Genomic DNA, 72,089 nt, shown 5'->3' with positions numbered 1-72,089 from the left:
TTTACCACATGCCACTTTGAACACCAGACACTTTACTGACTTATTGGATCAGAATGTTTATAGGAGAACCCAGAAGGACTCATGCATGGTCCTCTCTCTTGCCCCTCCCCTGCTGTGCTCATGGGGTATGTGCCAAGGTGTCTTATCTTTCCCTCACATATTCACCAATTCCAAAACACTCAGGTCAGCTGAATAACCATTAGAAACCCTTCAATGTCTTTATAAATACAGCTTCTGGTTTCTTTGGAAAAAAAAAAAACCTTGTATAGTTTTCCCAAGTTCTAAAAATTTTATAGCTGAGCTTGCAGCTGATCTGATCTGTTTCAGATATTCCCAAGGTGGGGCTGGACAGCAGTAACTCTAGAGTCAATGATTAGCTTATTTGATAAATTATTGATGAGTGTTTAAATACTTCTTCAGGAATGCCCACTTCTGATCTTGTCTTGGGTAGTACAGATATCACCTTGTTCATTAAAGTGTTTGTTGGTGGAAAACACTCTCAGTGTCTGATTCTATGTGAACAAAGCTAGGGCTCCTGTAAAATTGGGCAAGGATACTCTAAATTCAGGTGAAATGTTTGGGCAACTTCATCAGTTGGTTGAGGGCATAATTTTCAGTAGGGTAGTTTCCATAGCACCAGAAAATGACAGCTACAGTTTCCCTGTAGCACTGGTGTGGGTGTGAACAGGGAGGGAGCACCTCAGCAGACTTATCACTCATCCTTCCTTGAAGAGCTTGCTATCTCCACGGAGCCTGTACAGGAGTAATTTCATTCCTTAGGTCATGTCTGAACTTCAAGTGGAAGTTTTCCTCTGCACTCCCTGACTGATTTCTTAGGACCACTGATAACAGCTTCCATGTAGAAACTGGGATCAATAGCTGAAAAGTCACAAATTTTGTCTTAACTAACCTTGGGAAATAGATTTAGTTGATATTCTGGGAAGTAAGGGCCTCCTAACATTAGCCCAGTTCTGAGGAGCAGAATACCAGAAAGCTTTCCCTCCACTCATAAACCCAATAAACTGAAAATGAAGTCTGTTCAAATACTCTATTAAGATTCCTCTGAGTCCCTTTCACTGGGTTTTTATGGAGACAGGCCCTTCTTTGTTTCCCATGTCATCAATGTTGATAATGAAAAATGGTGAAAATGTCAAATTCAGGCAAGCCCACCCGCATACAGGGCTATCCTCTCTTTATCCCTCATGGTCAAGAAACCTTGTGGAAATGGACTGCCCAGCTGTGGCAGAGACCTCAGGACACAGAGTGTCTGCTCCCCATGGCTGGAATATTGCCTGCGTCACTGAGGAAAGGAGATCTTTCCTACCTTTGGCTAGAGCATTGCTTTCCTCACTATCAGGGTCTTTGTACACACTGATCCCTCTCCCTGGAACAAGTCGCCCCTTTGCCATTCCTTCTTCTGGTATTTCCTCACCTTTAAGAACCTACCTAACAGGTCACCTAACTTCATCTGGGGGCTCTGGAAGAGGATTTCTGTTTCATACTCACACAGGACCCCACAGCTCCCTTTGATAAAACTCGCTTCAGTTTTATAATTGTCAGTTCAAGACCTACCTTCACCCCTACATCATGAGCTCTAGAGACACAGCCTTGTAAGGTGCAGTGTTACTTGTGTTCCCCTCATCTAGCATGGAAGGCCCTTGGGGAGGAATGGATTGCTTGGGGGAACCTGTATGTCCACGGGCTGTGGCAGTTGAGCCTTGCAGGAACCCCTGGAATGCCTGCCAGGGTCTAGAGATGGCTTGCTTTCTCTCTTTCAAGGAATGCTGAATTGTTAACTCTTCCTCCTAAACTCCAGGAGAGTTAGAGTGAGCCTCAGGCAAAATTATGCCAGTTGTTTATATTAAATGATCTTACAATTTATGGATATTTCATCTAGGTTATATCAAGGCAAGGAAGGTATTATCATTTCCATTTTACTGGCAAGGAAATTGACAGCTCAGAGTGATACAGTCACTTGTGCCAAGTCGCACAGTATGGGCAGGGCCATAGAGTGAATTACTCCCCAAGAATACAACTATATTAACAAGACAATACCATATAACTATAACAATACTGATCAAGTCTTATTTCCAAGCTCCAAATGATCATGATCCAAAGATCATTCTGAGCTTTTCTCAAACTGTTCCTATATTAAATATTTGCCCATTGCCTCTCTGCAAGTTCATCCTGCTTTGTAAATTTTGATTACTTTATTAGAATTCTCATGTCTGGCAATAATCTCTATCATACCCATTTTCTTGGGAGACATTGTTATATGTTTGCATTTCTGCTTGCTTCTCTTTATTCTGGCTGGGTCACCAACCTTCCTGGCCTGGCCTGTGTTTGCTTATCTAGGCCTTCAACTGTGTCTCTTGTCAATATTTATCTTTTGATGCTTCCTCTATTCACCCTATCCAACTCTTGTGTCCCTCCCCAGGTGAGGTCTAGAGCACCTTCAGACATCAGTGATGGTGCTATTATTGTCATAGGGTCTGTTCTCAGGGCCATGTGACTGAGAGTAACTAGTACATCTGATATTACATGGCTGAACCTGACATGATGAATCTCCTGTGCAACTTAACTGCTCATTTCAATTATATTACCAGAGATCACCCTTTGGATTTGCTGTCCAAAGTCAATGGCACCATGTTTTTAATATCCTCAGTGAACTTCTAATTCAAGATGGTGGACTAAGCACAAGCCCCAGCCTCTTCCTCACCCTGAATCTCTGGAATTGATAGCTAGACAATATACTTTTTAATCCACAACAGAACAAAACAAGATGGGAGAAACCTCCTTGGTGTAGAAATTCTGGAAGCATAAAATCTGATGGGATAAATCTGGTAACAGAAAGAGATAATAGTATACACAAGAGAAAAGAATTCCTACAAAAGGGGGGCAATATCCTAGAGGGTTCCATATATGTAAATAGTGGATTACATGGATTATGAGAGCAGGAGGAAAAGAGACAACAGCTTGAGGAACTGACTCCAGGAGATCTTATCCATCGTCCTTCCCCTTACCAAGCAGTGACTGAAATGGTGGTTCTGCCCGAAGAAGCTGTGGGTGTAGAAGGTTGGAGCTAGAAACACAGGATACATCCGAACCTAGAATTCGAACTGCTAAACTACTTTGGCCAGTGGTGTGTCCCACTTCTCTTTAGTCTTCTGGAAAACAGATTGGACTACAACCCATATAACATTCATCCTGTCTTCCTCCTACCCCCAGAAAGTGAACAGACAGAGGCAGCCAACTGACTAACATGGAATCTCAGCTACAAAAAGGAGCTCATAATTAAGAATCACCAAACATTTTGTGAATGCCAATACTACAAAAGAGTCCAAACCTGAGGAAGCAGACTTGCAAATCAATCAAGACAGGACTCCATTGGCTTAGCACTGGAGATGCCAGAAGATATGCTATCTGTAAAAATGATCAGATAACACACATTAATATTTTGATTTTTTTGAAGTAAAAGTCTGAGGAATGGGTTGAAAGCACAAATAGCAGTGGACAAGCTAGGAGATTCAATTAAGGAATTGTCCCAGAATGCAGTATAAAGAGAAAAGAGATGGGAAATATGAAGAAAGCAAGTAAAAAAATATGAAGGATGGGTCCATAAGACCAATTTTTTGTTTCAAGTCAATACTTGAGGATGGAGGAGAGGCTACTTCCAAAGAAATAATAACCAAGAATTTCCCAGAACTATAGAGGACTACTGAATTCTCAGTAGTCACACAAACAAACAAAAACATAAAAAACACCACATACAGATATCTCAGTGGGACCAATTCTTCACCCCACTGAAGAAAAGACTTGATTTGGAAAGGAGTAGAAGGTCATTTGAAACCAAGTATGTGGGAGAAAAAAAATGGATGATCAAGCTCAGTCCTTGTTGACAATGAGTTAAACTAGATAGGAATTTAAAATCTTTTCAAGGCTCATAAATTTGTTCTGAAGATGCCTGCTTCTGCTATTAGCACCTGTTGGCAGTTTAGCTAGTATAGTTTGCTATGTTTTCTCAAAACTTCCTTTAGGTTTCTTGTAGCACAGCATGGAAGTGCATGAACAAATCAGATGCCAGAGGTGGAGTGAGAAGGCAGCACCTCCACAGCATCTCCCACATCATCTGCACCGTCTGTGCTGCCTCCACAGTTCTACCATAGACACGGATGCTTCCCAAAATGCACCCAGCTTCTTCAGTCTCATTATCCCCAATGGCTTTACTGTTTCCTTCCGCCTGGTGTTTGTTAAGTCCACTCCTCTACTCACAGGAAAATCCAAACCACCGTTTCAAGGCCAGAACGAATTGCACCTTTCACACGAAACCTGCTTTGACTGCATCTCTATGATACTATCTCCTTGGACTTGTCAGTGGCATCATGTATGTTAGTTTTTGTCTCCGACCAGCCTGCAGGCTGCCCTAGAGTGGAGAAAGTGCCACACATTTCTTTCATGCCCTCCAAGGACCTGCTCTGGACACCTGTTATGAAAACATTCCCAGGAGAGAGAACAAGTTGAAGGGTTATCCCCTGGACACTATTTGGTGAGACAGTTTCCTCTGACTGGGCAGAGGAAAGTGGGTGGACAGAAAATGGGAGGAAATGATTCAGAGAAAACATTGTGGGTGAGGATGGACACTGGAGGCAAATGTCAACTATTCCACAATTCTTTTCTGGTCACCTCAGAATCGCTCGATATATAGGTGACAAGAGGGCCATAGAATCACAGAACTATAGGGACCTTGGAGACTATCTGGCTCCTTTGGCCCCATAGCACACAGCTCTGTAGTGACCTTGGGGACACAACTCCACTCCAGAGACGGTGCCTTTAGCTATTGCCAAGACTGTCCTTTAATAACTTTTTCCTCCTTATAGACTGAAGACTAATAATAACTTTTATTGAACTCTTCCTGTGTGCCATGCATTCTGGTAAGACCCTAACATGCTCTTAATCTTGTTTTCTCTTCATAGTAACTGTATCAAGAAATACTACATGTCTTCCCTTTTGCTGATGAAGAAACTGAGGCAGAGCTATAGCAGTGAATGCAGTGATAGAGGGCCCACCTGGATCCAGGAAAGCAAATGGCATGAGAAGGGACACAGGAGCAGTTAGCTTTGAGATTCTCCTGTCAACCTTTTCACATTTCTGTCTAGCCGCAGTGCATTTCTCTCAATATGAAATCTTGCAATATAAGATCTGCTCACAAAGCCGTGCCTGACCTTCCCAGAAAGCCACTCTCTCCTCCCTTCCCATGGTGGCTTTTACTTCTGATTGAATATTTTTGCCATCTGACTTTTACTATTGAAGTATGGGTGGTGCTGTCTTGCCCCAATTAACTCCTGAAGGGCAATGACTTCATTTTTCTATCTTCCTAGAGCCTAGAAGAGCAGCTAGGATGTTGTAGATTAATTTAGTTTGGGGAATGAAGACAGTACCCTGAATGTGCTTGGGCATGCATGAGATGAGACCTGCTGTAGCAGAAGCCCAGACATCTTGTGTGTCTTGATATCTACTGCAGAGCTAAAGTACAGCCCTGGATGGTGTCAGGCTGAGATAGCCATGGTCCTCTTCTTTGGTTCCATGGGCCAAAGAATCCATCACTTAATTATCAAGCCTTCAGTGTAAATTTGGGGTCCAATTAAAATGAAAATCCTCTAGAGAAATTTAATTCACTTACAACCTGGAAACAATACTAATTAGTAAAGATGCTTTTGATCTGAAAAGAGCCTCTGGGATCTTGGGCACCTGAGGCAGAAAGTGGAGAAAGGAACCGGACTGAGGAATTCTTCACGGAAGCCCTGTCAATAGATCTCGAGGGTTCCAGGAACCCAGTTTTGTGTTCAATGCATTGCATGTCAGTTCCTGAATTTTCCTCAGAGACAGTTTACACAGATTTATAAGATTCTTAGAATGGGTCTGGGCCTACAAAGAGAACGAGAAGACTTAAAGATGGAGGCCAAAGTCAGTCATTTGGACCCCAGTTTCCCTGACCCCTGGGCTTAACTCTGGGCCTACAGGCACCACCGGCTGGCATAAGGCAGGAGTAAAGAATAAAAGAACTCAGGATGGTTGGGGGCAAAGGACTGGGGGCAGGGGGTGGGGAGTTGATGAAGGTTAAGTATGTTGGGCATCAGAGTTAGAGCTACAAGGAGTCATGTGGCCCTATCCACTTATTTCATAGATAAGGAAATCGAGGTCCAAGGGGGCTAAGTAACCCCAACACTTTGGGGTCAGCCAGTGGCTTCCTTGCCAGAGAGTGGCCCTGCTCTAGGACATCCCTATGGCCTCACAGTTTGTTCATTAAACAATAGATAAGCTCACAAGAAAACTATCTGACTGTTTGGGTGGTAGCTACGGGCCTCTGCATTGCTGGAGCTTGACATTTGGAATCACAGATAGGATACTGAAAACATCGCTCTGGGGATATGTTCATGTATCATATTTTGATGAACATAGGCCTAGAAAGCTTAAGATGCTAACCACTCATTCATCCTCTCACATTTCCTGGGCACTCGTGGTCACCTCTGTGGGGGCAACAGACAAAAGATGTGCATTGTGGTCCCAGAGGAACATATGCTGTGGCAGTGGAGAAATACACCCCACTGCAGAGGCCGCTGGCTGTCCTCAGTGGCGAGGTGTGTCCACCCATAAAAGAGCATATCCAGGTAAATGAGAACTGAGGACCTTAGGGTGATAAATTTTGGACTCCAAGGCTTAGACGTGGCTCTGGATTTTGGCCAGAGATTCCATAACCTCTATGGCGTCTGGGTTGCCCTAAAGATTGTCTATCCACACGGGGACCTTCCATTGTTGCTCCCAAAGTCACAAAATCACACAATTCCTTGTGCCATGGAGATTTTAAAGTGTGAGGAATGATGACTCCCACTGCTGGTGCGAGGTTCAGGGGGCTTCACTTACCTGGCCTCAGCATCCTGAGACAGGGAGGGTTCACTTACCCAGCCTGGGTCCAGGCAGCTTGGAAAGTGAACGAAGTTACAGGACCAGTTAGCTGCAGAACTGAGGCTTGAACTCGGGTCTTCTGACCCCAAATCCTGTTCTTGTGATGTTGTTACTTCTGCCTTTTCCCTCTTCAAGTTAAAAGCCAAAATTTTGGAAACAACAAAAAATTCTACTGGGCCAGGCAACATGGTAAATCTAATGAAACTGAATTAAAAAGTGAATTGGTGAAAAACATAAATGACTTTTTTCCCCCTGGCCTTTTCTGCCTCCTCCCTAAGACAGGACTCCTAGTGAGAAAAACTATGGTTTGGGTGTTGGGAAGCCCCAATACAACCTGACCTGAGGGCCTATGAAGGGCCTCTGGTCCCCAAATACTACCAAACCTTGTCTTGTGGTCTGAAAAGCATTGAACAATCAAGCTCTAGAAGGCCTGTAAGGCAGTCACAGCCAACAGGGCTTTGGAGCAAGCTCCTCTGGGAGACTGCATCTCCTACAGCTCACTGAGAAAACCATGGATCATTCTGCTGAAGGGCAAGAGGCATCATTGAGTGGCAAAGATCAAAACTGAGGTAAAAAGACACCACAGAAACTTATCCAAGTCCCAGGCCTGCTGCTGGTTGGCCAGCAAGCTCTTGTGAAGATGGGAGTGAGCATTTCCACAAATATGTGACCTATTCTTCTATGCCAGGTATTGTGCTAGAAGTTTGGGGACCTCAAAGATGAGTAAGAAAGCCCCAGTCCTGCCTGACAGCTGCCTGAGAGCATTGGATTTGCACGTTCACATGAAATGTGGGTTTAAGCAGCAGGTGTCTTTCATGTACCTCTAGTGGTCTTCCCTGTGCAGCTGGAAGCCTAGGGTTGAAGTCTCCCAGCGGCACCTCCTAGATTTTTCATTCCACACACTGGATTACTGAAGGATGGCATCAGGGGCTGGAAGTACAGGGTGGAAGACACTTGCCCTGAAGGTGGTTCAAGCAAACTGCCCATCTATTGACTGGGGCTTTCCTCGTTGGTTCCCGTCATTTCTCCCCTGCCCTAGCTCAAGAAATTCCCAGGAATTAGAAGTTTTCTGGAAAGAATGACCAGAGGCTCTAGTGTCATGACCTCAATGCCAGGGCATGGAAAGCAGATCCCAAGAGGTGATCACTGATAAACCTTCCCTGCTTCAAAGTGACCATGGACAATGAGCCTTTCTTCCCTGAGTCTCATGTAGTCGGTTCATTTTTAAAGGGAGATAACTGTATTATTAGAAGATCTGATATCTCTTAATTCTATGATGCAGAAGTTTGTGGGCAGCTCTGCCTGTTGTTCTAGAGAACCATGGTTCTCCTAAGATGTCCTGGCTTAGAGCACTTTTAGTTTGCTCATCTTCCTACCTTCAATGTCTAGAAATAGAAATGAATGTAGTACCACCCTTAGACAAGGTCTTTAATAAATATTTGTTTAATGAAGCCCTCAATGACTCCTGCTTTCAACTGCCAAGACACTAGATAAATCAGAGTACCCCAGGACCCATGTCAAAGAGAAAAGGAGGAAGGATTTGTATAGCAGGTAAGAGATGGCTTAGAGAAGGACAGGGGGAAGCAGACCTCTCCTGGGAGGTCAGGGAGTAGGGAAGACCAGGAAGAGCAGGAGCCAGTGGGAGGAGGAACCCAGCAGGTAGGTTATTTGTGGGTCCATGAGGAGTCAGATGTTGGAGAGAGCCAAGAAATGAGGATGAGGAGGATGAGTTTGGAAGCCTTACAGTCAATTAGAAGCAAAGAAGAGTTTGCAGCAGGGGACTGATTGGATAAAACTGAGTTTAACAACCTTGCAGTTGCAGCAGTGTGAGGGACAGTGAAAGGGAAGGTCCAAGGGGAAGAATCTCAGGTTACTGCAGGGAACAGAAGAGGACAAGGTTGCAAAGAGTGCAAACTTAGGCAATAGGTTTGTAGTGAGCATGCATGAGGGCCTGGACCCTATTCTAGAAATGGGATACAGCCACAAAGGAGAGACACAGATACATTCTTTGGGCAACTTACCTTCTAGAAGGAGAGGGAACAAAAGGAGAGATGTATACTTTAATGTATTGATGACCCATTTTTTTTTTTCCTAAAAGGATTTGAGGAAATTAACAAAAATACATCCAGTTCTGATAAGTAAAAATGATTTTATCTACTTTGCTTGACAACTTCTTTGTTAGATAAAAGTGAGTTTTATATGGTTGACCTTGTAATGCCATTAAACTTATGGCCCAGCAGTAAAGCCTTACTAAACAAAGGAAGTTGCAGAAAGGGCACAAATGTGTGGTCCTAATGTGTGGCTCCTTGATGGTGATGGCAGTTGATTCAGACACTGAGGTAAGGCTGCAAACAGCTGGAGGCCGACTGGACTCATGGGGAAATGTTTTGCAGGCCTGGTGGTTTAAGAGGAGGGCTGTGCTGTCTATGTAACATGGCTGTCTGTCCACTACCTCCACATTCACATCACCTGTGCAGCCCCTGAAGGCAATAGTTTGGGGTGTTGAGAGGGGGCTGAGGGTCCAACAGTAGATTTTTCACAAGAGGATTTTGAAAACAATTGGATGTCAGAGAATTCAAGGTAAGGTAATTATGGGGAAGAGTCTAGTAGGAAGATATGAGTTTGCCTTCACCTGGCTACTGAGAATATACTTTGATCATGACTGAGTAGAAGATAAGGTTTGGGTTCATTATAAAATTTTAAGATACGGGGGCAGAAGGTAAAGGAAATTCAGGGAAGCACCATGAGAACATTTTTAAGGAATATACCTAGAACTTTGTGACTGGACAAAGAGAGGCTGAGATAGGAGAGAGAGGTATCAGTAGGAAAGGAAGTGGGGAGAAGGAAGAAAAATACTGAGATTCTGAAGTTGGAAGACTGAATAATGATGTATAAGAAGGTTGTATTTGGGGAAGGAGCTTTGGAGCAAGTTGACAGATTGGGTTTTCTTTTTTTTAATTTATTTTTATTGGTTGTTCAAAACATTACAAAGCTCATGATAAATCATCTTTCATACATTTGACTCAATTGGGTTTTAGACCTAACTGTGGGGAGATGGTGAGACATCTAAGTGGTGATGTCCACCAGGCAAGCATTTAGGCTGTGGAAATTTTTGTGTTTGGGGAGCTGAAGGAGAAATAAGGACAGTTGTAGAGGAATAATCAGGAACAATGGGAGAAAAGGAAAATATTAAATATTGACAGCCACAAGAGGACAAACACAAGACAGGGGAATGGTCAAATGGCTCCAAAGCCACAGAGTGAAATCAAGAGGAGAAACAGAAGCTGAGAAGGTACAGATGGGGCAGTAGAAAGGCCATGTGTCACGTCTGAGAGACAGTTTTGGTGAGACAGAATCCAGGAGAGAAAGGAAATGGGTCAAAAAGAAACAGAAGCTGTGGTGTGAGCTGCTTGGTTTGTAAGGAAAGAAGCTATGAGAAGAAGGGAAGAGGCCAGGGATGTGGAAGGAGAATATGGACAGACTGGTATTGGAGGATCCAGGAAAGGAAATAAAACAGTAGTGAGATGAGGCATAAAGTACAGCTTAGGTTAAGAGAATGGACATTCAGGTTACATAGATTGTTGATCAGCCCCCTCCCACCTTCACTACTTGCTTTGACAGGAGCCTCATTTCTCCTCTGGAAGATGGAGATATAAGCTTGGGCTTTTTCCATGAAGACATCATGAAGTCTGAGCCATAACACATGTGCTATACATTGTGGAACATTCCTGGAGAAAGTGAGGCCAATGCTTACGGTCAATAGGTCTTGTCCACTCTTTCCAAGGGATTATGACACTGTCCACACTGTTTGTCTTTCTTGAAAAATAGCAACTGTTGTAATTTAAAAAAAAAAAAAGATTTTTTTTTCATGCCCTTTGGATACTTACTGACTTCAATTTCCCCCCTCTGCTAGTCTTTACTGTAACATCTCAGCCAAGCCTCCTGTCATCAAGGATATTTAGCCACAATCTGCTTCTGCTGGTATTCAGCTACTCCTTGGGCCACTCCTTTCCTGCCTTCTCTGTAAATTCATCTTTCTTCCCGGGTTTATCCTTCTCTCATTAAATTTTATAATCAGGACACACTCCTCAGGCTGCGCATCCTCCTTGATTGGTGTCTTCCATAGCCCAGGATTTAATTTCTTTGCACATATCTTCAGCTCAGACCTTCCCCGTGAGTCACAGACTCTATGTCCCGTGAACTTGGATGATTCAATAGTTTCATAAATTCAAAATGAGTTCCATAAACACTAAATGAGCTTCCCTCCCACACCACAACACTGGCTTTGGCTCACAGAACGGTATCACCATCCCTCCAGGTGCACAGTATAGAAATTTTAGAGCCATTTTAAACATTATCCTCTCTATACCTCACTACATTTAAATAATGACCCAATCACATCACTTTAAACTCCAAATGTCTCTTGTCTGGTCCACTTGTCTCTGTTTCTACTATCACTCATGTCCTAAGTAACTGCCTCTCCAACCTGAAAAATGACAGAAGACTCTCCACGGGTCTCTTTTTACCCACTCTAAGACCCACCACCCCCCATTGTATTCTTCTGCAGCCATATGATTTAGGTTTTCAAAATACAAATATGATTTTGTTGACACCCTGCTTAAAGCCCTAAGTGGTTTCTCATTTCTCTCAGGACAAATTCAAGCATCTTTATCACAGCCTATAAGGCTTTACAAAAGTGTCCCTTCCCCCATTTCCAGTCTCAGTGCTCCCTGTACAGTTTCCTGCTTTCTGATCTCTGGGTCCCCAACTTCCTCTCTTTTCCTTACTGATGTTTCTGCTTATTAGCATCATGCTCATCCAACCCTTGCCTTGTCCTGCCCAGTATCATTCAGCAGTCCCCTCACTGCTAGAAATAGAATATTCTCCAGCTATACCACTTCCTGCCCCCAACAGGAAGTTTTTCTTCACTCAGAAAATCATCCATTAAAAAATCAATCATTAAAAATCTCCCTCTTTAAGACCCTGTGAGCCCCAATGGGCCAAGGTCACATGTCTCTTGCCTCTAATGGCAGCCCTAGGAGTCAGTTCCCCTATGGGGACCCAAAGAAAAGGGAGAATCAGGGGGAACCAACATGGCTGGGTTCTGTTCCCCCCAGAGTGGGGGAATAAAAGAGGGACGGCCCAGGAATGCTAGAGAGAATAAGGAGGGCAGGCTTGGCTTCCAGCCCTCAGATTCAAGGTGGCTGGGTAGATTTCCTGCTGAACATGCTCCACCCCTACTCCATGTTGACAGGTAGGATGTAGTAGAATCTGACCAGGCTGGGTTGCACATTTGCGAGTTCAGGGCCTGCCTCCCCTCCCTTCATAGGTTGTACCAGGATATCTGGGAATCCCTTCTGGTACTAAAATGTAATTTAATTTCTTAATAGAGAAAAAAAGTACATTCTGGTACTGTGGGGCTCTGATGTGTCTTGACACCAAGGTCATCAGGACACCTAGGCTGTGTTCTGTCTACTCAGGCTTTTGTCCCAACCAAGATGAGGATTCTGAGTAAGGGAATGGCATTGCCTTACCTTGAGGTTGGCAGGGTATTAAGTGGAAGTATCAAGACATCTGTGGCTACATGTAGCACAGCATCACAAGCCTAGAGAAATCAGATAGCCAAAACCCCAGTGCCAGCCCAGCATGGGATGCCTAAGCAACAGAGACTGCACTGCATATAACAATGGCAAGACCTGTCAAGATAACTCTCAGAGGGCAGTGAAGACCGGTGTCCCTTCCCCCATCTCCAGTCCTGGTGCTTCTTGAACAGTTTCCTGCTTTTTGAGGTCTGGGTCTCCAACCTTCTCTCTGTTCCTTACTGATGTTTCTTTCTCCTTATTAGCATCATGCTCATTCAACTTGCCCTGTCCTGCCCACACAAGCTGAAACTTGGATGCAAGCCTAAAAATCAAGAGAAAAATTATAATTATAATTAATTGTAATTAAAATTGTTCCTTGACCTTTAAAATTTTCTGTCTGGGCTGGGGATGTGGCTCAAGCGGTAGTGCGCTCGCCTGGCATGTGCGGGGTGCTAGGTTCGATCCTCACCACCACATAAAAATAAAATAAAGATGTTGTGTTCACTGAAAACTAAAAAATAAATATAAAAAAATTCTCTCTCAAAAAAAATTTTTTTCTGTCAAACACTAAAGACTCTCTTATCATATGTTTTAAATATATAGTTAAAAAGTAGTAAAAACAAGCATGCAATAAATTAAAACACTAGAAACAGCAAATTTTAAATTTAATTTACATTTAATTTAAAATTAAAGTGTAATTTAATTTCTTTTTTAGTAAAAAAAAAAAGTGATCAAGAATATTTGGACAGTGTTGCTTTCTTCTCTGTATCTCCACAGAGCCTCTTTTTTTGTCTTGGCAAAATGTCATAATCCTTTATAGATCTGCATGAGCTTTCAACACCTTACACTTTGCACTTTCAATGTTGTGAAATATTTTTGAAAGTTCCCTTAATGTGAAGGTTTTTGCTGGCATCATTTCCTCCAGACATCTTCATCCTTTTGGTTATAACCAGTTTTCTCATTTACACCTTTAATCTTGGTTTCAGACATAGAAATGTCAGAGGTCCTGCTTGTCAGAAAGTCACAGAGAGCTTACTCAGAATGATGTAAAAATTTCATTTTGGGAGTTAAAAACCTAAGACAAAGAGAACAAACAAACAACCTCAAGCTATTCAAATTAATGAATAAAGAAGTCAGATGATAACAGATACAATTCTAAATGTTCAGGGTCAACTCATGTATGTTAAAAAACAGCAAAAACAAAACTACCCCCCATATGCATGGACCTTTTCAGTTCCTTTCACTTAAGTGTTAATGATTATTTAAGTGGTGAAATAATAAATGAATCAATAAAATGTTGAAACAACTAAGTAAATTTAACTATCCTGTGAAAATTTTGTAATTGCCAGAAATTGGTATTTGGATGTTTAATATCTTTTATAGATCGGGGGAGAGGTAAAATTACATCTTCCTTAAGCATCTGATAAAATTTGTAGCTCTCTCCCTTCAAAAGTGCATGTGAGCAGACACGACATTTTGTACATTTCAGGGAATTCGCAGAGCTCCTGACATCCAATTAGAAGCCCTATCTATGAACTTAAACTTTTATTACTAGGTAAAACCGAGCCAAAGTCTATTTCAGAGTATGGCAAGTCCCACCAAATTTCGGTACTTTCTTTTAAATAAAATTCTATTAATTTATTTTAATATTTTGTTCTTAGTTGTAGATGGACACAATACCTTTTATTTGTTTGTTTGTTTGTTTATTTATTATTTATCTGCTGATAAAGATGGAGCCCAGTGCCTCAATGTGCTAGACAAGCATTCTACCACTGAGCCACAATCCCAGCCCCCAAATTTGGGTACTTTCTAAAAAAAGACAAACCATGGAGCATATCAACTGCCACTGGAAAATGGATTTAATGGTGACTTTTCACCGTACGAGTTTATTAAACCAAGGCCTCTTCAACTACTAACTACCACCCCTGAAACTCTCTTCTAGAGTAAAGGTATTATAAAACCTGACTGTAAAGACAGACTCCACAGCAGATGATTGTTGAAAAACAGAAGAATCAGCAATCAAACTGACAAGGGATTGTATTGCACAGGATTAGCCCTGTTGGGATGAGGCTGCAGAGTGGCCTGAGTCTCTCACAGGTGGCATCCTACTCGGTCTGTCCTCTTCCTTTATTCTTCCCCTCCCATTCTTCTTTTCCCCGCTACTTCTAATGTTGACTCCAGGGACACTGCTTAATTAGGCTATGGTGCAGGAGATTTTAGATCCTTATTAAAGTCACAAGAGAAAGACATTCTGCATGAGTTACTTTGAATTCCACAGACAACCCAATGGGAGGCTCTGAGAACATTTCAATGATGTCCAAGAAGTGGGTCTTGGTCTTGCTGTCTTGTGATAGAAACTCACTGTTTGGGAAAGTAATGTTTGATTACGGAAAGGGATTGCCAGATTGTTTTATTTGTTTTTTTTTTTAATTGATTTGGCTTCAAGGAAAAAAGATTGCCTAAACAAAATCTGCTGATGGAGTCACAGAATGATTCCACTTCTGGAATGAGCTTCGTTTTCTTGTATTTTGGTAAGAGATTTGGCTCTCAATTGGGAATGCGCATCACTCTACCCACTCAAGGGCAAGATGATAAGGTTCTATCAGACCACGCATATAAGAGAACCTGAGACTCTACCAAGGTCAGAAATGCTGCACTTCAAGCCAAAAGATCTTTCTTGGGCTTGCTTGTTTTGACTTGTAACCACAAATTTGTCTTGTCTAAATGTCCAATCACATTATAAAACAAAGTACTGATCTCCTCAACACAGCATCCTCTGAAGCAGCTGGAGTCATAGACGAACCTGTTAGGGGATTCTCTAATAACTTTTCTGCCCCTTTGATTTCCATAGAGCTCTAAATTGCTGTGTCTGAGGCTGATGAGAGCAAGATGGTTTTGGAAATGCTGAATCCAATGCACTATAATGTCACCAGCATAGTGCCAGAAGTCATGCCTGTCGGCACCATGCCGATTCTGCTGCTCATGGGCCTTCTTCTCTTGATTTGGAATTATGAGAACACATCTTCAATACCAGGTAAGTCACTTGCTTATTTCTGTGTCTAAGGATATTGTTTCTTCAGGCTTTTGATTCATGATCGTAAAGAAAATTTTGCAGAAGGACAAAGAGCAAACCCTAGTAAGATCTCTGAAGACCATGGTCATGAGAGCAAATGAGGACTGAGGTTAAAAGGTTTTTAACTATTATTTGCACATTTTAAATGAAAGCATTTTAAAAATATCTTAGATAAACTCATCTAGTCTGCACACTACTTTGGAAAAATAGACTTGACACAAGTGCTTTTTAAAGCAAGCTTGAGATGGGGTGGAGCAAGGTAGAATTCCAGGTTTTTTATTAATTTTTTAAAAAATATATTTAAATCCATTCCAATTTTGCCCTATGGCTGAAGTGTCTCTGGAATCCCTTCTTTCTCCATTCCTTCTCCCTCCTTCTTTACCTCACCTGCACCCTCTCCCTTTCTTGTATTTCTCCTTTCTCTTTGTTTTCTCTTCTTGGCAATTTAGTGATTGTGGCATCACCATGAAAGTTGAATGGGACCTGGGCAATGGGAGAAGAATGGGGGCCACCACCATTTTATAGGCACATCACAACCTGATGGAATCTTTAACAAGGCCCATGGGTCAATTAAAAGTAAAGAATAATAGAATTATCTAGATAGTCCCAATGGAAAAATCCTACCATTCCACCACTACTGCTTTAATTTTCAGATTAATTCAGAATTACCAGAACTGTTGCTTTAGTTTTCAATGTAAATGCCTCCTGGCAGGCGCCTGTTCCCAATTCCATAAGCTATCCAATAACACAGTTTCAAGAGCATAGTAATTACATATTTCTAAGTGTGTTGAGCCTCAATACAGGGTAACTGAAAATGGGCACATGGGACTGGTATAAAATATTGCATGTCTGGATTCTTTTCAAAATGTCCCAGTTAACTGTCTGTTTCTCCGTCTGATTCAGCCTGGTTACCTGAATGCCAAATTTATTGGGATATTTAGTTAATTTTGTTCTCTGCTCTCCAGCCTCTGGATCATCTCCAGAGGAGGAGGCTTAGAGCTGAAGAAAGATTTCCTGGTCTTTGACTTGAACTCCCACTCCGGATGTGCCTCTTCTTCACTGGATTTTTCCTCTATCTAGTGGGCTCCTAAGTCAGGGTCAATGAATGGTAGGAGTGAAGTGAATGTGTATGGCAGGGAGGGGTGGAATGATTTTTCCTTCTCTTCCCTGAGGTGTTAAAGTCTAATCCACTTATTATCCGTGCAGCTTGCAAAGAGAGAGGGGTCAGCATTGTCTTCCCATCCAGTAAGCCACAGGTTCTCTAACTTTTAGTTATTAGAAGAATCAATGAGGCCCAGATTCCCAGGCCCTCCCCGAGACTTTTGAAATCAGATGTTCCATGCCTGGGAAAATGCATTTAAAAAAAGACACCCAACTGCCCTAGATTCTGCAAGCACCAGTGATATTCCCTTGAACCCTTGAGTCCAAAGTTCATCTTATGCAGAGTAAGTGTAAAAACTAGAAGCCTTAAAGCCCTGGGTCAGGAGGCTAGATGGCATCTCACTTTGTCCTTCACTTCTGGGCCAGGAGCATTGGCAGTTAGATCACATTGATAGTACAGCGGGCCTCTGCTCTGCCAGAGGTGGGGCCCCAGGCTGATGTTTTAAAAACTTTCCTCTGGTAACTTTTCATGGGTAGCCAGGGTCGAGAGCCACAAAGATGGGCCCAGCTCCTCCATTTGATAAAAGGTTCAGAATAAGTGATCTGCCTTGCCAGGTGGCATGTTATGACAAGAGTGAGAAACCGGGGAGTTTTACAAGTGAGGGGTGAAAGCCCAGAGAAGGGAAAAGGCTTGTCAGCTCCCCAGTGGAAGGAAGGTGAGAGCATAGGGGATGCCTGGGAGGTCCCCAGTCCCATGTCGATGAGCACTTAGCTGACCAGGGAGTTTCTAGCTTTGTGCTAACTTGAGGTCTGGTTAGAATCTTCTAGTGGCACAGGCTAAGAACCTGTGGTTCCTGGTTGGGGGTGGGAAGATGAGAAAATGGTCCTTGTTGGGGTGTTTGTTCTTGCTGCTCTGTTCTCCTGAACTCCTCCTGCCAGCTCCCTTGCATCAGGGATCACTGGGTTCTTGGTTTTACAGGTTCCGGGGAAGCTCAGGGTTGTCAAAAACTGAAGGGAGTTCAGAAGGCATAACGATTAAAAGACCTTAAGTTATAAATTACTCTGGTGAGGTTGATGTTAATGCCTATTTCTGTGGATCAAAAAACTGAGGTTCAAAGAGGGCAGATGTTGTACTGTTAGTAGACGATGGAACTGGGACTCACATCTAGGCTTCTTGTGTTTTCTGAGAAGCTCTCCCAGGTCAGGTGTTTAAGGGTGGAGGGCATGTGAAGACAAGAGGTGTGGTTTCTGGCCTGGGAAGTGGCCGACAGTTAGATGGCATAGTGCCAAGGAGGGGGCAGTGAGAATCTGGGGGAGGAAAGACTTCTGTGGGGGATAGGGTTGTAGGCTTCAGTTCTGAGAGATGCCCTAAGGCCACTGATCTCCGTCCAGGACTCTCAAAACCTGGCACCTGGCAGCTCTCCCTTCTCCAAGGACACACAGCCATCCTAACCTTGAAAGTGGTGGGTCCTCTCCCTCCAGATGCCACACTCTGCCCTGGGCACCACATCCCCAGAGCAGGGCACTTGGAAGAGGACATGGCAACATGTTCTTTTTCCCACTAAGAAACTATTTCACAGAAAAGTGCACAGTGTAATGGAAGATTTGCCATCATGGTCCTGCACAAGAAATAGGATGTTAATGGCATTCTAGAAGTTCCTCGTGTGCCCTCTCAGTCACTCTCTCATTCCTGGAAGTAAATACTTTCCTGGATTTTGTGACAGTCACTCCCGTACTTTTTTTTTTTTTTTTTAATAGTTTGGTCTCCTCATTTTATATTCCCAGACAAAATGGTTTAATTTTGCCTAGTCTTAAGTGTTTGAACAATCAAAGCATTCATGTATTTATTCTTCTGTCTTGCTCCTTTGCTGGATATTATGTTTGTAAGATTCATCCATGTTGTGGCATGCAGCTGAAGTTTGTGTCATGGCCATGTGGTACTGAGTCTATGAACATCTCATGGTTTAAAACCAATTCTACTGTTAAGGACACTTTGGGCATCTCCAGTCTGGTGGATGGCATGGCTGTGAACACATGTATACACAGGTTTGTTGGGGTATATTCTGAGGTGTGGAATACACAGCTCTTGATTAGAGCAGCAGGTGAGCAATCCCAGCTGTTGGCTTCAAGGAGGCTGTCTCTGCACAAAAATGCAGTGAAGGATTTACTACTCTTCTTAGGGTGTGAAAGAGGCTCCTGCAATCACTGCATGCCTAGATAAGCATTCCCAAAGCAGACAGCAGAGTAATGTGGAAGCAATCAGAATATTCCCCTAATATTTTACCCAAGTTTCTATCCTCCCAGAGCATTTTCCTCTTCAGCAGGGTTAAAACACTAAGGTTCTCAGCCTCAACTTCAGGGTTATTGCAATTTCCCTTTTTCAGTAGATACAGCTCTCCACAGTCAAATCTTATGTCTTAAAATGTTTTCATTTTGAAAGTTTATGTTTTGCAAATTGGTTTTTTAAAATGATGGGGGTCTCACTATGTTGCCCTGGCTGGCCTTAAACTCCTGGGCTCAAGTGATCCTCCTGCCTCAGCCTCCTGAGAAGCTGGGACTCTTGGGGCGTGCTACCATATCCAACTCACTGTTATACATTCAGTTGGAATGGTGGCTCCCAGACAATAAGGTTTTCTTCATGGCACCAACCTTTAGATAAAAGATGGAAAGAGCAGTGTTTTATTTGTATGTCTTTGTTTCTCATGGGACTTGCATATTGAGTGAGTGAATGCTGAATGATTCTACTCAAATTCAAGTAACGATTTGGCCTCTTGTGAACTAAATGTGTGTTATATGATATTTTTTCCATTTTTTATCAAAATGTAAAATATCTTAAATAAGAATAGCATTGAAACTTCATTCTCTATGTTATCTGCATATATTTATGAATTTTGAATTTATGAATTTTGAAAATTCATTAAGGAAACACTGAGCATGCAGTATGGCTAAGCTATAAATATCCAGTAATATAGTTTGTTATTACCTATTTTAACTGATTAAAGTTTTCTATATCTGATGACATTTTAGGGAAATATATGTTCAATTGAATCTATTTGTTCAAATCTTTTTTAAGAACTCAATGTAATTATTTTAATATGGAATTATTTTAATAAAGTGAATCATCTACTATATAATATATACTGTTATTAAAATAATCACAAGATTAATGACCCTTTGATAATATTTTGGTTTTATAGATATTAACAAAGTTCTTCTTAAAAGGGGAAAAGAGCTGACAGTATTGTTCTTATTAACTCAGTCATTGCAAAGTAAAAGGTTAAAAATTGTTTGGATAATTCCAGTGAAAGCTTTGATTATCTGGATTATTGTACAGCTCTAGCCCTGGGGGGGTGAAGGTGTTCTCTTATACAGTCAGGCATGTTTTGGCTTCACAATTATTGAACTGACAGAATGGAATTAAAGAAGAAAGATTTACAAAAATGACTACTTTACAACTCCTAAGACCATCCTGAATGTTTTTATTTAGTTTGTTTGCCAAAACCAGTAAAGTCAAATGACCAAGTTTGTTCTCTGCTGTAAGCAACATCAAGTTCCCCAGTCATTGCCTGGATTTGGGTTCTTTGAAATCTTATCCCTGACTATAGAAGGAAGGATGTGAGTGGCCACTGCTCTTGCCTAAAACGAGATCACGGGACTCAAACTAGTCTAGACACTGAGAAGACTTGTTGCCTAATCCCTCAATTCTTAGCTTTATTTTGCCTCATGAGACTTAGCCTAAGATTCTTTTCTTAAACTGAATCTTTTTTTGAGAGGAAAAAGAAGATGTGAATATTTTTCGATTAGACATTATCTTTGCAGATCTTGTTTCTCTCAGTTAAAAGGATTATTTCCAAACTGCTCAGTTCTGACATATCCATTCTGTCAACTGGGGCATTCAAAACCAGAAGTTTTCAGACAAAACCAAACTGCCAAATAGTTCTCCTGCTTGGCACTTTTCATGGGTTCCACACTTGTTACCAATAAGACCAATTAGTTTGTATGCAAAACCCATTGGCACTGTGTAACTTGGGAAGAGATCAGCACACATCCTCCAGTTCATTGAGACTGAAATGACTGAGACCAAATGGAGCTAGTGTGATGATGGGCTCCTGAAGTACTTTTTACTCACAGAGGGATGAAGAGCCCAGGTTAAGCTTGTCTTGGTTTCCATTTTAAATTGCTTTCTTAGTGAGTCACAGATAGATATAAAGAACATTTATCTCTCAAATTTTGTAAAAGGGTTTTCAATGTTTAAAGGGTTATTCAGAGGATTATGTGTCACCCCTAAAATAGCCCTAAAGAAGGCATGCAACAAGTGGCAGCTACTTTGCTCACCTACTCTCATTATCCACAGGCCTGGGGCCCTAAGAGGTCATTGAGCTAGAATTAGCTCAGCAGCTTTCCTTTAAATGTGATAATGTTTCTAAAGGCCAACAAAACACATTGAAGATAGCACCCCTCCCCCAAAAAGAACATTTAGATATAAAAGAACAACTATTTCTGGTTTGCTAAAATACAATGTTCTGATGACTATCCTAGGTCCTGGCTACTGTATGGGAATTGGGCCCCTCATTTCCCATGGTAGATTCCTGTGGATGGGGATTGGCAGTGCCTGCAACTACTACAACAAGATGTATGGAGAATTCATGAGAGTCTGGATAGGTGGAGAAGAAACACTCATTATCAGCAAGTAAGTTTGTTAATAAAATCAGAGACACAGGGGTGGAAGGTGGCTCAGTGGTAGAGTGCAAGGGTCTGGGTTCAATCACCAGCACCCAAGATAATCATCATCATCATCATCACCACGCATACTTTAAAATCAAGACTGAAGTTTTGCTATTTAAAAAAAAAGTAATTTTGATTCCTTGATATCTTGGTAAGGCTATGTTTTTACTGCTATAACGAAGGTGAGTAATTCCTAGGTAATACTGCATGCAAACAGAATAATTGGATTGAAGCCAGAGGTACATAGATAAAGAAGTCTGGAGAGTTGGGAAATTATTCAAAACTTCTGAGCAGTGGATGTGGAAGCTCAGAATCCAAACGATATGGTGTTGACAAAACAGACTTTAGGGAGAGGCATTATCTTTTCTGCTTTTCTAAAAATTTGGTCTTATCTCTACAAGTAAGCATTAAACACACACATACACACACACACACAAGAAATTTAAAATAAAAAATTTGAACAAAACTTGAGATGCAGGATCTGACCAGTAGTTTTCTAGAGTGTTTCTAACACTAGTCTCAGAGTCCTCAGAGACAGCAGACAGCAGGCTATGGCACCATTCAGGCGCTGCCATCCCTCTAAGACTGTGTGCCAGTATCCATCATGCGGCCAGCGTAATGGTTTCATTAATGAGGTTCTTGGCATAAAAGTTAGCTAGTGAGACCGAAATAAACACACAGACTCAGTTACCTTTTTCTATGACCAGGTCCGAGACGGCTCCCCTCTCTGGTTCCCACCTCTAACCGCCCGGCAGGGCAGCAAGGATTACTCAGGGCTAGCAGGAGAGAGAGAGAGTGAGCACGCCAGGGAGTAGCCTTTTATTGGGGACCAAGAAATTCAGGGGAGAATTCCATCCAATGAAGGTTGAAGGGGGGCCACACTCCAAGGTCAGGGTCAGTGATTGGGCCCCCCGGGTCAGTGGTCAGTCACACCCCCACACGGATGGGTTCTCTCAACAGGAGAGGGCCGGGAAAGCTCCAACACAGCCAGAGCACCTCAGACCCTAACCGGGAGTCACCCAGTCACGTGTGAGAATGGCTCCCGATACCAGTATCCTGGCCTGGCAATTCCAAATTGCCAGGAGCAGCATCACCCATTAAGAAACAATGTCCTAACTCCCTGCATCATCGTGTTTGCTGAGTTACCTTAGTATGTTGACCTCACTCTAGAATTAACCAAATATACATCAACTGTGCACTAGTTTTCTTGTTTATTGATCTTAAAAAAGTGAAGCATTTCAAAGAAGGCATAATTCACTAAACTTCAGATAACTTGACAAGCACTTTAACAAAGCTATCTGCCAATTATCAGTGTCTCACTGATAATTTTTTAAATTTACAATCCCTGACAGAGCTTTACCCACAAACGAAAACTCACCAAGGTGTTTTAGTAATTTGTTGGAATTGTTCATCCCAATACATAAACTATTGATCAAAATGTAAGTAAAGCATTTCTGGAAACTGTATGTATTTTTCAGGCCAAGGTTATATATTTCATTTCATTAAATATCATGGTATCCTCAAAGTCCAATTCTTTCAAACAGATTCTGAAAAAAGGAAGCAGTGGGAGAAAATGTATTGTACTTCCAAATATTTCAGACTACCTGGTAATGTTATTTTGGATCTGTCCAATACCTCAATTTTTGCCAGGGTTTTTCTGTTTCATTCAGTTTGGTGTTGAAGCCCTTTCCAGAATAGCTAAGGCAGACCACATTTATACAACTAAACATAAATGGCTGCAGGTGGACATGTCATTGTCCTGGGTTCATTGTAAAACACTGCTATAGTGGTTCTCAGAATGTTCCTCCTGGACCAGCAGCCTCAAACAACCTGACAACTTGTTAAAAATGCAAATTCTTGCCAGGTGTGATGGCACACACCAATAGTCCCAGCAGTTCAGGAGGCTGAAGCAAGAGAGTTACAAGTGTAAAGCCAGCTTCAGCAACTTAGCGAGGCCCTAAGCAATTTATCAAGACCTTGTCTCAAAAGAAAAAAAAAAAAAAAAAAAAGGACCGGGGATATGGCTCATTAAAAGTGTTTCTGGGTTCAATCTCCAGTACAAAAAAAAAAAAAAAAAAAAAAAGCATATTTTTGGGATCCACCTTGACCTACTAAAAAGGAAAGCCTGAGGGTAGAATCATATAGCCCGTGTTTTGACAAGCTTTCCAGGTAATTATGAGGCACACTTGAATTTGAGAACCATTGCTGTATTCAATAGATCATAATTATTATTTGATTTTACTTTCCTGGTCAATCGAGCTCTGGTCAGTCAAATTTGAGTGAATTTGATATCCTTTTTTATTTTTTGGTACCAAGTATTGAACCCAAAGATATTTAACCACTGAGCCATATCCACAGCCCCTTTTTTTTTATATTTTGTTTAGAGACAGGATCTCACTGAGTTGCTTAGGATCTCATTAAGTTGCTGAGGCTGGCTTTGAACTCTTGATCCTCCTGCCTCAGCTTCTGGAACTGCTGGGATTATAGGTGTGCACCACCATATCTGGCTTGAATTTGATATCGTAATATGTTCTCATTTAAAAAATCAGTACTTACAGTCACTTTTAAAACTGGTTACTGTCTCAAAAAAGTCCTGGAACTGCTGTCCTTTGGTTTGGGGATTGAAACATTTTGCTTTTTCAGCCCCCAGCTCAGCATGCTGCCTTCCAGCCCTCCTCAGTTCTGCATGTCTGCCTTCCCTGACACCTGCTTCCCTTGACAAGCAGGTGAAGTGACCCTCAGAATATTTATCCAATAGGAGGTCCACTCATGGTCAGCATCTGAAGCAGTGGCTTCTCATCCCAGATGCATATTAGAGTCTCTCAGGGAGATTTTAAAGCCCAATGCCCAAGGCTTTGAGATCAGAATCTCTGAAGTGGGAACCCAGACATTAGTGGTGTTTGAAGCTCCTCAGGACTCCTCAGCAGCCTGCAGAGCTTGGGAACCTCCCATTTAAAGAGAAAGGAAGAGGAAGAAGGTTCTGGTACAAGAGGGCTTTTGTGGTGGGTTAGGGGAAACAGCTAAGCACAGTTGAAGTGGCATTGTCTTGTTGCATTACCCTTGAGTCCAGCTGGTGGTGGGTGGTGGTGCCATAGGACTAGATTGGGAGTGAAGAATGATGGATTTGAGAGTGGATAATCAGGCAGAAATCCCTCTCAGGAAATACTCAGATGGTACACTGAGGTCACCAGATACATTTCCTGGGTGTCCAAAGACAATCCCTGAAGTAGGATGCTTGTTGCCATTAGGATGGCATCTGGCCACTCTGCCTATCATCATTAGGAAAGTGACCTTAGCCACTCTGACCATCTCAGGCACTGATTCACACAGAGGCGTGGACACAGCCTACCTGCCCTTCCCCCAGCTCTCTGAGTCTTTTCTTGTCCTGTTCTCTCAGGCTTTTCACTTGTTGGAGTCTTTGTGTTCTCCTTAATTGCCTCAGAGCCGCTCAATTTTGTTGTTAAAGGCTGAGCTCCCCTCAGGAATAGGACATGTTTTTCCCCATCTCCTTTCCCTGCCTGCTCTTCAAGTCCCTTCCAGAACTACCCGTACCTCTTGAGAAGACCCCATCGGACCTCGGAAAGCTTTTTATTTTTATGTGAATAGTTTGCCATATTACTTTTTTCTTTTTAAAATTTGAAGTCTGTAGTCATTCCAACTGTGTAGCATTCAATACAACTTTTCCAGCCAGCTTAACTCCAAAGTGTTAGGGGCTGCAGAACTTCAGGGAAGGAAGTCAGGCATGAGTGCTATTGTCATGCTGCCTGAACAACCTGGGGCTTTGAGATAAGGTCCCTCTCTGGTCATCTGTGGATGAAGTATGCACGGTTCCCCTGCATAGCTCCCAGGCAGCTACACTTAAGCGAGGGTTTACAGATGCTGTACTTGATATCATATGTCCACTGTATGTATATATTAGTTCTGTCATAAATACCCGAAACCTTTGAGTAACAACCATAAAGGGGAATTAGTAATTAACATACTAATTCAAGTTTTATATGTATATCTTCTAACAATTAACATACTTATTAGGATTTTATTTGCATACCTTTCTTAAGTATGTGTAAAATTACAAGGGATTCACCCAGTTATTCTTTCAATACCCATTAAGACTCTATTACATACTAAGCACTCTATGATTTCAAGTTTTAATAATCATAATTGTCTTTCCATTCTTTCATTAAATAAATATTTACTGAGAACTTGCTCAGCCTATCAGATATAGTTCTACACTCTGGGGAATCAGCAATATTATACTTTGGGAATAAATCAGCCAAATGTCCTTACCTTTGTGAAGCAATACATTGTTAATATACCAATATTAAGCAAGTAAAATATTTAGTATGATCATGCATCACTTAACAATGGGGAAATATTCTGAGAAATACATCATCAGGCAATTTTTTCATTGTGTAAACATCATACAGAATACTTACACTAAGATGACTGAGATGTCACAAGATGATATAATCTGATAGGACCACCATCATACATGTGGTCCAGCATTGACTGAATCAATCAATGTTATAAAGTTATGTATCAATCAGAAGTGTGACCAATATCTCAATTTTCCTGAGATTAGGGGATTTTCTAAGATGTGGGACTTTCTGTGCTAAAACAGGGACAGTCCTGGACAAACCTGATGCTTGGTCACATGATTGTTAGGTGGACGGTGTACTAAATAGAAAAAAGTAGGGAAAGAAGATGGACATATAATTGTAAATAGACAATTTGAGGCAGTCCTCACTGAGAAACTAGCACTTAAATGAAGACCTAAAGGAAGTGTGGAAGTGAACCACATTGAAATCCAGAGAAAAATTATTCTAGACAGAAGGAGTAACAAGTGGTGAAGTCCTGAGGTAAGAATGTTCAAGGACCAAACTACAAAGATATTAGAGTAGTTGAGTGGAAGCACAAAGGACACGAGATTAAAGTGATAATAAGGCATCAGAGCTTGTCTGTCCTTACAGGGTATTTTAACAATTCTGGATTTGACCCTGCTTGAGTTTGAGCAGAGGAGTGACGTATCTGGCTTGTTCATGTTTCAGTAGAATAATTTTGACTGCTCTGTTTAGAATTGGCAGTGAGGGGACAAGGGATGGGAGCAGAATGACCTGTTCAGCAAGAGATGAGGATGACTGGTTCAGAATTCAGCAAGAGAGGTGGTAAGATGATGATGTGAGATTCTGGTCACATTTTGAAGGAAAAGCCAATAGGATTTGGCTGTGGGGTTAGATGTGGGCGTGAAAGAAAGAATAATTAAGTGATGCTCAATTTTTTTTTTTGTCTTGAATGCCTGGATGAATGAGAACATCATTACCTGAGCTAACAGGAACAAGTGTGGAGTGGGGAGATATCCAGATCATGTCTAGCTTCAGACATGTTGGACTTGACATGCCCAGTGGATGTCCGAGTGGATGTTGATAGGGGAGACTAGTATTTATCCAGTTTAAGGCAATCAGAATCTATCAAAGGAGATTGAGAAGAAACAATCAAACAGAGAAAGGAAAACCAAGGGAGAGTGGGGGTCTGCAAGCAAGGTAAAGAATGCATGTTAGGAGGAGGGATTGTCAACCATGTCAGATACTGCTGATGGGCCAAGTAAAAGGATGGACACTTGAGTGCTGCTTCCAGACAGGTCATGGGTGACCTTGAAGAGAACACTTTCAGTGGAATGGTAAGGGGAGAAATTCTGGCCAGAGGAGAGAATAGAGGGTGATGAGTCAGAGGTAGCAAGTGTAGTAACTTTTCCAAGGAGTTTGAAACAAAGGAGGTAGGAGATGGGCCACTAGCTGGAAAGGGATGCACAGTCGAAGGAGCTTGCATGTTCACAATAAGGAAAATCACAGCATGCAGGTTGCGGTGGGAACAACCAACCACAGAGTGAAACTGCTGATACAGGAGAAGGAGAGGGTTTGCTAGGTGAAATGTGAAGGAGTCCCCAAAGCAAGAGGAGGGATTGGCCTTGAATGGGAACATAGAATTTCCTCCACAGTAACTGGGGGAAGACTGAGTATGTGGACCCAGATCCTGGTGGTTGTAACTTCTGGGGATTTTCCTCTAGTTGCTTCTATTTCCTCAAGAAAAATAGGAATAGAGCCTCTAGCTGAGACCCAACAGGGTGGAGTGAGGGTGAGGGTGGAGAAGAATAGTCACTTAGAAGTGTGAATAGACTTGGGAGATGGAATTGGATTTCTTGCTGCACTAAGGGCCCATCTGAATTTAACTGAGACCTGTCAGCAGGGTGAGTGTGTGAGTATGTGTGCATGAGTGTGGTGTACACATACTGTGTGATCTGTGCAAACACAGAGTAAGCTCAGGCTGGGTTTAGCTTGATTTGATCACTTGGTTAGGGTGGTTATGGTCAGATCTCTGTTATGAGAATGGTATTTCTCTTGCCGCGACCCTAGGCTTTAAGCTGGGTTAGTGTTAGAATGGGCAAAGGACAGTGAAGAGGTGGCAGGACTGATAGAAATTGTGTCTCAGACGCAGAGGAGTGTACACATGGGCAAGTATTCTTAAATGTTTGTTTCCAATTATTTCCTTTATTGCCTTCTCCTCTTTCTAGCACTCACCATAGTCAAACCTGGCCACAGGTGTGTAAATTTCATAAAATAAAAATTGAGGTATTTCTTCCCTGCCATCTAAGAGCTTACTACCTGGCTACTTTTCATTTTGATTAGATTTACCCTCTTTGGAAATGTCTTTTGACTTTAGTCATGTTTAAAGAAGAAGAATGATCCAAATAACCAGATATCTTACACTGTCCACTGTCCCTTCTAAGCCTGAGGACTCAGTTGGTGTCTCCTCAGTGCTGAGAAATCCTCGCTTTCCCAATGGTATGAAGCTTTCCTCAGCCAGTGTCGCCAGCCAGCCCACACAAGGCCAGGGCCAGGAGGAGTCTGGGCTGAGGTTCCTTTCTCTTCCTTAACCTTATCTTCTGCAGTCTCCCAATTTACTTGGCTTAGATAGACCCAGCCTCACTTTGACAAATAACCTTGTTTTAAATTGCTCTCTTGTGGCCAGTCACATATACTGCGCTCTGGGTACCACTTCTGCCTGATTGGCTTTGTCAGTAGCCAAGTCTGAGCTTCTGACTGAAAATAACTGAGATGTTGGCGCCCCCTAAAGGACACAAAGATTTAAAAAGTAGTGTTAGCTAACAGTTGGGTTTTTGACTGAAGTTTCTTATTCATTCTTTTTAAAATTGATGAGCAAATTCTTCAAAGAAATAAATCGATATTATTAACGTACTTTCCAGAATCTCTAGGGTCCAGATCAGGAAAATAGTATTCTGCTTGTCCTCGAAGTACTTAGAATTTCTAGATACAAATTTGTAAACAAAAAAATATAAAATGTACTTATTTTCTGCTTTAATTATAGAATGAGGTAGGAGAAGATAAGAAAAGTTAGAGTTTCAAATGTTTTAATTACTAAGAATTTCAGTCCTCCCTTTAGTATGGTTTTTCTAAGTAGCACACAATTTTAACTGCCAGTAAAATTAATTTGCTGGAATATATATTGGAACATCTAGATTCTCATTTTCATTTTTGTTGCTACTAAGAGGATAACTTGTTGCTACTAAGAGGAAAACTTGAAGTCATTTGGTGAATATTCTCTGGAGCAAAATCAGGAGAATATTTTATTTTATTTTATGAAAAGTAATTGTTACTTACATAATAATGTTTTTTTTTTCATTTCTTATCACTGCTTTTATTTCAGTGGTGAGAAAAATTTAAAATTCTAGTAGGACCATGGAATATACCACAAATGTGTTTGATTAATATGGAGTTTACAGCCTAACCCATTCAGTTAGAGCAGAGCTCTTTTGACACAGTAACTTCTATGGGAAGGTATTTTGGCAAGCATTACCTGAACAAGCTCACTAAGGTAAAGTCATCCTTTAGGAGCCAAGTGTCAACTTTGAGAGGGAAGAGCAAGTATCAGGATAACCTCTCCAGCCCAGATGAGAATCAGTTGTGTGTAGCCACTCCCAAATTTTAAGGGTTATGTGTTCTGAAAATCTCCATAGTAGAATTTGCAGTTGAGAAACAAAATTTCAGAGAAGTGGGGAGGGAGAGACAAAGTGGCACTGAATACATGAAACCTTGTATAAATATTCATTTCACCAGAATTTTTTTTAAAAATAGCCACATCTGAAATAAAGAAAATAACAATGTATTTTATGCATCTTGAATTTGCATATGGGGCAGCACGCAAACTGCACTATCCCTATTCTTGTAACATCCCATATTTTAGGAGAAAACTGTTATCCTGGAGACCTTGATAAGTCATTATGGAGACAAATTGAGACACAGTGCTCATAGATAATTTCCCTCATCAGCACAGTGAGCCTTCCAGGCCAGCCCATCCAGGCTCTGAACAAGCCCAGGGCCAGAAGTACCCAGGGTGATCTCCTCTGAGCCTACCATGATACCATACCAGAGGGACTAGGCCTGATGGGAGACTCTAGGGGTTGGGTGACAAAGTCAGAAATATTGGTTCCAAACTAACAAAACAAGACCTCAATAATTCTAGCAATTTCCAATTCTGTGACTCACTCTTATAGGCAGTGGCACTGTCTGAAGTGGGGCCAAATGGAAGCCAGGAGGCTGGAAGCTCTCCTGACTCTTGTGGTGCAGAGGATCCTTCTTCATAACAGCCTTGCAGCTCTGACTTTGGTGGTGGTTAATGGGTTGGTGACTTGGGGTTATTGAAGAAGAGGAAATAAAGAACAATGTGGTGTTTGTTTTATTGTTTGTGATGCTCAGACAAGGAGTCAGTAGGTAGAACTGATTCAAATGGAGATGGTGCTCTCATGCCAACAGATGTATTCATTCAACCTGAACACTAGAAACTAGGCATTGCACCTGAATTTGCTAAGGGAGCCATCACAGTCAAGATGCATCACCATGATTTCTCTCCATGGTGAATTAACACCCAGGTTTGCTCTCTTTTCAGGTCCTCAAGTATGTTCCATGTAATGAAGCACAGTCACTACATCTCCCGATTTGGCAGCAAACTTGGGTTGCAGTGCATTGGTATGCATGAGAATGGCATCATATTTAACAATAATCCAGACCTCTGGAGAGCAGTGCGACCTTTTTTTATGAAAGGTAAGCAGGGGCTCAGCTACATACTTCTATTTTATCTATGAATGTGACTTTCTTAAAATTATATTTTAGGGGCTGGGGCTGTGACTCAGTGGTAGTGCACGTGCCTGGTATGTGTGAGGCACTGAGTTCGATTCTCAGCACCACGTATTAAAAAAATAAAGATCTATCAGCAACTAAAAAATTTTTTAAAATTATATTTTAAATTTTGCTGTCTCACAGCTTTGAAATAATACTAATAAGAAGAAGGGCTAATGCTCTTTATACCTTTATTATATCTTAGATATTGTTCTAAACACTTGATATTTTAATCCCACAGCAACCTTATATGATGAATTCTCTTATCACCTGCATTTTCCAGAAGAGAAAACTAAGGCATAGAGAGGTTAAGTAACTTCTCCAAGGTTCCAACATTAATAAATCGTAGTCCCCAAGATGTAACACCAGAGCCTACATTTATAACCACCACAAATTCGGTTCTTCCTGTGAACATAGAAAGCAAACTCATGAATGTGAAGAAGAAAGAGATTGGTATACGTAAGATCATTTCAATTAAGAATTCAGTGTCAGCCATATGTTTGATTAAACATGATAGAACAGAGTGGTTGTTGAATCATTAACAATCATGACGTTTCAGGAGAAAACAATTTGTGAAGAAAAATAGAAAACTTTAGTACAGGGAAGGACTGTGTATCTTGCCTCATCTGGTCTCTTTGAGTTTTATAGTTAAGAAAATAAAGTCCTAGAGGAGTGTGATTTTCACCAGGAAGCACAGCAAGTCCTGCAGGAGACCTGATTTCAAGCTTCCTTATTCAGTGACTTTCTTCTTTTACTATGTCTTTCTCGAAAGGAAACTGTTGGGAATATTAACACCCATCCTTTGACATTAATATTAAGCATCAAGAAAGATAAGTGTGCCCTGGAAATCTTGTCAGTGATGTGATCTGGAGCTAGGTGGACTTTAGACACTCAGTATTCTTCCCTTAGTCAGCCTCTCATATGATAAGTTTGGGTCACCTGGATAATCCACAATAATTTCTTCCTCTCAAGGACCTTCACTGAGTCATCCCTGCCAACTCCCTTTTTCCATTGTAACATATTAGTAGGTTCTGGGCAAATCAATATCCCCAGGCCTTACAATACTGCAGAATAGATTAATGTACAAGTGTAAGACTCTGGGTTATAGGTTGTTCATTCAAATCCCAGTGCTGTCACTAACTAGCTCTATGACCTTGGGCAAGTCACTTAGCTTCTCTGTACTTCAGTTCTCTTATTCACAGAAGTTGATAAACATTATAAAACTTACACTCTTTGCTATTGTGAAGAACATATTAAATAATGCCTTAAGATCCCATAGAAGAGTAAATTTTATTTTACCTTGTCATATGACTCTAAATAAATATGTGAACTAGTATTTAGGAAAGTAGTTAACTTTGGGATTGGGAAGGGGCAGGCCAGCACATGACCAAATACTGTCCTAGATGACAGTAATGCTCAAGGTGTGCACAGTGCTGCAGAGCAGCACAGACCAATGGGCCACCAAGCCACTAAGGGATAAAGAGAGTTTTCAGAGGAGTGGATGCTTACCATGAATTTTGAAAGAAGTTAAAGCTACTAATTAAACAAGTATGACAAAGACATTCTAGGGGCAAGCAATAAAATATGCCAAAGCAAAGAAGGATAGATCAACATGACATATCCAGGGACCTGTCAATAATTCCTGGTGCCTGGCTTGGATACATGCAGGGATGAGGTCACGTGGAGGGAGGGGTCAGATCACCAGACCCTTCTGAGCTCTTGAGGTTATCTCAAGAGCTTTGAGGAATCACTAAAGATTTTAGCAAAATGACACAGATCTATGTGTGTTTTTAGAAAAACTCCTCTTCTGGCAGAGTGAATGATTAATTAGGGAAAAAAAAGCATGCTCATCAGCAGTAAGAACAGTCAGGAGCTACTGAAGTGATTCAGGATGGATGGAGGGGAGTCCACAGGTATACAAAATGTTAAAAGAGTAGAACCTAAGGTCAGTGTGGTGGTGCATACCTATAATCCAAGCATTTGGAGAGGCTGAGGTAAGAGGATCACAAGTTTGAGGCCAGTCTTAGCAACAAGTAAGTCCTCAAAATTAAAAAATGAAATAAAAAAGGCTTAGGATATAGTTCAGTGATAAAGTGCCCCTGGGTTTAATCCCCAGTAAACCTCCCCTCCACACACACAAAAACAGAGAGAGTAGAAACTGTAGTACTAGCAAATTAAATTAATCAAAACATCTTTGTGAATTTTTAATTAGATTAGCCCTATTTATGTAAGATCAGATTTTCTAATAAAAATGCTGCAGTTGCACCCAAATTAAATGTCCCAAACTACGAAGCTAAGAGCTTATTGAAAATTCACTGTGGTGTCTCACTCTTTATAGTCAGTGAGAGTCCTGAGCATTTTTTTTGAGGAATCTCTTTTTGGAGTTAAGTTCCTTGTTGGTTTTTCAGATACAACAGAAAGGTGGGCACAGGTTTTGGTATCAAAACCAGTAACATTAATGAAATTTTAAACTTATTGGGTATGTCTACAGAAAAAAAGCTAAGTGCACCTTAGGAAGGGTTTATCCTGGAAAGTGGTGGAAGAGGCAGAAGGGTGGAAAGAAGGTATATGTTTCCTGAAACTACCAAAAGTTTGTCCATATTGATGAAATTTGATTACTTGCTCAATTTTTTTTGGCCTAGATAAATAATATTTTTAAACACATTTTTAGAAATTAAATAATATAATCACTACTGCCTATAAGAAATGATATTACATTCTGCCTATCAGTGTGAAATGTGGCTTCAAGCCCTTAGACACAGAGGCAAATCATGTATCACCCTAGAAGAAAGCCACCAGTGATTTTGGAAGCTAACCTTCCATGAAAAGGGTGAATCATTAAGGAATGATTTGTTCCACTTGCAGATGTGATAGCCACCCAGAGAACAATGCCTTGGCCCTTACTGTCTGCTGGGTTCTTCCTGAAATCAGAAAGAATGCTCCTACCTCAATCTTCTTTTTTACATGTATGGAAATCTTAAAGGTCTAAACCACTCCTCAGGGCTCCTTTCTCAGGTGCAAAGTTTACCTTGATGTATGGGCTGTTGCCACTTCAAAGTTTTTGTTGTTGTATTGTTGTTTTATTTTGTTTGTTTCCATTCTTCTGAGAAAGTGACCTTCTGGAGTTACCTACAAAGTTCCTCAGAATTTATCATCTTGTCTGGAGGACTTTTAACAGCAAGTCTGAATAATAAAAGGACCTACAAAAAGAGACTACTCCTAAAGGAAGCTTAAAAAAAAAACATATCAAAGAGGGACAGAGGAGCTTAAGCTTTCATTATGGACCATCAGGACCCATAAGCCAAAGCCACTGCCCAGGTGGTCAGGAACAAAGCAAAGAGGAGGGCAGGGCCAGTTTACTCTACCTGTTTTCCTTCATTCAGCCTCTATTTGGCAAACAATGTATCAAGGGCCTGGTGTACTTATTAGTACTGTTGACTAATAAGCGGTTGCCACTGAATTTCCAGTTCCATGGGAAACATTGAAAAGCAAACTAGGAATCACTTAGCAAGTCGTTGGTTGAGTAAAATAAATCTGGAAGCAATTTGAAGAGAAATTGAAATTAAGACAAGGACATTTTTGGTGATTTGAAAGGCTAGCATTTTTACAACTATAATGTAAAATTAAACAGGAAGCACCTTGGGTCAAATAGTTAAGGGTCATTTTCACTGGTTCTGTAGTAGTATCCTGCCACCTGTTGAAACAGAAAATAATTATAACCCAGGCCAAATCCAAAATGTCTTTAAAGGGGAAATGTATAAAACAAATATGAAAAAATCACTGATCATGACTATGACCACAAATATTAAATGTTTCATTTGCAATCTCACAAATGATTTGCCAGAGCATGAAGGAAAGCTTAAGTTTGAATAGTTTGTTTAAAATAATATCCATTCATCCACTTTTAACCATAAAGTTAAAGGAATGCTTGTAGAAAATTAGGAAAATACAGGAAAGTATAAAAAAGAGTACGAAAATTTCTAACCTATCATTGAATGCAAAAGTGAGGACAATTGAGCTCCAAACACAAAATGCCAAAATAGCCTGGTGGTTTGTGAGCCCTGGAGTGAGTGACAGCTGATTCTCTGATGTGTGTTCTTTAGCTTTGACAGGCCCTGGCCTTGTTCGCATGGTGGCAGTTTGTGCTGAATCCATCATAAGGCACCTGGACAGACTGGAGGAGGTCACCAATATGTCGGGCTACATTGACGTGCTGACCCTCATGCGGCGCATCATGCTGGACACCTCTAATATGCTTTTCTTGGGAATTCCCTTGGACGGTACTGAACTTTTCACTCTTGTGATTTGACATTCTGCCCTTGATGAAACAAGAGGATGAGAGGGATAGCCAACTAAACATGTGCTGTTTTGTACAATTCTCTTGTTTAAACATTTCTAAGTATTCCTAAGGCACCCCATCCCCCAATGTTTCTGTCTTGTTCACTTATAAGATATGAATTTCCATGAAGTAGGGGGCCAGACTTTCTTTGGTATCTATCCTCATTGCTTTAAGAAATAGCATTCTACTCTGATTAAGACTTAGAAGATAATTTGGTCATTAACGTATCCTACCACCAATAAAACAGGCATATTTAACCATTTCTAACAATTCTTTTGGGCATGATACACATGTGTGTGTGTGTATATACATGTACATATATGTGTGTATACATACGTGTATATATGTGTGTATATATAGAGAGAGATATAAAAGCTATCAAATATGAAAACTTGATTCTGTTTGATAAAAATGGTGGTGATGCTGCTGCTGCTGCTGTTGATGATAGAAATGATGACAATAGCTGCCATTAATTTAGTATCTACTATGTACCAAACAATATGAAAGATTGCTTTCCATGCATGCTTGTCATTTAATATTTATAATAATCCTGACAAGATGTCTCACTTTCCTTACTATGTTACATAAATGAATACTAAAACTTTTTCACCAAAAAGCAATGAAATAATTGAATTAAATATGTTAATTCCATTCTATTATTGATATTACATCCAGGTTAATGTGATTTTTCCTGAATTAATTTACAGCAGTGTTCATTGATTCACACTTTCATTCAGTAAATACATATTGATGATCTATTTTATGCTAGGCACTGTTCTTGGTTCTGGGGATACAGAAATAATACAGGTGAAATTTTTACCTTCAAGGAGCTTACATTCTAAGGGAGATATGGACAATAAAACAAGTAAATATTGAATAATTTATTAGACAATAATAAGTACCTTGAAGCAGGGTAAAAAGACAGAGAGCAAAGCAGAAACAGTGGGGGTAGGCATGGCTGATGCAGAACCAGTGATCAGGATAGGAAGAGGACATCTGAACGTGGCCTGTATGGAGTGAAGCCACAGCCATGTGCAGATCAGAAGGAAGAATAGTCCAGGCAGAGCAACCATACATGAAATTTAGCATTTGCCCAAACAGCTGAGCTAGACCACTCATGGCCTGGTTTGTGGCATTTGAGCAGGTAGACAAGCTGTAAGCTTTCTGTTTCTCCTCCCCAGCTCCCATAGCCTCTTCTCTTCTGCTCTAACTGGTCCTTATTAGAGCTAGAGAAATTTCATCTGACTGCCAGGTGGATAGGAGCCTCCATTCACTCTGAACTATTTTAGTCACACCCTCTTGCTTGGTCCCTTTCCATCCTGTTCTACATACCTCACTGCCCTGTTCCTTGGTTCTCCCAAGTTTCGATTGTTAGGAAGGATTCTGTAAAGGGAATTGAAAATCTCTCTGTTAACTCATGAGTACAGAATGTGATGTCAGAAAACCTGCATAGTGCATATGGGGATATGTTTATTTCCATTTACACTGGGCACCTGTTAAACTCTCAACTTGCCTTTGGGACCCAGTGCAACGAAGAAGAGCATCATCCTGAGATCAGACAGAACTGGGCTCCAGCCTGAGGATCTTCCTGTCCACTGGCTGTATGATGTTGGTCAAGTCTCATTTTCTATGAATTGCAATTTTTTCATATGCAAAATGATAAAACTACTACTCCCCTGGTAAGATGACAAGAATTAAATCAATCCTTTGTAAAACACCTAGCATGGTGGCTGATATTTGATACTTGAAAAATGTTTAGTTTTTGTCTAGTGGTACTCATGTGACTAAATTGTTAACTGGTGATGGAACCTTTCTCAGCTTAGAGCCCCAGACTGGAAGGAGAATCTGTAGGGAATATTCTCTGCTCAGAATACTCTTCTTAGGCTCACATTTTGCTCAATGGCTCTATTTTTGTTTTTGTTTTTCAGAAAGTGCCATCGTGGATAAAATCCAGGGTTATTTTGATGCATGGCAGGCTCTCCTTCTCAAGCCAAACATCTTCTTTAAGATTTCTTGGCTATACAAAAAATATGAAAAGCCTGTGTAAGTAACACAAGTTTGGAAGATTTATAAGTGCAATCAGAAAGGATTTTTTTATTTCTTATTTTCCATTGTGTCTTTCCTTTTGTTGGCCTCTTTGGTAAGTTTTACATTTCTAGAGCCCATGGGGATTTTTGATTAAGTTGCCAATGAAACACTAATAGCAATTTGGCTGTTTTTAGCTAGATGAGAGAGTAAAAAAAGCCGTTGGCCAACCAGCTTCTCAGCCAGAGTGCTGAGTGTGTGGTCCGAGAGCTCATTTCTGGAACAAGGACACTGCAGTGTACTTGAGAAAGGTTGGCTAATCCTATCATTAATATCTGTGAGAACTCTCTTTTCATATCTGGAAAAATGGAAACACAGAACCAATTTGTAGTTGTATTGCCTTCTGAATGCATTTAACATAATTCAAACCAAAGAATTGATAGTAGTCCCCAAAGAATAATTTCATAATGACTATAATGAACTTCAATAAAATGTGTGGTTTTTTTTGTTATATATTTTTTGTTTTGGAGGTCCTGAAACTGTCATTAAATGGCATTGTTTTAGTCTTAAAGTAGTCCAGTAGAAAACTGGACAAATGCCCCAAAGCTTACAGACTAATTATGGGTTTTTAGAGTACAGCTCCCCAGCTACCAAACACTGCCTTCTCTGACCACCAGTGGGAAACCATGGGATCCAGAGGCAGAAAGTCCCAGTTTTTATCCTCCCCTACCATTTAGAACTAAATGGCCTTGGGGAGTTATTTAAAGTAAAACATAAACCCCTCTAGAGTGGGAATATAGGTTTATGAGGTCACATATATAGAGCAATGAGCTCTAAGCACAGCAGAGTGGGCATTAAATATGTTAATTTCCCTTTTTCCTATATTTATATCTTCTTTAAGCATCCTTAACCATCTTAAGTTCTTCAATTCTAAAATGTCCAAGAGTTTTTTGAAGACCAAATTTTATCCTTTCTGTGGATTTTGAAATTCAATAATATTAGCTTCTGGGGAGGAACCTAACTTGATGTTGCTTTACCTGGTCTCGATTGGTTGGTGAGTTTTAGGTAAATGATTTGCACAGTTGGTTCTTTACACATTTCCTTTTATTTCACAGAGCTTACTGTGACTTTAATGAATTAGATAAAGGATTTATCTCTTCACTGTGATCAAACTTGGTGGTGGTGGTATTCTGGAGAGTTTCATTGTGTTCTTATAAGTTATTAGTTTAGCCTTGGCCTTGGCCATAGAACAAAGCAGTAAACTGTATATTTATTTCTCTCAGAAGTCTATAGAAAGGAGCTCAGCAGCATTTCCTCTGTATATCACAGTTGCCAATGATTAGTGTACTAATTTATATCTCCTATAGTAATACATATCTAGAGAAATCTTTTCATCTCTTCTACCTAACCCTTAAAATAATGTCAGTACTTTTTAAAAATACATTTATGGGAAGATAAATGGACACCTACCTCTACCTTTATTTGATTTTATATTTTTGCTTCTTTTAATTCCAAATATCATAGTAGTATTGTTTTCTACGTTTTGTTTTTGTAAATGTAAAGCTTTTCAGCCCCATAATACCTTGGAATAGGTGTTTATAGTCTAGGCTGGTAGCCTAGTCTTTAAAAATGTATTCAGAATTCCAAACAACTGATTCACAGGTACATTCTCGATATACATGCTTGTAAGTCAGAGATTTCCTAGTTCCTGAAAACTGTTATTTAACTCATTCTTCCAGTTTTGAAGGGCATATAAATTCAGATGCATACATTTATGCAGTTATTAGGGCCAACTTGTAACTTGAATAGAAAAGATCCTAATTTGCATTCACAGTCCACTAATGCAAAATTTTGAATTCTGGCTCAGGAAGGAAGTATATGCTCAATAGTGGCTGCAGTTCTACGAAAGAACTGTTTATGAATTCAGAATGTAGGGGTATCCAAATACCTTCCAGGCCATTTTGGGGCTAGTGCTCCAGTAGAAATGCTATCAGCATTCTAAGTCTACTTGTAAAGAATCATCATAGCTCACCAATTGAATGGATATCTGTCTTCCTTATGTAGAAGATGCTCAACCAATATATGCTGAATAAATGGATCGGTAGGTGAATGAATGAATGTGAATACATCTTTTGTAGATATCTGGAAGGGTGTGTATGTGTGTGTGTGTAGGTACACTCAATACATGCATTCTCATTTACAGTCACACAATTACTCTCTCTTAAAGTGTTTAAATATCTTCCTTATGATGTTCAAAAGAAATTTTTTTAAAATGAGGAACATTGATGGAAGATTCGTCTCTTACTTGATGAACTATACTAAAAATAGAGGCTATTGATTTGTGACCATATCAATAAGAATTTGAAATAAAGATATGTACATTTAACGTAACACAGAATATTGTCCCCTAGGATGAGGGAACAATATGCTTACACATGAACACATACATGTAAGGACTAAGACAAGAATGGAATTTAGACCTCAAGGTGACCTTATTGTTCATCTAGTCTGGTCCTTTCACTTTAAAGGAAACATAAGGCTCGTAAATGTAAAGTAGGTTACATAGAAAGTGAGTAACCTGGGCTAGAACCTCACCGTTTGTCCAAGGAACTCTTCCTTTACCACAATAGGCATACACATATTTATGCTACTACTTATTCCTAGTGCTTACAGTATAGCAAAAGTCACAGGTATGAGAATAAATATCAAGAATAGTACCCACCTGAGTTTACTGTCTAGTACAGGAATTTTATACTCAATAGTCTTCAGGGCCTGGCAAGTAAAACTGGGCTATGAGGCTATAAGAAGGCAGGAAATGGAAGTGCCTACGACAAACTGAAGAGTGCTTGCCCCAACCAAAGACATACATGGGCTCTTACTTTAAACACTGCCTACCAAATCAGAAGTTGCAAAACATGGCTGAGTGTAGCCTTTGGTATCAGTGTTTAACCCTTAACTAAAAAGTCACAGCTTTAATTTTACTACCTGTCTAGATATCTTAGTTAACTCTGATGTCTTAACATAAATTATAAACAAATGTAATTTAGGAATGTTAGCGAAGAAATAAAATATGAATTTCTTTATTCATGAGCACCACTGGCTTCAAGGGAAGCAGAACATTTTGTTTAAACACACAGCAAAACAATGTTTTTCTAGAGGCTTAAATTGAGATTATATTTTGACTTTTTTTTCCAGCAAGGATTTGAAAGATGCCATAAATATTTTGGTAGAAGAAAAAAGGCAAAAGGTTTCCACAGCAGAGAAACTAGAAGACTGTATGGATTTTGCCACTGAATTGATTTTTGCTGAGGTACTGATCTAGACTAACCATAATTCCCTACCCAACATGTTATGACTGTTCATGCACATGTGTATGTAATTCCCTTTCATAATAGTTGCATATTTCTGCTTTTAAGTATTTTCCCTAGAAGTACTATAAACCCAACCCAAATATCCCATGTAGACATTCTAGGAAAATTGGTCTTTAAAACTGAAAACTCTTCTGTACCACAATATAGCATATGAAATCAGGAAGGAGGAATATTAAAGACCTTCAATATAATCATTCCTCTGTATTTAAGGGAGTTCATCCAGAACCCTTTTCAGATACTCCAATGCAAGGATGCTCAAGTCCTGTATAGAAAGCAGAACATTTACATAAAATCTACACATATCTTCCCACATACTTAAAATCATCTCTAGATTGCTTATTTGAATACAGTGTAAGTACTATGTAAATGGTTGGTATACTGTATTGTTTAGGATATAATGACAAGAAAAAAGGTCTCTATATGTTTACTACAGACACAATTGTTTTTTCAAGTAGTCTCAATGTCCAGGTGGTTGTTGAATCCATAGACTGGAGCCCAAGGATATGGAGGCCAGACTACGTGTAGATAATTGTCTAAACTGTTCATCTTTCAGCTGTAGTTTGTCACGTGAAATGTTCATAGTCAATTATAGAGACATGTAATTTCTATAATTTCATTTTATTGAGGTTGTTGAGCTTGAGGGTCACTTCCCCTCATTTATTGAAACTGATGATTACTTTTTCAATTTTCCCCCTCTTTGAATTGTTCAGAAACGTGGAGATCTGACAAGAGAGAATGTGAACCAGTGCATATTGGAAATGCTGATTGCAGCACCTGACACTATGTCTGTTACTGTGTACTTCATGCTGTTCCTCATTGCAAATCACCCTAAAGTTGAAGAGGCAATAATGAAGGAAATACAGACTGTTGTTGGTAAGAATTTATCAAATAAATAATAGAATTTAAAAGATAATCCTTTTGATTGTCAATTTCTTATGTCCTAAGAAGTTGATGTCAAACACAGAATTCTTTCTATAATCCACTTGGAGAAAAATAAAACCAGTAATTCTGTCATAGTTGGACTAAGCCAGGTAGGTTGAAAAGATGGTTCTTTCTGTTTTTTACTATAAAAATAATACATACTCATTGGGAAAATTCAGAAAAAGGAGAGATGTTTAAAGTAGAAAATTATAGTTCCCAGTCCTTTCCACTGTCCTTCCTGACTTCATTGTCATTCCCAGGGCTAACCAGTGTTAATTATTTGCTGTTTATTCTTCAAGATCTTTTTCTTTGTGTATACAAACCCAACTCATGGTTGGATTTGTCTTTCAAAAACTTGGGATTGTGAATGCTATGCCTGCTTTATCAGTTCAAAGGCCTTTGTGGGTCCACCCAGGAAAAATGGCTGCTATTTACAGCATTGTTTTTGGATTTCAAGCCACTCAATCACAAATGAACTTCCAATTGGTGACAGAAGGAAGGGGAGACAATAACAGCAAAGACAAGGGAGTGAAAAGTTTCCTTCTGGACTCCAACCCAGTGAGGCTCACCCTCATCCCTGATGCCTCTCCTCCTCCTCTGCAGGGAGTCACAGGTCTCCCTCTACTTTTCCCCACTCTCTTTCCATGGTCCTGCCTATTTCAGCACCATCCTATAGTAACTCTCCACAAAAGGATTGCCACAGTCATAAGAATCAGACCGCCTTCTGGGAAAAAACAAAGGTCCTTATTTGGAATCTCCTTCATATTGGTAATCTTTGCAGGAACACACTTGGGCTGGTGGGAGGGAGAGGACACATCAAGCCCAGTGGAGTGAAGAGAAGGCTGGAGTTCAGGGCACAGAGGGAAATTGCTTTTGAGACCATAATACATAAGCCTTTAATATAACTTTGATACAGTTTCCTCAAGAGGTGAAACGTGTTTGTACTTATTGATGTTCCCCTAATCCTTCAGCAGACCTCTGCAAAGACAGAAAAACAGCATAGCCACTTGCACATATGTCTGTCCTCCTTCCTATACTCATTTGCTTCCTAGTGGATGCCTTTGGTCACCTTCCCCATCATCCTCCCTTCTACCTCTCCACCCCAGTTAAACATACTCCACTACATCCTTGGGTACAAAGACCAATACATGTGGGGTAGGGCTTCTTACTTTGGTTAGAGTTCTCTGACCAATTAGACCATTCTTAGATGGCTTAGTTGTACAGGACACAGGGCTGACTCAGAACCCTGGGCCAGTTCTGATTCTTCAAAAGTGGTGGTCCATTTGAGGAAATGCTGAAGCTCTGCCACCTCTGGGACTAATTCAAGCCTCTTTGAGCAATGCCATGCCAGTCTGAGGCAGTGAGTGTGCCATCAATCCCCAGTCCAACCAGGACTGATCAGAAATACCTAATTTATTTTGGAGGGGAGTTCTTGCCACACTACTGTGAAAGGTTGTTCTTGATGAGATGTGGAGGGAATATCAGTGAGACATGTGGGCAGGTGACTGTACAGTAACCAGAGGAAAAAATGTTGTTGCAATGGATTAAATCCACAGTCTCACTTTGACTGTGCAGCAGCCCATGCACCCTTTTGGGGGACGGTTGTGCTGTGAGTTTGCTCACAAGTTCAGAGAGGAAATGAATGACTCCTAGAATTTAGAGTTATGTGCAAAAGTCAGATTTCAGAAGCCAGGCAGATTTGAATGGTGTATGAAGGGAACTAGATATGGTCCACAGGACCCCTTTGAAGAGGTAATCGGCCCCTCATCTTCAGCCCACTGTTGCCCTATGGGAGTGTGGGTCCAGTGTTTCTGACTTTTCAGGAAATCTCAACATTTCTATGAAATCTTCCAGGTTTTAAGATAACTGTCTTGATATCTGAATTTTTATAGACATAATTGTTTTTCAGTCAAAAACAAACTGTTCTATGGAAAAAATAGAAGTGTCAGTACCCAACATATATTGAAACTAACATTACCTTTCTTGCCCACTTTTCTCTCACAGGTGAGAGAGAGATAAAGATTGACGATGTGCAAAAACTAAAAGTGATGGAAAACTTCATTTACGAGAGCCTGCGGTACCAGCCCGTAGTGGATTTGGTGATGCGCAAAGCCTTACAAGATGATGTGATTGACGGCTACCCTGTGAAAAAGGGAACTAACATTATTCTGAATATTGGAAGAATGCATCGACTCGAGTTTTTCCCCAAGCCTAACGAATTTACTCTTGAAAATTTTGAGAAGAATGTAAGAGCCCTTCTTAAAACTGAATGTGCCACTCTCGGCAGTTTCAGCTGTTGAATCTGCTCTGGGTCTGTGTTTGCACCACACGCTTTTCATTCTTTTTACCCATTCCTGTTTGCCAGCTCACTCGGAGCACACATGTTCCCTGGCCTAAGCCACGGCTACCAAGTTCTTGCTTAAGACAAGGTTGCTGGGTCTCCAGCTCTGCAAAATATCTAAGTGGGAGCAGCATGGTGGCTCAACATGTGAAAAATCTAGGCCCCTAATTTTGCTAAAGTGAGATAAATTATATTGAACCCAGTGAATCTACTTTTCTATTTAAACTAATCACTTTGTCATCATCCAGATTGAGCTAGCACTATTTAAGCAAAAGAAATCCATTTCTGCTTTAGATAGAAATTAAGTGAGACCAAAAGATCTGACTTTGGTTCATCAAATAGCCTTATGAGCAGCAGGTCTCATTCTAAGTAAGACTCAATAGAGTGGAAGAGATTCTGCTTTTTCTATACTTGATTTATATTGGAGATTCTGCCTCCATTCTGTCAAATTTTAGGCAACAGTATTTTTTTTTTATTTTTAAAAAATTTTTTAGTTGTCAATGGATCTTTTATTTTATTAATTTATTTATACGTGGCACTGAGGATTAAGCCCAAGACCTCATGCATGCCAGGCAATTGCTCTACCACTGAGCGACAACTTCAGCCACAACAGTATTTTTAAGCCTGAATTATCCAGATAATTCAGTGCTCTCTTTTCCCACTTGCATATATTGTAGAAACATAAAGTTAATTCAGTACTTTAATTTATCCTGTTTCTATATAGGCAATCTAGATAATATCACTTAAATCAGTCAATTAGTAAAAAAAAAAATGTATTGAACATCTATGTGCCAGGCACTATGTAAATTCAGATGCGAACAAGACAGACGGACATGGTCCTCATTAATTTTCTTCATAACTAAAAACAGATGCGTAGTACTGGCATGTTTTGTCTGCATTTGCCCCTTTTTATCAGGCTTATATGGCATCACACAGAAACAGTCTTTGCGTTGAAGACTTGCAAAGCAGCAGGAGAGCTGTGGGTACTCTCCAGAGCTAGTTGAGTATCCCAGCATTGCCTGTAAAAAGTTGATTTGCTTTGCTTTACTCCAGCTCATTTACATGAATGGCAAAAGTGGAGACTGAGGATGAGTCTGCACAAAAGGTGAATCACAATAGATCAGAAAGGGGTTTATTTATTCAGTCCTTCAAGTCAGTGAATAAGCAGTATGGCTGAGACCCCAAAACAGAGTGTTCTGACTGACCAGTGTTTTCAGAGTGAAATCAGAGACTGTATTGTATGACTCTGGCCTTGAACACTCTGGCTAATGGTCTGATCATTTTCATAGGTTCCTTACAGGTATTTTCAGCCATTTGGCTTTGGGCCCCGCAGCTGTGCAGGAAAGTACATTGCCATGGTGATGATGAAAGTTGTCCTGGTTACACTTCTGAGGCGATTCCATGTGAAGACATTGCAAGGAAAGTGTGTTGAAAACATACAGAAGAGAAATGACTTGTCCTTGCACCCAGATGAAACAAGCGACCTGCTAGAAATGATTTTTACCCCAAGAAATTCAGACAAGTGCATCAAATACTAAAGAAGGTTGTTCAGTGACTACTCTGGAGCATTTCTCATCAGTAGCTCACATGGGAACCATTCACCTTGCCAGGTAATATCATCCTCACAGTGAACATTTGGGCCCAAGGCATACCTCCTATGGGCCTTCAGAAAGATGGGAGCTACGGGACATCTACCCTCATCCAAGCTAGAGAACCAGGATGCAAGAGAAAAGAGGCCATGGGGAAAGTAGTCAGTGGAGAAACTACAGTCCAAAAGGACCAATTCCACAAAATATGCTTTGGAAAAGATAAGTAATCCACTACACCTACATCTGGTTTCCTACAGGATCTCCACTGCCCTGCCCCAGGGCATTTTAATGTCTGGGCAGAAGCACTGGAATTGATTAGAAAATCCAGGCCAAGTCTGAGTACCTAGGGCCAAACACATCTGCTAGTGTGAATAAAACAGCTTTCTTTTTTCTTTTCTTTTTCTTTTTTCTTTTTTTCTTTTGTGATGATAGAACAGCAACATTCAGACACTTTGAAGAAATACTTAGACAATTTCAGCATTTGACTTTTCTCATGAGTTAGGCCTAGTTACCTATTATGTATCCACATGTGATCTGTCTGTGGCAAAAGTTGAATCAAAGAATATCCTTTCCCAGTCTCTCCATTCATGTCTCAAATACCTCTGCTATAGTAGGTATAGATTCAGGTAATATAAGCTAACTTAGTAATAGCCTGGGTAAAATATAACTAGGACTCTACATCTGATATCAGGGGGTAGGGGATAAAGGGTAGAAATTACATGATGTATTCCAAATTCAAATAAAAATCCCTTTTTCATGTTTGCATTGTTGCTCAGCTCCAAAATAGCATGGCTAACAAGAGATGACTTTAAACAGTCGCATAGCCCTTACCACAGCATCAGTCATTTAGGAGTGAGAAAGCCCTCTGAATCTGTATCTAATACTACAGCCCAGTGGTTTCTGACTTCTAAGGAGTGCTCCTGTCACCTCATTCCTTTCACATTGTCTCCCTCCCTTTCCTTCCATGCCCCCAAATCCAAGGGCAACAATCAGTAAGGAACATGGTTGATGTAGAACCCCTGCAAAGCATTTTTTAAAAAATCCTACCTCAAATTTAATAGTTACCTTAGAAATTTAACAGTTATCTAGTTTATTGAATCATTGTATGTAGCCATGGATAAAATGTACACCTGGAATTTGTTCTGTATAAGGAATCAAATAAATGGGTCAATTTTCCAAATACCACTTTACTTGTGTTTATAGTCACTTCGAGTGTATTTATTGGATGTTACTAAAAAACTGAGAAATTAAGCTCATTTACAAATATGTTAATATGTCTACTGCATCAACAGCCATCACATCCCATCTGAGCATCTCTCACAGCCTACTGTTTAACAACAAGGCAGCTGAGTAGAAACTGAGTATAAGCTCCTTGAGAGAAAGAGCTGTTTTCTTTCTCTTATCATCTGTCCCCATCCTCATCACCCTAGTCTCTCCATATTTGCTGTCAAGATGAGTTTCAAAGAGACACTCTTGCCCATAGATACTTTCAATTGACCCAGAAAACAAGCTAAGAAGAGGCAAGTATTCTAACAATCAAGGATGTGCATTAGTGGAGAAGGAAATACTTGAGCTTGGAATTATTTGGATTCTCTCTATGGTCTAAAGATACCTGGAATATGCCTGGGTACTCGAGCATGTCTGTGGTTAGATCTAGACAATCCTCCAAATAATTTAAACCCCTGAGAATAAACCAGAATTTGAGATTTAATGTATTGATGTTAATTCACCGGATGATTATGGACATGCTGTTCACACTGCCTCTGGTTAGAGTTGTGTGGTAGAGGAAGAGGCTGGATCCATTTCCCTCACTCATCCAGAACTTCCCAAACACTTGTGTATTTATATGTATAAATGTAGCCAAGGCCTATATCCATACAGTGAAATGAGAGGTTGAAATACTTGTATATAGATAATGCAGCAGAAAATATGTTGGGGAGAATCTGGAAGTTGGGGGCTGAGAAACATGGTTTGAATGATCAAAGCAAGCTCTCCTAGAATCAAAACATCTGGGTAATTGTTGAACTCCCCCCCAACACACACACTTAGCCTGTGTAGAAAAACCCCATCTGTTTGCACAGGGTTAGCCTAAGAAACTTGGAATACCATTGGCTTTTCAGTAGGTTGATGGACATATATTTGAGAGTCCTGCCATCTCTTCAGACTTTGCCTCATTGTTAAGTACTTAATTGTCACTCTTTAATGTGTTGTCAATTCTGTTTTCATCAGTTCTGAAGAACTAGAATGTGTAAATTGCCAGTGAAATGCATGCATATAAGGGCTCTATGACTGTCAAATGTTAAGGACAATAGTACCTTCATATGCTCTCAGGTGTGCCAGACACTCTCACTCCAGTGCCTTCATTGAGATCACACTTTTATCTCACCCAAGTAGAAAATAATCAAATTCAGAAAGCCCTCTCATTATTGAGAAATGCCAGTTGAAAACTGTTATTTTTATTTCTAAGCAGCACTTTTCTCTGTTCAAGTTGCAAATATTCTACATGAGTGTGTAGCATTGACCCACTGAAAGAATGCTTACTGGACCTTTCTGTCTCCAGTGTCAATTGGGCTCTGGGGCTGACTCTCTGACTTCCACTTCTAGAAATGCTTGCTAAATTAAACTTGATAATGAGTTGAACAGAATTTATGATACTTATCAGTTATACAATTATTTAATTCTCCCAACAATATGATGAAGTAAGTATTATCCCCATTTTACAGATAAGGAAATCCTCCATCTATTTTTATTCTCCTGTAAAATGTAGCCAAGGCCTACCTGCTTGGTAGTTTCCCTCTCCTACCCACACAATCCAACACATGTGTCCAATGTCTCCAGTTCCATTATCAAAAACTGTTCTTGGGGCTGGGTCTGTAGCTCAGTGGCAGAGCACTTGCCTAGCGCGTGTGAGGCACTGGGTTCGATCCTTAGAACCGCATAAAAGTAAACAAAGACATTCTGTCCATCTACAACTACAGAAAAATAAAAATTAAAAAAAAACACTCTCAACATTGTTTTAGCCTGCTAAAGTTATCTACCTAAATTATAAAGCAAAGCTAAGCCTCAAAATGTTATCTTCCCTTTCATAGAGGTGCTTTTCCCCCTAGAGAATTGCACAAGAGAATTATAGGCATCAGCAGGCACGGCTGGTGGAAGGAAAAGAGGAGGGGGAGGAGGGGTCCCTTCCAGATACCCCTAAAAGCCACTTCACCCACATGTGAAATTGGTCCTACCTATACAGTGTTTCAGCCATAGGTGTTCCTAAATCCAGAATGTCCATAGGAGGTAGGCAGGTAACATGTCAGATGATCGGGCAGCTCTAAGAATAACCTGTGTGGGAAAGAGAATGCTGAGAGTAAACAAATTCAATGTTCCTAAAACACAGTGCCTGCCAAAGCATACCCATCCTTGACCTGCATTGGGCCTGTGGCTCACAGTTTCTAACATCAACCCCTTCACATGGAGTATTCTATGTGTACCCTCTACCCACCCACTCACACACCCAGTGAGGAAGGAAGAAAAGTCCCCATTTCACTGAAGCAGAAACTGATGCACAAAGAGGTTGAATACTTTGTCCAAAGACACACAGTAAATGCCAGATCCTGGGGATGCACATCTGGGAGCTATTTGATTTCACCCAGCTTGACTTCTCTGCATCATTGTACATATCCTGATGATTATTTGTTTGCCCTTCACCAATTCAAGCCTAAGTAGAGCCATTTGTAAGTATGCATTAGGCCAGAGGAGCTTTATAGTAATGTCCAACACTTCCATTAAGTTACTAATGTGCTTTATAACACCAATTTTCCCCCTTTGTGTTTAAGCCCTGATAGTAATTTAATGCATATGACACTCTCACTTTCAGGTCAAACATGCAATTTGGTCTCTGAAAAGATGATTTGAGCATCCATTGTAAATGAACTGGAACACTCCAACCCCCCAAACACTAATATGTCTGCATGTGGCCCTAACATTGCCACAGGGGGAATGAGGATGTTTGTGGAACACATTTGGCTCACAAATAATTATCTTATTCCCTACTTGGACTTCTGAGTAAACCAATGTATTTGGAAATAATCTCTTTTTCTTAGTGGTTTCATATCCAGACTAATTGAATCACTAAGATCTCAATAGTATCTCCTTCACTGCTAAGATTCGCACTCTATTTGGGCAAGAGCAACCCTCTGGCATGTTTATCACCTTCCCAAAATGCAGCCACTACTTTTACCACTCATGCAGGTCTAGCAAGCAGGCAAAGAGAAATGAACTCTCACTCTGGAGAAATTCTACCCATGACAATGCAGGAATGGCCCGGGCGTCTTTGTGCATGGTCCTTGAGGCAAGTGACAAAGAATTACTATAAATCATTAAGAATCCAGCATATCAGGACAGCAAAGGTGCTGAATGTCCTTTCTGCTCTGGTGGCCCTTAGGAAAATGAGAATCTTTTCTTTTTCTTCTTCCTCCTCCCTCCTCCTGACTCAGAGGTCTTTCAAATTGTTCATTTTGAAGAAAATACTGTCCCTTAAGAGGTCTATATATACATATTGCCACATCAAAATAAAACTATGTTAGCTTAACAAAAAATCTAAAACCAATTTTGTAAATCTCCAGAATAGTGTGGCACTTCTTCCTATGCTTAAACAACCTCCAACTTACAACAGAAGCAATTTATTCTTGTCCTATTAATCACTTATTTCTCCAACAAACATTTATTGAACACATATTACACAGCAGGCCCTGCTCTAACTTCCTGTTCCTTTGCACCTTACATGTCAAAACAAAATAAGTAAGGTAACAAATAATAAACAAGATTATTTTAGGTAATGTAAGGGCTATGAAGGAAATAAAGGGAATGATGAGATAGTAATGTGGGAGGGCCCTTATTTCAGAATTGGATGCCCAAGCATGGTTTCTCTGAAATAGTGAAGTTAAAGCCAAAAGGGCAAAGAATAATCAACCAGTCAAAACCTGGAGAACAAAGTTCCAGGTAGGGGGAACAGCAAATGAGAGGTCCTCACACGGGACCAGTCATGAGTCTCTGATTATATACACAGTGTGACTGCAGTGACATTATCAAAGGGAACATAAAACAAGGTGACATTGGGAAGATGGGAAGACCTCTCTGGGCCTCAAGGGACATAGAAAGAAGCTGAATTTTAAGTAGGAGGGATATACTGGGTCTAGGTCATTCTAACTCTCAAGAGCCACTTGGTAAATTTCAGGAGTTCTGTGAAATGGTTAATGTCAAGTGGGCAGTTTGTAGAAGTATTTATACCATGAAAATTGGCAATTATTACAAATTCAGGCTCTTTTCCTTTCTTCTAGATTGCCCACCAGGATAGCCAGTTGTTAAATATTTCCCAGCACACCGCTAATACATGTGCAAATTAAGCGCAATTGAAAGTCATTAGAGGGTTTGAGCCGGAGGAGGACCTGGCTTGGCTTGTGTTCTGTTCAATATGGCTGGCTGCTGTATGGATAATAGTTCTTGTGGGATGGGAGTGGAGGCCAGGGGGCTCAATAGAAGAGACTCAAACCCAACTTTGCAGACCCCAATCCAGCCATGGGCATTTAGATCGCTTTTACCTTTTGGTCATTGTAAATAATGCCCCCATGAACATGGGGCATATACAACTACCTATTCAAGGTCTTGCTTTCAATTCTTTTAGTCATACACCCAGAAATGGGATTTGAATTCTAGTTTTTGAAAATGGCTGAACCAATTTACATTCCCTCCAATAGAGCGCAGGCTTCCAATTGCTCCACATCTCTCCAACACTTGTCATTTTCTGTTTGTTTTGATAGTAGCTATTCTGATGGGTGTGAGATGGTTGAGAACCAATTTATAATCTTCAATTGGATTAATCCCCCCACCTCAATTCTGTGTCTAGGCTTGTTCTTCTAGGCAGAGGAGTCAGATGGGGAATTCTCTCAAAATTTGTATCTGGCCTATGGAATTCAAATGAAGCAAAAAACCAGACTTTCCCTCTGGTTGACCTGTCAGATTTAAACATTAGTCTCTACCAGCATGGGCTTTAAATCTCTGACATTCAGCAGAGCTCTGATGGGTGGGTGCTCTGGTTCCCCTGTACCTTACTCCTTTTGTAGATTCTTGCTCTCCACTTTCACACTTAAGGTTTCCTGCCCTCTGATCTCAGGGTTACCCCAACACACAGAGAGGGGTGAGAAGTGAGGAGGAGATTAACTCCCACACACATTCTTCAAAAGTGGCATCTTTCCATGGCTGTTGAAAAGATATTACAGAAAGCAATGAGAAGAAAAGAGAATGAAACATCAGATCATGAGGCAAAATAGAAGGCAGACAGAGGAAAGTGTCTTCTTTGAAGGGTTGCTTTGCCTGTCCCAGGGGCCCTCCCATCTTTATCTTTCTTACTCATTCCCTTTCCTTATCCTTATGCATCCCACTCCTCAGGATAAACAGGTAGCCACACCGAGCAGCTGGACAGTGCCAGGAGAAGCTGGTGCTGAAACCTCCCTTACAGCCAGTTAGCACTCTCCTTAGCTGAATTCCTCAGACTGACAATGTGACCTCTCTCTGTCTCATTCATCCAACCAACTGGTCCTGGAGATTCAACTCGGGCTTGAAAATCATATAAACATGTATAATTTTCATGGAAAATAAAATACATTAGCAAAGTAATCATGTCATCCATGTGGCTAAAACCTTTTATGTATTGGTCTTAAATAATTCATAATACTTTTTCAGTGCATAATATGGAGACTTCATCTATACAGAGAAAGTGGAGCAAACAGTTGAGGATGTTCTCCTGTGATTGACAGATGGGTTAGGAAAGGGGCCCTGAACTTTGCCACAAACCCAGATGAACTGCAAATATACAGGCCCTGGCAAGCACAGTACAGAGCAACCAGCAGGTTACAAAGTGAAAGGAGGACCTTGTTCCAAGTGGCCAACTCAGATTCCATGTCGCTGGTACCTCTACTCACTGGGTCACCCCCTCTGCCACCAGGTCCTGGATCTGTGATCAGTGCCTCAGTTGTCTCTCATCTCTCCTGCAGATTGGGTTCTTCCCATGACTTAGATGGGGCAGCAGCTATGGAATGGCCATTAGAGGAGGGAAACTAACTTAATAAAGCTGGAGTGTTGGGATGGTGAACCTGGAGAACACATTGTATAAGGGGAAGTGATGGAGGAAGAATGGGTCACATGATGGATTGGAGAAGGGACAAGGAAGTGCTTAAGTATATTAACCCTGGGGATGCTCTGGAGCACTGTGTGCCTGAGACTTGGAATGATGGCCAGGACTTCTAGAACAATGGGTCTTCTGCATGACAGACGTGTAGAAGTTAGAACCTAAACTTTAAGGGTGTTCCAGCATAATCAATGACAGAAAAATGGCATTATCTATTTATAATAGTAAATAAATTTAGGGCATTATCCAGGTATCCTCAGAGATCTCAGATTTTGAAACAAATGCATTTATATTTCCCCCAAATATTTGCTTCACATAGTTTCTACTGGTTGTTCTACCTATGCCTGAATTGACATAGGAATTTCCTACGATTCTATTACTTTATACATTTCTAGAATCTTCTATTTTAATTATTTCCAAGAATCTAAAGTTACTGGACACTATAAACAATAAAACTTATTAATATAAAAGAATTTTGGGGTTCTCATTATAGTGCAACCAGGACTTCTATTTCTTCAGGTCAGCTGATTGCTTCCTTCTGAGGGTGCTGGTCATGTCCCTAGATATCTCTCCTGTGGTTTTTCTTTGGACACTTGGCCAGTATCTATGATTTGGGTGCTTTGAAATGAAGAGAACTGTGCCCTTCACAGTGTGCTAAGGAGGGCATCTAAGGCTGTGTCCACAGATTGCTGGGAACAGACTGCTCCATTCCTGTGCTGCAGCCACTGCCTCATAAGCCCCTTCTGCTTGGCAGTCACATTTATACTGTGGGTGACCAGCTTGTGAAATGGACCTCTATACACATGATTTCAGTGATTTTACCAGACAAAATACTGAGCAAGTATTAGGTGTTATGCAGTGTCGTGTTAGGAGTTGTAACTCCTAAGCAAAAGAGGCAGGAATACAGGGCAGAGGACACCCAGGGGACATGTAGGGACATTGGCCTTCACCAATGTGAGGGGTCAGGGCAGCAAGAATTTTTTTCAAACTGTGGCCCAGATGACTGAGTGAATAGAGTCCCAACTGTATGTGATTTTACAAATCCTCCAAGACAACCTCATCCTTTGTAGTGGTGATTGCATTGTGACAACTCTTAATTTCATTGTAACTATGTGGTATTTAAATCTTCAGTGGGGTTTGGGGTCTTTGCTTTAAATGTGCCATCAAAGGCACTAGGAGTTTAAAATGTGTTTGAATGATGTGACTGTATCGAATTACCATAAAGTGTGTTTGAAGTGAGCAGGAAGTTAGGGACACTTAGGCAGGAGCCTTTTAGGCCAGTGGCATTTGTCATTCACAGTCAACATCATTTCTTATCATTTCTCTTCAAAACTGTTCTCTGAAGGCAATGCCAAAAAAAAAAAAAAAAAGGCATTCTAAAAATGTTCTGAGCAGTGGCAGAATGATTAGAATAACAGTGTGACCCCTCAACTGACTGTAGAGATTTTAGAATGTCAGCTGATCAGACAGGCACCTTCCTTTAAAATGACACCTCACTCAGGCCCCTGTGTACTGACTACTCCTTTAGAGCGTCATGGTATTTCCTAACCTGAGGACAATTTTAAAACGAGATTGCTAATGTACCTAATACTTGAGATAAAAGAAATTCTTATTTTTTAATCAAATAAAATGCCATTTGCTTTGTAGCCAAAGTCCAAAGTCAAAGCCAAAATATGAAATGCAGTTAGGATTGAATGCTGAAAATAAACAGAAAACAAAGGAAAGGTGATGAGCTGCCCACTGTCCATTCTTGCCCTGTCCCCCAAAAGTCAAGCCCTGTTTGTTGCCATTTTTCTCAGTAATGCAACTTGGGTAAAGTTGCATATAAATGGAGTAATATGCTATTGTCCCTGTAGTTTTTATTATCTGATTACTTGAACCTGTTCAAGTTTAAGGGAGGAGGACAATCTCTCCAGGGATGCTGAGAAACCCAGTACTGTCCCTCAGCACATCATGGTCATTGTGGACAATGACGTATCTTTAATGTGAATGTATCATTTGGCAAGTGTGGTGTTGATAAATAAAGTGCTACAGATTTTCCTCTTTCCCTCCTCGAGGAAACTATCCATATGTTACAAATTACTATCTCTGTTGTAGTTGTGAAGATTTATTTCTTCTCCAGAGAATCCATAATTAAGAGCAGCTACTGCTTCTCAAAGTGTGTGCACAGTCTGAGGCTGGTCTGAAAACTGGGGTTCCTGATGAGATGGACACAGATGTGGAGGTGGCATTTAGCAACATGTGACAATTAGACACGACCACCTCATTCAAGCACAAGATCAGAACTTAGTTAAGACTTGTTTGGTGGTTTGGATTTGTTTGTTTTAAATTTCATTTTCTAGTGATTTATTTGTATTGTATTTTTTTAAAAGTCTCAATCCATGATGGGTTGGAAATGAACAGAAATAATTTGTTCTTTACCACAAAAACCTTGTCTTAGACTCTACTAGAGCTAAATAGATATGTACACTGTGTGCAGTCCAAAGTAAATAATAAAAATTCTTTGCAAACTCTTTTTTTCTCCAGATAATACTAGGGTTGAACATGAGGTCATGTTAACAGCAATAGCCATATCTGGCTGGTTCTAATTCCCATCCCTGATGGTTCAGAAACTTTAGCCCCATATTTCTCTTGGGAATCTCTAGGCTCCACAGGCATCCATTACTGGATGACAACAACTTTAGGGGCCTCCACAGACTCTCTTGTCCCCAGCTTTCCTTGGGACCTCAGCCATTTGCTCAGTGAAAACTGCTGGCAGCCATGGTGCTCTTAAGTCTTGATCCCTAGGGCTGGCTCAGCTTCCCCTGGACTGAAGGCCTGATTCTAGCTCATGCTCCATCATGAATGCCATTACTGAAGCCTCAGTAGATCTGCCCCCATATTCCACCCTTCTCACAGCTTCTGAGAATCCTGTGCTCAGGAAGAGAGCCTGCTTCCCTAGCAGCTGCTGGGAGATCATTCACCCAACCTGCATGGGTAAGACAGGAGTCAGGAAGAAACTGACAGGTAAATTTCTCTATCCCTCCATCTCCAAGTTCTAATACTTGGTGGTTCTGTACATTGTAAAAAGCTTTTTCCAAACATGTTGTTTTTCTCTGTCACTATATCTAGGTGATAGGTGTTAACATCCTCATCTTACAGAGAGGGAAACTGAGGTTAAGGAGGATGAGATTCATCCAGAGCCTAACTCTAAATACACCCTGCACAGGTACAGATCAGGCCCATCTTAGATTAGGATCCAAATCAGGAGGCCCAAGTAGGGGACACATAGAAATCCATAATAATCCAGGTGCAGAATTGTTCTAGAAGGAGAGTAGGTAATATCCAGGTGCTCCCATTAGGAAGAAGAGCTAAGTCCACCTTCATTGAGATCACCTTGCTCTCAACCTCCAGTGTCTGGGCACTTCTGGACCCTTGAGTTTCCACTGGGACAAACCCTGGGGATGGGGTAATCAACCTGGCCCTGGGTCCCAGCCCAACCATGTGTAGTAGGACCATGGACCTCGTTCATAGCTCTTGGACCTCAATTCCTTTATACAAATGTAGGTGAGAGAAAAGGTTTCCTTAAAGAGTTGCTTTAAGACTCACAGAATACCTTTTAAATTATCACATTATGCAAAGGTTCATTATTACATCAGATTCCATCTTCAGTGCCCAACAAGTTATCATATAAGTTGTGGGTTTCTGTTTCTTCTCTTTCTGAATCTTGGGTTTGCTCTTACCAGGATGTCAGTGGAAGGCTGGTGCCAATGCCAGGAAGTGCAGCCCAGTTTACTTTCTGAACCACAACTTTCCCATTCTTAGATAATGGGAGTCTGGGGCCTTATTCTAAGGTGGTTTGGCTCTGAGAGGAATGGGCAGCACCTGGTGCAAAAGCTCTCTCCAAGAGCTGGGCTGTGGCTCAGCGGTAGAGTGCTTGCCTAGCATGTGTGAGGCACTGGGTTCAGTTTTCAGACCCACATATAAATAATTGACCAAAATAAAGGTCTATCAACACCTAAAAAAAAATCTCTGTCCATGGGGACATACTGGCCAGTCTGGTCATGTTCTGGGGATGGGGACTAAGGAGGAGACCTGGGGTGAGAAGGTAAGGTCCAATGAGGAGACCTGACTGAAGAAAAGAGTTAAAGGATTTACAGGTGGGGGTTTAGAGCCACCCATAGGGCCATTAGAATGGTATAGTCTAACCCCTCATTTTGCAAATGAGGAAACAGGTGCAAGAAAGATGCCTGCCACTCAGACCCATGACCCTGCTGGGACTGGAACCCAAGTCCTAAATCTTATCCCAATTCCTTTAAAAAAAATGACCATTAGCCCCCACTTTGCCTCTACCCTGTACTGAGTGACTACACAGCCAGATTTGCCAGGAGAGAAACCAATTGTAGAATAGGTCACAATTTATACACCACTGCTCTACAATGACAGAGAGGCCAGGCGGCCACCCAAGCTGCACTCTCATAGAGATGCTCTTCCAAGGACCTGGAAGAGAGCCTTGCTATGCTCACATCGGCCTGCAGGAGGAAGACATGGAAAAGATTTTTCAGTTTCCAAGTCGGGCAGCTCCCAGCAGAGGGGAGCTCATCCTGCCTTGGTTTCCTGCAGAGGCTCTATCTAAACTGGGCTGCCGGCCTGGGGCTAGTATTGTGAGAAGCCAGTGTGGCTGGTATTACTGTCTGATAAAATGAAAATACCCCAAACACCCATTTACTCTATCATTTAAAATCTTCAGTGGCTGGCTCCAATCAGGGTACTAGAATCTAAGTTATAACCTGGCCATTAAAGAGCTGTGACCTTGGGAAAGTTACACTCTATGCTTTGGTTTCAACATTTAAAATTGGGGCAACCAGAGTGTTCACCTACTGGGGTTGTTGAGTTAAACTAATTGAAAATTAGCTGCCACATAATAAGTACTCAATACATACTAGCCAGCAATAATAGAGATTTTTACTTGGTTAACTTAGCCTAAATAAATATGTATCAAGCACCTAATATGCACAAGAACCTAAACCAGGTGTTTCGGCGACAGAAAAATGAATGAGACACTCTTTCAAAAATATTGCAGTTCTACTCAGTGAGACCTTGTCTCTAAATAAAATACAAAATAGGGCTGAGGTTGTGGCTCAGTGGCCAAGTGCCCCTGGGTTCAATATTTTCACCCCCCAAAATATTATAGTTCTTATTTTTTTTCTCTTATGTGTTATCTTAACAACAGTAACACTATAATCTCATTTATTTTATTGTCCTTGTTATGAGAAAGCTCAGCATCCAATCTACAGGCCAGTTTTTACTGTTTTGATCCTATGACCACCATGTTTGCATTCTTCTTTTTGTTTGGTTCTCATATTCTATCTATGCTTATATTTTACTAAGTCACTATACAAATCTTTAACCCAACCTGCTCCATCCAGAGGTCTGGGCTTGCTGCCTAACTAATAGGAAGTCAGAGTGGAGCACTCTGGGGACAGGAGGGCTGCCAATCCCCCAAAATAATTTTTTACAGGTAAGGAAGTGACTAATGGGGCCTGAGGGGAAGCAGAAACAGCAATAATCAAAATGCTTTTGAGAAAGACAGGATGGAGGGTTCTGAGAATGAAGCAAGTGGTGAAAATAAAGACCCTGCCAAAAGTTGACCTACTATGAAGGCAAAAAAGAGGAGGGGGTGGCAGAAGTGAGAGCTGAAAAGCACAGGTTAGGAAAGAAGTTGCTTTGAATTCATTGCAGGAGCAGATCACGGGAAGGAAAGGCAAATAGCAACAGGTTTTCCACAGAGGGACAGAAAGGATCAGGGAGCAGAAATCATTGCCTCTGGAGTGGAAAAACACTATCAACTGAATGTCCCAAGGGGGAAAAGTGATGGGGTCAGCTGCTGAGGCAGCTGAACTTCCAAGTTCCCCTATGACTGGGGGCCAGCCTTGGGAAGCTGATGCTTATGTCCCCCTCATCCAAGAGCCAGTCTGGGCCAGAATGTGTATATAAGAAGCCAGTCTCATGCATATGTTAGAAAAACAACAGCTATTTGGCCCTGCTCAGCACATGTCAAAGAGACGTGCAGATGGCCTGGCACACTTGACGCAGAGGAAGGAAAAGTACAAAAGAAAAACAGCTGATTGTGGCAAAGGAAAAAACAGGCTGACCCATCTGTTAAGTCTGGGTCAAGAAAATGTCTTGGCCAGACAACTCAACACTTTTTCTTTTAAAAATTAAGCAGATCCCACACAAATATGGACCACTCTGGCTAAGAGGTATGTGCTGGAATCATAAACTGGAAACTTTGTAAATGTCTGTCAATTGTAAAACGGATAAATAAATTGTACATTCATACAACATGTGAATTAATCTCACAAACAGAACTTTGAATAAAAGAAGCCACATACAGCTACGTACACATCCAAATAGAGACTGTGTGGTTGCCTTTCCAGGAGATCATAAACAGCCAAACCACTCTCTGCTGCTAGAGGCCAGGTGTGTTAGTCAGCTTTTCATTGCTGTGATCAAGATACCTGACAAGAACAACTGGGAGGAGAAAAAGGTTATTTGGGCTCACAGTTTCAGAGGTTCAATCCATGGTCAACCAACTCTGTAGCTCTAGGCCTAAGGTGAGGCAGAACATCATGCAGAAGAGTATGGCAGAGGGAAGCTTCTCAGTTCATGGCAGCCAACAGCAGAAAGAGAGAAGGAGGATCCAGGGGCAATATATATATACTCCCCAAGGGGACACCCCCAGTGATCCACCTCCTCCAGCTGCACCATACCTGCCTACAGTTACTGTCCAGTAGAACAGTCATTTCAAACTATTAACCCATTAATCAAATGATTAGGTTACAGCTAAATATACTGATTAGGTTACAGCTTTCATAATCTAGTCATAATTTCAGTTCTGAACATTCCTGCATTATCTCACACATGAGATTTTGGGGGAGATCTCTTGTATCCAAACATAACATCAGGGTAGCGGTTTACCCCTGGGGAGGTAGTGGCTGGAAGGGGCCACTGGTTTCTGGCATGCTGGTCATGACCTGTTTCTTTGAGTTGAGTGTTGCTTCCATGTGTATATAGTCACTTGGTGAAATTTTACTGAGCTGTGAGTAGATTTCAATAGAGAGTAAAACCAGACAAAAACACAAGGGAAACAAGCAGACCTTGGGGCCTTGACACACCAAGACTCAGTGAGAGCAGTGGGTCACGTGCCCTTGCCACAACCCAGTGCAGAATGGGTAGTGAGTGACCAGGGAACGAGGTGTGACCACAAACACAGTAGCTGGCTTCTTACAGTGGTCAGTCAGCCCACAATGCAAGACTTGGTTGCACTAAGGAAACTAAGCAGTACAAGCAACACTTCACAGGTGCTGGTTGAGTATGACTGCCGCAGTCTGGCTGGGCACAATTCAGGAGCCACTTGTCAAAAGAAACTAACTTTATTTTTAGAACCACACACGCCAAACAAAACAGCTCCTCAGGAAAAAACCCTCAGAGCCCAACTGCCACCACCGGCTTCCCACAAGCCACTCCCTCAACCACCCTCTCCACCTCCCCCAATCCTCCTGCTCTTGAGGCCAATTGGCTGGGTCGTGTGGGCGGAGCCAAAAAAGTCCCCCAATGAGCAGCTCCGTGGCCTGAAAGGGCAGGGAAACAGCCCAGTGAGCATCACCACAGAGGAGCCAATCAGCTAGATGTTGCTGGGGCCTCTGTGAGCCAATCATCAACTGGCAGTCTGAAAGTTTGCTGGGGCCCCTTCGGCTGTGGCTCTCAACATATGACACTGGGATCTGACTGCCCAATGTTAAGTCCCAGCTCCAATAGCTTGACCCTGGTTCAGTGCCCTAACCACCCTAGGCCTCAGTGTCCACACTTAAACCATAGAGATGGCAATAGAGTTGAATATGTTTAATTGAGAACTGTGCCTCACACAGAGTAAATAGCAAATAAGGGGTAGATTCCATCCTCACCACGTTCCAGAAACTTGGATCCTCACAATGATAATAAGAGGTAGACTTAGGGATTGAGTGATTTCTGCGACACCACATACATACAAACAATTCTTGTCTGTAGACATGTAAATAAATTCTGCACACCCCCAAATAATAAAACAAGTTCCAAACCCACATATAAAATTATTTCAACATTCTTTTACTCCACATAAACTTGTAGTTCTTTTGGCTCCTCCTTTGAGCCAGTTACGTGTTGCTGATTGCCTCATTCAGTTAGTGAGTCCAATAGAATCTTTAACATGTGTTCATTTTACTTTATATGAGAACTATAATTTACTTTTTTTAAAAAAATTATCCTATATCACATGGAAAGAGGTCAGGCTTAGATCTGTGATCCCTGGGTTTCCTGAGGAAGGCTCTCTCTTTGCTCTACTAAAATCTGCTGGTAGGAGGCCAAGTGAACCTCACAGGGCAGGCATGAGGCTAGGGTTCCAGGTTGGGCTGTGTGTTCTGCTTCCTGGCCAGGATTGAAGAGGATACCAGAAGGCTGGTTAGACTTTGGAATGAACTCTGGCCAGCCCGAAAATCATTAACAGTGAGCAGAGAGTAATTCAGGCCAAGCCAAAGATACCCGAACCATCTCAGGCTCCCTCCTGGCTCAGGAGGATCACTGGAGTTTGGTAGAGCAAACAGAAAAAATGGATATAAATGGGGAGGCATGAAGACTGGGTCCTGAAGGTTAAGAGCTAAGTACTTCCTCTGTTCATATCCTAGTGTGTGGTTTTGATTAATTATTCAAATTACCTAAGTGCTCTCTAAAGGACCCCGTGTTAAAGACTTCATCCCCAGCATGACACTGGTGGGAGCTGGTGGAGGCTTTGAGAGAGGGGGCCTAGTAAGAGGTCTTCATGGAGGTGTGACCCCTAGAGGGGTTGTGGGGTCCTGGCCCCTTCCTTTTACTCACTTCTGCTTTCTGCCATGAGGTGAGCCATTCTGTTTCACCGTGTGCTCCCGGCCATGATGTGTTTCCTTGCCACAGGCCAATTGAGCATGGACTGGAACCTCTGAAACGATGAATCAAAATTAATCTTCTCTCGAGCTCGGATCCAACATGGTGGCGGGCGTGGAGAGATCATGTCTCTGACCTCCTCAGCTGCACGGGCATAGGGAGTCGTAAACCGTCTAAATGCTGTTTGCTCAGGATCACTAGGCAATGCTGAGCTGACGTGGATCTGGGGCGAACAGTCTGCGCCTCTCAGAACACACACCGAGCCTGGATCGGCTGAATTCAAGCCCTCGTTCGCCTGCGTCTCACAGACAAACCGCTGTGACTCAGCACTAAACGATCCCGCTGAAACAACTGGTCGGCCCTTCTGAATCTGAGGAGGTTAACACCAACTGAGCCTTCATAGGCAGTGGCCACAGGATTGAGATGGAGCTTGGGAGAGCCAGTCAGGAGCCACCCGTTGCATTGGTCATTGTCTGTAGACATGTAAATAAATTCTGCACACCCCCAAAGGGAAACGAACAAAGGGAACGAACTGTCGCCTTTGCACGGGATACCACCATGGCAGAGAACTGACGTCACCAGAATGCGGTGGAGGAGATAACTTCATTGAAACCAGCGGCCACAGATGTGTAACCCCCTAGCCCTCCCTCTCCACACAGCAGGGAAACCTTAAGGGCCCTTCCCAGCTCTCCCATAAGGGCCCCTCCCAACTCTCCCGTGAGCACGATTGTCAGACCGAGGGAATCAGGAGTGGCGCGGGACCCGCGGCGCGGAACCCCCAGCTACTGCTTCCACCAGTGCTGACAACTGAGGTCTCTTGCACCAGCTACCTGGGGCATGGCTACCGGAGGGCAAGCAAAATTCGCTGAGGGTTCTCAGTCCCAAGCTCCACAAACTTAGATTCTCAGGGAATGGCAAACGGGGAGAATGTGCCCAGTCGTTCAAGATGATAGGGCTCCTGGGAGCAGCAGACCTGGCATGTAGCCAGTATTGTGGGGCCTGGCTTGAGGAAAAGTGGGGAAGTGACTAGACACAAGAGAAGGCCCTTGGCACTCAGGATTGGAGACCCGCCCAGTCTGGAAGGAGGAGCTGCTGCACAGTGATTGGTTCCCACATATTGAGAGGAGAAGCTTGGCCCGGTGGGCACAGCTCCACCTACTGGAAGAGAAGTTAATCAAACTCTAAGACTGCATTTATTAAATTTTTTTATTTGGGTTTTTTTTTTTCATTTTCATTTTTTTATTTTATTATTCTTTTATTTTTAATTTTTATTTTTTTGATTATTTTTAAAAAATTTTTTTTCTTTTTTTTATTTTCTATTTTTTTCTTTTGTATTTTCATTTCTTTTCAATTTCCTTATCCCCCCTTCCTTGAATTCTACCTGCTTACTCTCATTCTCTTTAGTGACTTCTTCCCTTCCCTTCTCATACCTTTCCTCCCAAGTATCAAATAAATTTATAGGAGTAAACAGTGACTCAGCAGTCAAACAGAACAAGAAGTAACATGAGCAGCATGAAAAAGCAAGGAAGAAAAGGAGTACAAACAATGCAGGACAGCCTAAATATTCAGGAGGACCTAGAGGCATCAGAAAAATGGCCAAATAAAGAACTCAAGGAATACCTTAGACAGATGGAATGGAATCTTAAAGAGGATATGAGACAGCAAATTCAAACAGTGAAAGAACACATTGAAAATGAATTATATAAGCAGATAAAAGAAGCAAATAAGCATCTTTATCAGGAGATAGAGATTATAAAAAAAATCAAACAATAATTCTAGAAATGCAGGAAACTATAAACCAAATTAAAACCTCAAATGAGAGTATCACTAACAGAGTGGAGCAAGTAGAAGCCAGAACATCAGATAATGAAGACAAAATATATCATCTTGAAAAGAGTATAGCCAACTCAGAAAGGCTGGTAAAAAATCATGAGAAAAAATCCAAGAGATATGGAATAACATAAAAAAACCAAACTTAAGAGTCATCGGGATAGAGGAAGGTATAGAGGTTCAAACCAAGGGAATGAGCAACCTGCTGAATGAAATAATTATAGAAAACTTTCCAGAAATAACAAAGGAAACGGATATACAAATTGTCAATGCATACAGGACACCGAGCATACAAAATCACAGTAGACCAACACCAAGACACATTGTTATGAAGATATCCAATATACAGAACAAAGAGAAAATATTAAAAGCTACAAGAGAAAGGCGGTAGATTACATTCAGGGGTAAACCAATAAGGTTAACAACGGATTTTTCATCACAGACGCTGAAAGCGAGAAGATCCTGGAACAACGTATTTCAAACACTGAAAGACAATGGATGCCAACCAAGAATTTTGTATCCAGCAAAATTAAGCTTCAGGTACAACAACGAAATAAAAATCTTTCATGATAAACAAAAGTTAAAAGAATTTGCAGCCAGAAAACCAGCACTGCAAAGCATCTTGAGCAAAACACTACACAAGGAAGAAATGAAAAACAATAACCAAAACCAACAGTGGGAAGTATCTCAGTAAAGACAGAGGGTGGGGGGAAAGCTAATCATGGAGAAACAAACTAAATTTAAAAAAAAAAAAAGATAAATCATCAAACATGGCTGGAAATGCAAATCATATATCAATAGTAACTCTAAACGTTAATGGCTTAAACTCTCCAATAAAGCGACATAGGCTGGTAATATGGATTAAAAAAACAAATCCAACAATATTCTGCCTCCAGGAGACACAACTGATTGGAAAAGATATACACAGGTTGAAGGTGAAAGGTTGGGAAAAAATATACCACGCACACGGTCCTCATAAGCAAGCAGGGGTGGCCATCCTCATATCGAATAAAATCGACTTCCAGACTAAGTTAATCAAAAGGGATAAGGGAGGACATTATATACTGTTAAAAGGAAACATTCACCAACAAGACATAACAATTATCAATATTTATGCACCAAATAAGGGTGCTGTGACATTCATAAAACAAACTCTCCTCAAGTTCAAGAATCAAATAGACCACAACACAATAATTATGGGTGACTTCAACACACCTCTCTCACCATTGGACAGATCCTCCAAACAAAAGTTGAATAAAGAAACTATAGAACTCAATATCACAATCAATAACCTAGACTTAACTGACATATATAGAATATATCAACCATCATCAAGTGAATATACTTTTTTCTCAGTAGCACATGGATCCTTCTCAAAAATAGACCATATATTATGCCATAGGGCAACCCTCAGTAAATATAAAGGGGTGGAGATAATACCATGCATTTTATCTGATCATAATGGACTGAAACTGGAAATCAATGATAAAAGAAGGAAGGAAAAATCCTACATCACATTGAAAATGAACAATATGTTACTGAATGCTCAATGGGTTACAGAAGACATAAAGGAGGAAATCAAAAAATTCTTAGAGATAAATGAAAATATAGACACAACATATCGGAATCTATGGGACACAATGAAAGCAGTTTTAAGAGGGAAATTCATCGCCTGGAGTTCATTCCTCAAAAAAAGAAAAAAACCAACAAATAAATGAGCTCACACTTCATCTCAAAGCCCTAGAAAAGGAAGAGCAAAACAACAGCAAATGTAGCAGAAGGCAAGAAGTAATTAAAATCAGAGTGGAAATCAACGAAATTGAAACAAAAGAAACTATTGAAAAAATTGACAAAACTAAAAGTTGGTTCTTCGAAAAAATAAATAAGATCGACAGACCCTTAGCCATGCTAACAAAGAGAAGAAGAGAGAGAACTCAAATTACTAACATACAGGATGAAAGAGGCAATATCACAACAGATGCTACAGAAATACAGAAGACAATTAGAAATTATTTTGAAAATCTATATTCCAATAAAATAGAAGATAGTGAAGACATCAATAAATTTCTTAAGTCATATGATTTGCCCAGACTGAGTCAGGAGGATACACACAATTTGAACAGACCAATATCAATGGATGAAATAGAAGAAGCAATCAAAAGACTACCAACCAAGAAAATCCCAGGACTGGATGGGTATACAGCGGAGTTTCACAAAACCTTTAAAGAAGAATTAATACCAATACTTTTCAAGTTATTTCAGGAAATAGAAAAAGAGGGAGCTCTTCCAAATTCATTCTATGAGGCCAACATCACCCTGATTCCGAAACCAGATAAAGACACCTCAAAGAAAGAAAACTACAGACCAATATCTCTAATGAACCTAGATGCAAAAATCCTCAATAAAATTCTGGCAAATCGGATACAAAAACACATCAAAAAAATTATGCACTATGATCAAGTAGAATTCATATCTGGGATGCAAGGATGGTTCAATATACAGAAATCAATAAATGTTATTCACCACATCAATAGACTCAAAGATAAGAACCATATGATATGATCATCTCAATAGACGCAGAAAAAGCATTTGACAAAGTACAGCATCCCTTTATGTTCAAAACATTAGAAAAACTAGGGATAACAGGAACTTACCCCAACATTGTAAAAGCTATCTATGCTAAGCCTCAGGCTAGCATCATTCTGAATGGAGAAAAATTGAAGGCATTCTCTCTAAAATCTGGAACAAGACAGGGATGCCCTCTATCACTACTTCTATTCAATATAGTTCTTGAAACACTGGCCAGAGCAATTAGACAGACGAAAGAAATTAAAGGCATAAAAATAGGAAAAGAAGAACTTAAATTATCACTATTTGTGGTACACATGATTCTATATCTAGAAGACCCAAAAGGGTCTACAAAGAAACTACTAGAACTAATAAATGAATTCAGCAAAGTGGCAGATATAAAATCAACACGCATAAGTCAAAGGCATTTCTGTATATCAGCGACAAAACTTCTGAAACGAAAATGAGCAAAAACACCCCATTCACAATATCCTCAAAAAAAAATAAAATACTTGGGAATCAACCTAACAAAAGAGGTGAAAGATTTATACAATGAAAACTACAGAACCCTAAAGAGAGAAATAGAAGACGATCTTAGAAGATGGAAAAATATACCCTGTTCATGGATAGGCAGAACTAACATCATCAAAATGGCGATATTACCAAAAGTTCTCTATAGGTTTAATGCAATGCCAATCAAAATCCCAATGGCATTTCTTGTAGAAATAGATAAAGCAATCATGAAATTCATATGGAAAAATAAAAGACCCAGAATAGCAAAAGCAACTCTAAGCAGGAAGTGTGAATCCGGCGGCATAGCGATACCAGATTTCAAACTATACTACAGAGCAATAGTAACAAAAACAGCAATAGTACCAAAACAGGTGGGTGGACCAATGGTACAGAATAGAGGACACAGAGACTAATCCACAAAGTTACAACTATCTTATATTTGATAAAGGGGCTAAAAGCATGCAATGGAGGAAGGATAGCATCTTCAACAAATAGTGCTGGGAAAACTGGAAATCCATATGCAACAAAATGAAACTGAATCCCCTTTTCTCGCCATGCACAAAAGTTAACTCAAAATGGATCAAGGAGCTTGATATCAAATCAGAGACTCTGCGTCTGATAGAAGAAAAAGTTGGCTCCAATCTACATATTGTGGGATCAGGCTCCAAATTCCTTAATAGGACACCCATAGCACAAGAGTTAATAACAAGAATCAACAAATGGGACTTACTTAAACTTAAAAGTTTTTTCTCAGCAAGAGAAACAATAAGAGAGGTAAAAAGGGAGCCTACATCCTGGGAACAAATTTTTTACTCCTCACACTTTAGATAGAGCCCTAATATCCAGAGTATACAAAGAACTCAAAAAATTAAACAATAAGATAACAAATAACCCAATCAACAAATGGGCCAAGGACCTGAACAGACACTTCTCAGAGGAGGACATACAATCAATCAACAGGTACATGGAAAAATGCTCACCATCTCTAGCAGTCAAAGAAATGCAAATCAAAACCACCCTAAGATACCATCTCACTCCAGTAAGATTGGCAGCCATTATGAAGTCAAACAACAACAGGTGCTGGCGAGGATGTGGGGAATAGGGTACTCTTGTACATTACTGGTGGGACTGCAAATTGGTGCAGCCAATTTGGAAAGCAGTATGGAGATTCCTGGGAAAGCTGGGAATGGAACCACCATTTGACCCAGCTATTGCCCTTCTCGGACTATTCCCTGAAGACCTTAAATTAGTGTACTACAGGGATACTGCCACATCGATGTTCATAGCAGCACAATTCACAGTAGCTAGACTGTGGAACCAACCCAGATGCCCTTCAATAAATGAAAGTATTTAAAAAATGTGGCATTTATACACAATGGAGTATTACTCTGCACTAAAAAATGACAAAATCATGGAATTTGCAGGGAAATGGATGGCGTTAGAGCAGATTATGCTAAGTGAAGCTAGCCAATTCCTAAAAAACAAATGCCAAATGTCTTCTTTGATATAATGTGAGCAACTAAGAACAGAGCAGGGAGGAAGAGCAGGAGGAAAAGATTAACATTAAACAGAGACATGAGGTGGGAGGGGAAAGGGAGAGAAAAGGGAAATTGCATGGAAATGGAAGGAGACCCTCATTGTTATACAAAATTACATATAAGAGGTTATGAGGGGAATGGGAAAAAAACAATGAGAGAAATGAATTACAGTAGATGGGGTAGAGAGAGAGGATGTGAGGGGAGGGGAGGGGGGATAGTAGAGGATAGGAAAGGCAGCAGAATACAACAGTTACTAATATGGCATTATGTAAAAATGTGGATGTGTTACCGATGTGATTCTGCAATCTGTATTTGGGGTAAAAATGGGAGTTCATAACCCACTTGAATCTAATGTATGAAATATGATATGTCAAGATCTTTGTAATGTTTTGAACAACCAATAAAAAAAGGAAAAAAAATAAACAACAACAACAAAAAATATTAATCTTCTCTCTTTAAACATTGGTTATCTCAGATACTTATTATCGTAACAGAAAAAATGACTAATACATTTCCCGAGTATCATTTCTTCCTCTTGAACATGTCAATGATACTACAGTATCTACCTCTCTGGTGGGGGGAGAGGACTGTAAAAATTAAGTCAGGTGATATATGTAAAGCTCTTAGCACTGTGTCTGTCCTTATATGTGATAAATTTTCTTTGTTATTGTCAGCAAGGAGGGAGTGACATTTCTGATGAGTAAGCAAAGAGTAAATGCTTGTGACTCTTGGGGGGTTTTTTGATCAATAGAGCGCTATTTATTACCTTGCTATAAAGAAGCATTATAGCTCTCCATAGGTGAAATATAACCCACTCTAAAAAGAAGTCAAGTTCTCATTAATTTATCAAAGCAAGAAATAAAAAGAAAAAAAAGACACTTATCAAACTTGTCTTGCATTTTTGATTCTTGACCACATGAACAAAAGTAAGTAAAGGATTTTTTTTTCTTTAAGACAAAAGACAGCTAGTGATGGCAATAGTAATGGTTGGTACTTTTTGAGCCTTTGTTTTCTGCCAGGCATGTTCCTAGGGCTCAGCTTGCCCTGTCATTTTCAGTCCTCTCTGATCAAGGCTAAAGGCAACCTCATGAGCTGGGGAGTTTTGTCAACCTTTCTATTTGGGAAATGAAGCAGAGCTGATATTCAGACCCGGCTTAAGCCAGTCAATCCCACTGTGTATGGAGGGACCCTGGAGCCCTCATCCTAGATCCTAGCATGTTAGGGTGGTCTCCAGGTGGTACTGTCCAGCCAGAAGCTGAAATGTAGGACTAATGCTAAGGTGAGGTCAAATGCTTTATTCATTCAGCAAATATTTATTTAATGAGGGTCTATAATGTGATAGGCACTATTCTAAGCTGAAAAAATGCGGGGTGGGGGTGGGGGTGGGGAATCCCTATTGTCATAGAGCTGAAATTTCAGAGGGCAGGTAGATATTAAACAAGTGGCAGGGCAGGTTGTTCTCTGTCCCTCATGGATTCTGGGTCCATTTGTGAGCTGCAGAGAACCACGGGTAATGAGCACCATAAGCCCTTCAATTCCCTTCAGACTTTTCTCAGAATGAAGTAAATGCCACCAGAAACAGGTTGTGGTTTTTATTGCTGCATTAAAAACCACCCCAAAATCCAGTGACACAAACAATATGTTATTATGTTCTCAGATTCTGTGGGTCAGTAACTCGGGGCACCATAGGAACGGCTTGTCTCTGCTCCGTTAGGTCCAGGGGTCTGCTGGGGATCGGTGGCTACAAACTAAGGCAGAAATCATAGCAGAGTAGCTGGGAACCTTGGAAAAGAAACTGACAGGGAAACCAATTCACACGAAAATCTCAGGGGGATAAAAGCAATAGCAATCTAACCATAGTCTTCTCTCTCTTCTGGTAAGTACTAGAAGGCCTGAAATCAGGGCTTTGATAAATTGCCAAGTGGGAGAGGAGCCTGCTAAGTTTTCCAGGCCCATTGGTTGCTGACAAGTGCCCAGTTGTTGAGATCTTCAGCATGTCCATAAGTCAGGACACCAATTAATGCTACTCTGATTGGATTCCAACTCTGACAACACCCTTAGGTGGCATTTCATGCTGACCGACGATCTGCTCATCCACTCAGCCCATCTCCCTGCAGCTGAGGAAACCTCTCAGCAGTGATCAGCATCTAGAATGGATCCTCTTTTGTTCTTATCCATTCAATGTGTTTATTTTCAAGATTGCGTTTGTGGGAAGCATTGAAACAGCACCATTTAGAAGAAAACAAAAGTCACCAGATGGAAAAATAGAATAAGAAACACACACACAAAAACTCTGCAAGCAATATAGGCAGGGTGGCGGGAGTTATTGTTGTGAATCATGCAGCTGTGCTGGAAAAGCTGTCTGTCTTGACAGCCTAGAATTTTCAAGAGGGAACTGAACATGGGTCAACAGAATTCTGTGCTGCGATGCACTTCTCAGAAAGTTTGTCAAATTTGCTCCTAGTCAGGACACAACAAGAGTCACAGGATTACCATATATATATTGAATAATGAAGCACAGGCAACTTTTTCTTGGAATAAGAAAAGTTTAGCCCCCATCTTATTTGGACAGGCCCCTTAGCCATTGGCTGGTGGCAAAGCCTGGCTCATATGAAAAGGAGAGATAGTGGCTGTTTCTGAGGTTGAAATAAACACACCTCCCACCCACTCTGGAAATTAAGAGAACCAGCTGCTTCCTCCCCTCTACCTGCCTCCTTCAGCATTTTGCCTACATGGATTTTGCCTACTGAGAGGCTGAAAACTTTCATCAATATACCACAAGTGGCAGAAAGACAACTGTCATTCACAGTAGGTCCTGACCACTGCTCCTTCGCTGATATTCATTCCCTCAATGGCTAACATACAAGGAGAAGAGATAGGGCTGTTTAAAGTGTCCATATCCTGACTGATATTCTGGGTTCTGTGAGGAGGTTTCTTAGCATTAATTTTGCCTGTACTGAGCTTATCTGGACCTCTGGCCTCCAGGCGCAGTCACTCTGTTTATTATATGCCCAGAAGAGGAAAACAGGTCATAGCAATGGCCCGACATTATGTAGGTTGGTAGCCCTGGCAATGGGTAGAGGAATATTGAGCTTCAAAGTCAGACACTCCCCCTACCTGTTACTTATCAACTCTGTAACACTCTGTAATTTATTTAACCTCTCTGACCCTCGATCTCTAACTGGAAATAGTAGCTTTTGCCCCAAAGGGAATCTTGGAATTAAAAGAATATGTAGCATCTGACGCAGCCTCAGTTCTCTATAAATGGCAATTCTTATTACTACTGTGGGAATGCGGTTGCAGTTTCTAATACTGTGAGCAAGTATGGGCTAATAACAGCTGTCTCCACAGTTGTCAGTTTTAGGGGCTGTTCACATGATTCTAACTGTGGGTCTTAGAATAATGAGGACTTAGAGAAACCAACTGGGATTTCACATTAAGGAACTAATCACATTAAGGAAGAGTGGTGTGGAAGGCTCCGGGTGGATGGCTAGGACAGCAGGAGAGCATGGGGAAAGGGACCAGAAGGTCCAGCTGCCATCAAGAGGGCTTCCCAGGGGAATGGCCCACTTGGCCTGACAAGGATGCAGGAGTCAGAGGAAAAGGCAGGCTCTGACACACAGAACTCTGTGAGCCCTAGAGCAGAACTGGCACACGCAGCTTCTATTAACCACAAAGTCACGAGAAAGACAATTTTTTTTTCCCCCACAGGCTGAGGCTATCTAAGGAGAAAGGAGGTTTAAGCCACAGACGTTGTGTTTTCAATGCTGAGTGTCCTTGCTGGGCCAGGCCTCCCTGGGCTCTGCTGTTGTGAGAGTGCAAAAGCAGGACAGGGGAATGCACTCACACCCAAGTGGACCAACGCCCTTGGCCAGATGGAAAGGGCAAGGAAGCTTCTGAAAGTGCAGAGTAAGTGTCCCTGGAGACTGATCCCATCAGCTGACCTCCAGCAGAACTTGCATTTTAAAGCATCAATCTGAATCCTATTCAGTGATACCAAGCACTTTTCTCTCCACCCTTTTTTGACTATAGGATGGCCACGCACAGCTGGAAAACAACACTGCCTTCAAGAGAGAACTCCAGAAATGGGGTGTTTCTTTGAGAAAGAGGCAAAATGGTCAAAGACTTTAGCAGGGACTATATTGAAAGAGTTTCCCTTCCAAGAATATTCTGATGAATACCCTCCCTGAAGCACACAGAGATGGGTCTAGGCCACCAGTGGAACTCCAGGAGGTAGAAAGGCTGCCACCGTGAACTGCCAGGAATTATTTTCAACCTATGTATTTATGTTGATTAAATAAAATCACT

General features: G+C 40.9%; 1 protein-coding gene across 1 annotated transcript; it reads left to right on the top strand.

Moving 5' to 3' along the window:
- The first annotated feature begins 15,434 nt into the window (after positions 1 to 15,434).
- Positions 15,435 to 45,170, top strand: Cyp19a1 (cytochrome P450 family 19 subfamily A member 1). The gene is made up of 9 exons (XM_076848571.2): positions 15,435 to 15,579; positions 21,259 to 21,409; positions 30,406 to 30,560; positions 34,739 to 34,915; positions 36,903 to 37,017; positions 40,195 to 40,309; positions 41,081 to 41,243; positions 43,296 to 43,537; positions 44,922 to 45,170. Exons 1-9 carry the CDS (start codon positions 15,435 to 15,437, stop codon positions 45,168 to 45,170), a joined length of 1,512 nt encoding a protein of 503 aa, XP_076704686.1.
- Positions 45,171 to 72,089: the final 26,919 nt, after the last annotated feature.

This window comes from Callospermophilus lateralis, chromosome 3 (assembly GCF_048772815.1).
Source record: "Callospermophilus lateralis isolate mCalLat2 chromosome 3, mCalLat2.hap1, whole genome shotgun sequence".
NCBI classification, from domain to species: domain Eukaryota; kingdom Metazoa; phylum Chordata; class Mammalia; order Rodentia; family Sciuridae; genus Callospermophilus; species Callospermophilus lateralis.
This window is presented reverse-complemented; position numbering and strand designations above follow the sequence as displayed.

Coding starts and splice junctions, on each gene's coding strand:
- Cyp19a1 (XM_076848571.2), top strand. CDS start 15,435: ATGGTTTTGGAAATGCTGAATCCAATGCACTATAATGTCACCAGCATA. Junction 15,580..21,258: donor GAACACATCTTCAATACCAG/GTAAGTCACTTG, acceptor TGACTATCCTAG/GTCCTGGCTACTGTATGGGA. Junction 43,538..44,921: donor TTGAAAATTTTGAGAAGAAT/GTAAGAGCCCTT, acceptor TCATTTTCATAG/GTTCCTTACAGGTATTTTCA.